Source organism: Rana temporaria, chromosome 8 (genome assembly GCF_905171775.1).
Source record: "Rana temporaria chromosome 8, aRanTem1.1, whole genome shotgun sequence".
Taxonomy (NCBI): Eukaryota; Metazoa; Chordata; class Amphibia; order Anura; family Ranidae; genus Rana; species Rana temporaria.
Genome location: NC_053496.1, coordinates 160,391,883 through 160,463,971, shown reverse-complemented (window position 1 = coordinate 160,463,971; position 72,089 = coordinate 160,391,883). Strand labels below are relative to the sequence as shown.

The 72,089-nt window shown below is 44.1% G+C and overlaps 1 protein-coding gene across 1 annotated transcript; it reads right to left on the bottom strand.

The window, feature by feature from the left end:
- Positions 1-36,860: 36,860 nt before the first annotated feature.
- Positions 36,861-67,650, bottom strand: LOC120909289 (membrane-spanning 4-domains subfamily A member 4A-like). The gene is made up of 6 exons (XM_040321033.1): positions 67,345-67,650; positions 60,984-61,094; positions 58,300-58,356; positions 46,819-46,965; positions 44,260-44,385; positions 36,861-37,204 (listed from the first exon to the last, which is right to left on the bottom strand). The coding sequence occupies exons 1-6, from the start codon at positions 67,606-67,608 to the stop codon at positions 37,055-37,057; spliced, it is 855 nt and encodes a 284-aa protein (XP_040176967.1). The 5' UTR covers positions 67,609-67,650; the 3' UTR covers positions 36,861-37,054.
- Positions 67,651-72,089: the final 4,439 nt, after the last annotated feature.

The window sequence follows — 72,089 nt, the reverse complement described above, 5'->3', positions numbered from 1 at the left end:
TTGCGATATTTCGATAAAATATCACGAATATTCTGAGCCAATCAGAGCGCTCCTCCAGCATATCTCGAAATTCCGCAATCAATATCGCATTCGCATGTTGCGATATTTCGATAAAATATCACGAATATTCTGAGCCAATCAGAGCGCTCCTACCGCAGTTATAAAAAAAATCGCAATTATTTTCGCATTCGCAATAGCGAAAAATCGCAATCAATTATTTTCGATAAAATATCACGAATATTCGAATTTAGCGAATATATCTCGAATATTCGAATATATATTCGAGATATATCGCGAAATCGAATATGGCATATTCTGCTCAACACTAATAGCCAACCTCTCCAGCATTCTATTCTGGGCCCAAACACACCTAGCCTAGTCACTTCCCAATGTATTTTGTCTGCTCCATTGTAGTGCTTGCCCAACCCCCCCCCCCCCCTTAAAATGTGTGCATTTAATATTTTTTGGGGAATTCAGACAGAGTGCTAGAACCTTTATTTCTGAGGTCCCCAACTCATCTTGAACCCCCTCCCCAAAAAAAAATATTATTGGGCCATCAGAGGTGGTGATGAATCTGATTAGTTGGTCCGCAGCCAGAAAAGCTCCTAAAATTTTGAAACACACCATGTATTATAAATATGCAGGCCTACATCTATTACCTGAAGCTGTGGTGTATGACACTGACCTGTTGTGCTGCCAGTTTATACTTCCTCCGCTTCTTCTTCCTCCACATCCCGCGGGGGTGGTTCTTGGGTAGGAGGTGTGGGGTTCCTAGGCTCCTGTCTGGAAGCTGTTTGACACCCTATGAGATTGTAACAAAAGGGATACTTGAGTCAAAAAGATTTGAGGCCTGAAAGAGGAATATGAATCATTATTTTTGAAAGTGTGGTACAATTGCCTGTTTTGTCAATACTTCTAAGCTGAACACATGATTGTATCCATTACCAAAGCTGCTACATTTATCTATTTTTGGTCAAGTTTCCCACATGGAAACACACCAAGTATCCACTGGATCACCTGTGTGTGACACCCTAAATAGGTTGTTCTTGTGGCCAACACTTGTGCTACTGAGTCCACATGTGTAACCAACTGCTGAGCATACTCTCCTTAGGCCTCGTACACACCACCCAACATGTCCGATGAAAACGGTCCGCGGATGAAATCCTATAGTGGACATGAGTCCTTTAAGAAATTAGACAAGGAACTTAATGAACATCTCAAACAATTCAATAAAGACATTTTGATAAAAAAAGAAAAGAAACTTCTGAGAGACCAAGGGGCATTCTCGGAACAAAGAGCCTATAATTGGAAAAACCTGCAGGGTAGTATGAACCCACGCTCTAAAACCAGACCTCCAGACAGAGAACAGGTGCTTTCGGATGCCTCCTCTGCCTCCTCCATCCCCTCTAAGGGACATATGAGGCCGAAGAGATCCGGGAAAAGCAAACGTAAATCAAATGATAGCGACGGCTCCAATGAGAACCTAAATATAAAAAAAATTGTATTCTCGTAATCCAATTTCTAATGCTCGAATGAGGGAATTCCACCCAACATGTTACCCAGGGGGGAATGTCCTCTAACCAGGATGTAAATTCCTTTTTTCCCAGACTACAGATGTCAAAACATCCATGGCTATTGGGGTGCATGAAGCAGGCATTAGCCAGGGAAATCCCAACGTGGAAGCAGGCATTAGCCAAGGAAATCCCAACGTAGAAGCATCGTGAAATCAGGACGGGGTAAGCAATTTATGTGGACACTTTTCTGAGAATGTTCCTGTCACGAGTGATCTTAATGTAATAAATCTATCTTCGTACATATTATCTGGTTCCGAATATGCAGTCCTCGCTAAAGGCCTAAGTTTCTGCCCTAAACAGGATTTCAATAAATTTGACATAATTAAAGACATGCAATTGTTTGCACGTAATATCATTCTCAAACAAATGTATTCCAAAGAGCCCCCCTCGCAAACCTCATTTTGAATCATTAGAACTCAAAGCACTTGATGCCCTAGTCAGCTTACTAGAAGAAAATGAAACTCTTGATCTGATCGATCAAGTTGACCTTGGTCAATTACTAGGTCGCTTTGATCAGTCAGTTACCCCCACCACCACCCACTTTTAAAAAGAAATCTGACAAATTTCCTGCACTCACCAATAACTCCAACGTACTGGCCTTTGTTAGATTAGTTGGCACAGATATATCTAAATTAAGAGGGTTCGTTTGGGAAAATTACAATCTGCTGGAGGCCGAAAGACAGGCTTTGAAAGCACTAAGACAAAATTCCAAAATCACGATAAAACCCTCAGACAAGGGGGACAATATCGTGATTATGGATAACAATTTCTATACTGAGATGTGTGAGAAAATGTTATCCAATAGGGACTGGTACCAAAAAATCTATCTACCTTCAACCTCGAAACGCGTAGGGCCTGAACCCATCCCTGCGAATATACAAAACCACCCATTGATGAACCTTGCTTTTAAACTATTGTGTTGTCCTTTATATATATATATATATATATAAAAAAAAATCTAATTTTTTTGGAATTTTCTCATATAATAAATTTTATAATACCCTATACTCTCTTCATTTTTGTTGCCGTTAAAGCCCCATCCTGGGGGAACTTCTCCTTTTTCTCACTTAAACCAGGGGTGTTGGCAACTTTTTAGGGTCTTCCATATAAAATACTCTCCTTTCAATTTCTATGTCCAGGGTAGCAAATACCCACGAATTTGGATCCACTTCCTTTTCGTCCCCCCTTAGTATTTTAGGTTGACCCAGCTATATTCTTTTGATCAATTTATATAAAGATTTACCTTTTTTTATTTTCATTATTATTTTGTGTTTGTGTTGGAAAGTATTGTACTGATTATCTGCACACATATTTCTTCTCCGTGTCCTTCACTATGTTTCAAGGGAAGGAGTGGGACGATCTGATGCAGGGCTACTCTGCCAGCCATCACAAGGGTGAGGCCGTTCAGTCCGAAATGTCCTCTCTTTGTGGCCAATTGGGCCGGTTGGTAGAGAAAAAAGCGGCCCTGTTTTGGCACGTCGAAAGCTTCGAAAAATATCTACGTGAAAACATTAACCCCTACGGCCTCAGAATTCAAATTTTTCCCACACTTGATAATGTTAATCCTGAGTTTCGTGCCAAGTGGGAGGAAAATTTACAAAATTGTACCGCTAATATGATGAAGCTCCTTATTGAGGAATATAAAACCAGATCCAGACAAATTGAAAAAGATATTGACAAGGTTTATATAAAACTAAAACCTTTTTTGGCACTTCCTACCTTTAAAGATCAGGAGACAAAGATAAAAAGTCGCCTTGATCAAGTAATCACTGATAACCTGTACAACAAAGAGAAAAAATTCTGGAGGGATAAAAGATCCTTCCAAGAAGGTAATGCCTATAGATGGCAATCCATATACTCTATTCAGCAAAACTTCAATAAAGGAACGAATAGGCCTAATACCAAGAAAGGGCCAAAACCTCAGTCCAATATCCCGCCCACAACCGTACCTCAAAATTCCTCCAGGAATAGGAACTCAAAACCTAAAAGACCTTTGTCGGGCGAAGATATAACCGCTCCTTACAAACGTACGGTTCAACATACCATGCCCCACACCATTGGTGATGGTGCAGCTATGTCAGACCAACAGGGCAGTCTCCCCGTACGCCCTACTGAACTTTATCCATGCTTCACCAATCCCTTACATCTAAATACACAGTTCACCTATGAGGGATTGCGGTCTGCTATCCAAGAAACCAGTGACACTGGGTTTTTTCCTCAGGTTCCACACGTAGCACTGAATACCTAGATCCCCCTGGGGGGGCTGATGATGACACATGCCTTCCAGGCATGGACATCATTAACCTCTCCAGTTACGAACTATCTCTGGATGAGAGAATGGTACTGGCTAAGGGCCTTACCTTCTGTCCAGAATCTCAACTTGATGCGTTTGAAATCACCAAAGACCTACATCTTTTCGCACGCAAACTTCTATTTAAAAGTTTATACTCCAAACGCAGATGTGAAACCTCCCTGTCTGTGAACCAACAGCATCAGGCAGACCTAGATTTACTTCTATCTCTGGCAGATGATGTGGACCCCACCGATCTCATTGACACACTTGACTTTGAAACACTTCCACTGGAACAAATATTTTCAGACACCTCAGAGAAGGCAGTCTGTCCTCTCAAAAACAAGTCTGATAAATTTCCCCCACTGTCCACTAATCCTAACCTAGCTGCATTTGTTGCTCTGACCTCAGCCGAAATTAAAAAAATCCAAAGACCAAGAAATTGTGGTAACCTTACTCGTCAACACAATGAAGCCCTTGACAGACTCAAAAACTGCCACTCGCTAACTATAAAACCAGCCGATAAAGGTGGAAATATCGTTATCCTTGACAATGATCAGTACAAGGTTATGTGCCAAAAAATCTTGTCCAATACTGAGTGGTACAGGTCAATATCCATGCCAAGTATTCTTAAATTTGAAACACAGTTCTATGTGCTTGTTGATGGAGCTTTTGCCCAAGGTGCGATTAATCAGGATACCTGGGAATACCTTCGGACCAAATATCCTAAAATACCAACTTTTTATTGCCTACCTAAGGTCCACAAAAGTCTTACCAACCCACCAGGACGACCAATTGTATCAGGCAATGGTGCTCTCACTGAAAACCTCAGCATTTTCATTGATACACACTTACGGCCTTTTGTAATCAAACTTCCATCCTACATCAAGGACACCATTCACCTATTACAAAAAATTGACTCTCTACATATATCAATCAACACACTACTTGTAGCCATTGATGTTGAAGCTCTGTATAGCTCCATCCCCCACACCCTTGGGGTGGCAGCAATCAGACATGTCATTTCTCCAGTTTTCCAACGAGATCGAAAACTGGGTGAATTTCTTGTCATGGCACTAGAATTTGTCCTCGAACATGGTGTCTTTTCATTCGATGGCTCCTATTTCCTCCAGGTGCAGGGGGTTGCGATGGGGACCTCATGTGCCCCATCGTATGCCAACCTGTACCTGGGGGAATGGGAGCACTCCTTTCTTTCCAGTGGGAGTGTTAGGCCATGGATTCATCATGTATCGGCTTGGTTCAGATACATTGATGATATCCTCATGCTGTGGGAGGGGTCCGCTGCCGAACTGGATTTTTTCATGACTACTATGAACTCCAATGAGTTCAACTTGAAGTTCACTGTTTCCAGCAGTAACTCTGAAATCGCATTCTTGGATATCCTCTTATCAAAAAACTCTGAGGGCAGTCTGTCCACGGGCCTATACAGGAAACCCACTGTGGGCAACACAGTGTTACATGCCACCAGTGCCCACCCAGCAGCACTTATCAAGTCCATTCCCTATAGTCAATACTTGCGCCTCAAGCGCAATTGTTCCAACCAGGAAGTCTTCCTATCCGAAGCTGCCGCCTTGAGAGATAGACTTCTACAAAGAGGATACTCCAAGAAATCTCTAAAAAAATCATTCAAGCGTGCAGACGGACAGATCAGAAAAAAACTGCTATTCAAGTCCAATGAACAACAGGAGACCACCAATGACACCCTTAGAATCATTACCAAATACCATGGCCAGCACCAACAAGTTAGATCCATCATTAAAATTTTTTGGCACCTCCTATATGTTGACCCGAGTCTGAGTCCATTTGTTCCAGCTGAACCTGCCATTACCTATAGACGGGCACCCTTCCTTAGGGACCAATTGGTCTCCAGCGAATTCAGGGGTACCTTTTGCAAGGACCCCTGTAAACGCTGTGGGACCTTTACCTGTGGGGGATGTTCTATTTGTCAATACATGAACACCAAAGGTAATGTCCTCCTACCTAATGGTCGACCTTATCGGCCTCGACACTTCGCTAATTGTAAAACCGCAGGTGTGGTATACCTACTTACCTGCAGTTGTGACAGATTTTACGTAGGTAAAACGAAATTATCATTTCATATACGCGCCCTAAGACACATATATTCTATGAGGACAGCCAATCCAGATTTGCCACTAGGCAGGCATGTACTGCTTCAGCACGGAGGCAAGTTTTCGGGACTTAACTTTCTTATCTTGGACAGGATCCACCCAAGTAACAGGGGGGGTGACTGGAATAAAATACTCCTTCAACATGAAACCCGGTGGATTGCCAACTTATGTGCAAACAGCCCTCCAGGTTTGAACGATCAGATTAGTTTCAGACTGTTCCTGGAGGGATTTGCATCTGGAGGTTGTAAAAAAGACTGAGGTCCCTTGTTACCATTTCTGACATCACTAGGGGTACCTGTAAATTAGCCCTACACCTTATGATATGGTTGTTTAAAATGTGTTCTAGGATGCTCTTTGTTATTCATTGCTAATTGCTCTTTATTATGTACTCCATTTTGGACCCTATGGCTGCCTGTACTTTTTAGGTATTGTTTATGTTGTATTTACATTGTGATCATTCCCCCTTGTTTGTTATCTCCCTTCCCTTCACCTTGGGCCCTGGGGATCGTGTGTGCACCACTGGTGCCGATATTATTTCCCTTCCCCCTCCCCCCTTTTTCCGGGGGGGGGATGCTGCTGTTCTCCTTAGGCCTGGCACACGTATGCCTACCTCCTGGTTTCCTCCGGGGGGGTGGCATACACAGACCCTGGTCCATACCACACCGTGGTTCGTGACCTTGGGGTCTTCTTCAGCGCCAGCAGGGAATCCGGTGCAGCACGGTGAACTGGTTTCCTCCCCCAGTTTTTGGGGGAAACTGCATTTCCCCTCTGGGTGAGGTGATCGCCGTGACCTAATCCATTTTCCCTGGACCTGAATGGGCGATTGTGTATATGCATACACATATACTGACTTTCATATTTCAGGGTAGTGGTCACCATTTTTTGGTGACCCTAGTCCGCATCCATATACATAATTATATTTTTACTATTTTGACCCCTTTTGCCTCTTTCTTTCTCCTCAGGGTTAGGCGTTGGCTTGGCTACAGTTCTGTTTTTTTTTTTTTTATTACAATAATTTTTATTGAGAGAAAAGTTTTTACCAGAGTACAAAGGTAGAAAACACTCACATACTTTCCCATGGAACAGTAGGGAAGATATAGACAACGTTGACAACATCAAACCAGGGCAGATTAAACCAAGTAAGCATGGTTAGGCAGTCAAGTATCATAACATTAAAGCATGAAGAATAAGGCGTCCGCCGTTACAGCCCTCCATACTCAAACATTACATTAAGGAGTGTATTGGGGAAAGTGGAGTAGTGTGGATGGAGGTCAGGGAGGGGAGGGGTTGGGTGGGGGGGGGGGGGTAGGAGGGGGAGGAAGGAAGGGAAGGAAGGGGGGGGGGTGAGGAGGGGATGGAAAGGAGAGGGTAATGGAAGGGGGAAGGAGAGGGAGGATGAGATGGACACCTGTGGGACTTTTAACAGTATAATCTCATGTGGATATTTGATTAGGCAATATCAAAAAAAAGGAACATAACAGAGGAAGACATTTCAAAAATGTTTAAGTTCACTGCACACGGAACCAGTCTGTCCAGGGTTTCCATTGGGAGTCAAATTTCGCTCTTCTACCCTCCCTGTTTGCCAAGATAGACTCAAAAACGTAGTTGTTTCTGGTCATTTCTAGGACCTCAGTTACACTAGGCACTGTATGTGATTTCCAGTTTCTAGTCACCAACAGCCTAGCAGCTAGCAGGATGTGGGTGACTACCACCCGGAAGTCTAGGGGAAATCCCTCCATTCCCAGATTCAATAGCGCCAGTTCAGGGCTGGGGGGGGTTAGTATACCCGTCATACGTGAAATACACCTAAAGACACCCCTCCAATAACTTGTTAGGTTCTTACACTGCCAAAATACATGAAAAATATTGCCCACTTCTCCACAGTCTCTCCAGCACAGCGGGGAGGCCGAGGGATAAAATTGAGCTATGCGATATGGGGTTAGGTACCAGCGGAGGGCTATTTTTTGGGATAGCTCCCAGTGGTTAATACACCTGGATGCTTTGTAAATAAGATTGAGTGAGTATTTCCATTGACTTGGAGAAAATGTTTCGCCCAAGTCTGTTTCCCACTTGCAAAGTGGGGGGGACTTATTGAACAGTAGTTTATCCTGGAACAGATTATAAAAAAGGGAGATTCCTTTAGAGGGAGGGGTCGTTTTAGTGTAAAATTGCCATACAGCATCCTGAATCAGTACCCTACGGGATTGCAGAGAGTTAAGAAAATGGGAGGCCTGCGTATGTTTAAAGCTGTCATTTTGCTGCAGGCCGTGTGCCGCGGCAAGCGTTTCAAATGATTTGAGCGTATTGTGGCAATATAAGTCATCCAGCCAAGTGATGCCTTTAACGGCCCAGTTGGAGAAAGTGGTGTACGGTACCGCATCTGATAGGGTGTCAATAGGGATTGGCACAGAAATGGTGCTGGGGGATGTATGTGCCAAGGCACACAGTTCTCTCCAGGCTAATATGGAGGCCTGGAAAGTTAACGGGAGTTGCCGTAATGGGAGAGGTCTCCAGGTGTCAAGTATCAATGTACTGAGGAGATCCTTGGTTGGGCTAAGGGCTTTTTCTATGTCACACCAAAGGATGTCGGGGGTAGGGGATATCCAACGTCTAATCTGGGTAAGGATAGCTGCTCGGTGATAGTCCTTAATGTCAATCAAGCCCATGCCCCCTACCGACCTGTGTCTAATCAGCAGGGCCCTTGCGCACCTAGGCCGCTTGGAACCCCATATGTAGCGATTAAGAATGCCGTTCAAGGATCTAAGGTGGTTGCATTTCAGTGGGATAGGGAGTGTACGAAAGATGTATAAGATTTGGGGAAGGAGCAACATTTTAAAGGAGGCCAAGCGTCACGACCACGTCAGTTCGACTTTGGCTAGGCGAGCTGCCTCCTTGGCAATTTTGTCTATCAGAGGGATGTAGTTAATATCGGCCAGTTTCGCTGAGTCTGCTGTGATTTGGATCCCCAGGTATTGTATGCTGGACGCAGCCCAGGAGTATGGGAAGGAGGCCTGTAGGCGGGATTGGAGGTGGGGAGAGAGATTGAGACCCAGTATGAAAGATTTGGTGTAGTTAATTTTATAGTAGGATATACGGCTAAATTCTGCGAGAACACTGTGTGCTTGGGACAGAGAAGAGGTGGGTGAGGTTAAAAAGAGAATAATGTCGTCCGCAAACAGACTTATATTGTGGGACCTGCCAGCTAACACAAACCCCGGGATATCAGCGTGGGCTCTAATTTTTTCTGCTAGGGGTTCTACAAGTAGGTTGAATATGGAGGGGGACAGGGGACACCCTTGCCTAGTGCCGTTGGAGATTTTGAAAGTGGAGGAAAGCATACCTGAGGTATACACCTGTGCGCAAGGAGAGGAATACAGTGCCAGAATTGCTGTCAAGATGGGGCCGGAGAACCCAAATTTCTCCAGTACCTGGGACATATATCCCCAGTGAACCCTGTCGAACGCCTTCTCTGCATCCAAGGAAAGGAGCAGAGAAGGTGTCCGAGAGGTCCCCGCATGGTGAACCAGGTCTATCACTCTTCTGGTCGCATCTGATGATTGTCTGCCTGAGGTGAACCCTGTCTGGTCTGGTTTCACCAGGGATGGTAGGAGTGGGAGCAGTCTGGACGCTAGTATTTTGGCATATAATTTCACATCCGTGTTTAATAGGGAGATAGGTCGAAAATTCGCAGGCGTAGTAGGTGTTTTCCCCGGCTTTGGGAAAGTTACAATAAAAGCTTTGAGCATTTCGCTCGGGAACGAAGCAGAGAGCATTGCTTCAGAAAATACCTTACCCAGTGCGGGAGCTAGGAGAGAGCCGAAGGTCTTATAGTAGGAATTGGGGAGTCCATCTGGCCCCGGGGACTTCCCTATGGGGGTGTTTTTGATTGCTCGTTTGATTTCGGGTTCCGTGATCGGAGCATTAAGAGAATCCAGCTGGGTGCGGGACAAAGTGGGCAGTGCTAGGTCAGCCAGAAAGGAGCGAATTGCCTCCTCTACCGGTTGGGGCGTGGAGGGGTCCTCTCGGAGATTATACAGGGTGGAGTAATACTCCGCAAAAGAATTTGCTATGTCTTGAGGGTTGTATAATTTGCTGCCATCTATCTGTTTAACTAGGAAGGGGATGTTGGCTTTAATTCTGCGACTTTTTAGGCGTTGTGCCAGGAGTTTGCCTGCCCGGTTGCCGGACGCGTAGTGGGACAATTTGAGGGATTGGACGTGTTTGTCATAGCGTTCAAGTAGCAGTCTCCTGAGGTCAACGCGCAAATTGTATAACTGAGTAGCTATCGAGACATCAGGAGTCTGCTTGTTTAGTGGTTCAAGTGAGGCAATTTTGGTAAGAATGGAGTCTAGTTGTTGTGCTCTCTGCTTCCTTGCCCGGGCACTAAGTTGTATCATTATACCCCTAATGTAGGCCTTATGGGCACACCAAATGGAGAAAGGGTTAGAAACAGATCCCTCATTGACAGTGAAGAATTCTTTCAGATGAGAGGATAAGTGAGCTACATGTGAAGGTTGCTGAAGCAAATAGGAATCTGCCCTCCAGATAAAGGGGGAGGGTACTGGGGCCCCTTCGTCCACCACCACCGACACCGGAGCATGGTCTGACCACGTAATGTCGTGGATGGCGGACGAGGACACCCTCTGTAGTACAAACTTATCTACTAAAATCAAGTCTATGCGTGAGTAGGAATTATGTCTGGAGGAATGGAAGGAGTAGTCTCTCTCACTTGCGTGTTGGCACCTCCAGACATCAAACACATTCTCAGCGTGTAGTAGAGCGCGTAAGGCAGGTTGGTGGCGTTTAGATCGGGAGTTGGAGTCCATCTCGAAGTCAACCGTCAGATTGTAATCTCCGCACATTATCAGAGCTCCCCTCCTGATCTTGTTGATTTTGCAAAAGAGTTTCCTGAGGAAGCGGAGTTGATGAGTGTTGGGTGCGTACAAGTTGACTAGTGTGTACAGTTTGTTGTTAAGGGTTCCAACTAGTACCAGGAATCTGCCATCAGGGTCTGTCAGGGAGTCCTGCAGGGAAAAGTTCACAGAGTCCCTGATGGCAATGGCAACCCCTTTCTGTTTTTTAGGGGCGGATGCCAAAAAGATGTGTGGGAATTTGGCATGGTGGAAGGGAGGTGCACCAGCCGCCTCCAGGTGAGTTTCCTGGAGGCAGAGGACATCTGAGCGCAGTTTCAGGGCCTCCTTCCATACTGAAGCCCTTTTGACAGGGTGGTTCAGACCACGTACATTAAAGGAGGTTATTGTCAGGGCCATACTTGAGCATAGAAAAGAAGTGATAACAGTACCTCTTGGTGGTGTGTCCGGGGATCCAAAGCAGCTGATTCCAGGCGGCGAAAGTGCACGGTGAGCAGGATGTCTTCGATGAGAAGAGGGCGGTGTCCATCTCAGGGGAAGGGAAGGAAGGAAGATAGGTTTTGAGAACCAAAAACAGGGAGGTTATAACACAAACATAAAGTATTGCGAATAAAAAGGGAGATCCCAGCCGGGATCTGGATGCAGAGTAGCTGCACATATTGTAAGGAGGGGAAGTTCGTGGAAGGATGGAGCTCCAGAAAAGTCAGGGAATCAGATGAAAAATAACATCAATACAAAATTCCCGAGGCACGGGGCTTTCATGATTTCTTTTTGTTGTTGCGCTTACGTGTCACCAGCGACCACTCGTCTTGGGTCTGGGCTCTGGGCTCAGAGGAGGAAGCTGCTTCGCCAGGGGGATGATCGGGCAGGATGTCCCATTTGCGAAGCAGGGCAAGCCCCTCTTCCAAAGTCATGATCACGCTAGAGACACCCTCTTTGGTTATAATAAGTTTGGTCGGCTGGCCCCATTTGTAAATGATGTCGTGGTTGCGGAGTGCTTTTGTGACAGGTAGAAGGGACCTGCGTCTTTGCATAGTGTGCTGCGAGAGATCCGCATATACCTGCAGGTTAGGGAAGCGGTCAGATGCCTGAGAGTTCTTGCGGAACGCTAGCATGAATTGGTCTTTGACATGGTAGAAATGTACCCGCATCAACACATCTCTGGGTATATTTTCAGGGAGGTGAGCAGGCTTGGGCAAGCGGTGTATCCGGTCCACCACTAACTCTGAGGCAGGCGTGGAGGGTAGGAACGTCCCCATAAGCTCACGGGCATATTGTTGGAGTTGAGCGGGTGGGACAGTTTCTGGGACACCCCGCAATTTAATATTGTTCCTGCGAGATCTGTCTTCGAGGTCTGCGACCTTCGCTCTGAGCCATGCCACCTCATCCCCTTGATCATTGTGAGAGTCAACTAGGGAGTTATATGAGGCCGCATAATCCCCCATTTTTTTCTCTACGTGATCTACTCTGCCGCCCAGCTCCCCCATTTCTGTTTTAAAGCTCCTCATGCAGTCCATCATGTCAGCATGGAGGGAGCTGCGCAGGGAGACCAGCATATCCCTTAGGGTAGTGTCAGATACAGGTAGGTTGGAAGTGGGGAAGGTATTGATGGGAGCTGAGAGCTCACGTGTGTCCTCCATTGAGCCCTGCGATACACTGACCTGGGATCCGGCCGACAGTCGTGGTTTAGATTTCACTGGGCTGCAGGAGAGGGGAGTCGAGGCCTCCGGAGAGCGGCGTTGTGACCCATCCCTCGGTCCCGGGCTTGGCATGGATAGAGAAGATCCTCCGGCGGAGGCCGGAGAGACGCGGCCGGCGCCATCTTGAGACACGCTGCTGGGCCTGGGGGAGAAGAAATCTTCCAATTTCGCCGGTTGGACGGCATTTTTTCGTTTCTTGGTCATCCCTGGGTGACGTGTGGGTTGACGGGTGGTCGATCGGGTGATTTTGATCAGCCCACGGTGCCTCGGTGTGCTAGTTTCCCCGACGCTGAAGCGGAGCTCCTGAGTTAGGCGTCCATTCAGCTGCGCGGTAACCACGCCCCTCCTACAGTTCTGTTTTGATGCAGTCATGAGTTTGTTTTTTCCCCCCCGGTTGCCCTGACAGCACAGTATGCTGTGTATGTCACGCTTTGTGTGGTGGTTTCTCATCACACCTATTTCCTGATCCTGCGCCTCGCTGGGCGCCTCCTTGCAATCACAGGCACTCCCCCTGCCTGTCTGCTACTTCTCCGCCTCCATTGGGCGGTCCGTGTTCGGAACGGGCGCTGAACGTCACACGTTGGTCACCGTCGCCAGGTCTCGCGATCACTTCCGCCCTCGATTGGGCGGTTTGCGGCATGACCAGGCGTACTGACGTCACACGCTGGTCGTCGCCGCCCTTAACGCCCACCAAGCTATACTCCCTATCTCCGTGATCACACGGAGACGCGGCTTCTGGCTCCAATCAGATAGAGGGGGCGTTATCTCCTCTGTCCCTAACCATATCCCTGACTGGGTATTTAATCACAGGGCTGCCACAATCTGACAGCGCTGGCTGACCATGGTCACCTGTGACTGATCCTCCTAGTAGGTGAGTGGTTCTTCCTTATTAATTTTCAAGACCTATGGGGCTCTGTTTTCCCAGGTCCTCCTGATGGTATCATTAAACAAACGTTTTTTTTTTTTTTTTTTTGCCTTATACTGTGTCCTCTGTAGATCCTTGGATAAAATAAGTGTCAGTACACTTTCATTTCTCCTGATTTCTGGGACCGCTGCCGGCTCACCCCCTGCTTCTCTGCAGTTATACAGCTGGTTTAGACTTTCAAGGTAACCCACTTGAGCATTTTTTCTCAAGTGTTACATATATATTTTTTCCACATCCTACTTGCTTAGCATAATTACTACCCACATACTTTTGTGTTTCCTGTTTAGGAGCCTTGCCCATTAACTACAATAAGACCCTTTTCCCCAGTGGCTACGTTGCAGATTTTTGGACGATTGGAAACCATAACTCCATTTTGCTACTGACTGCTACCATGTCTTGCTTCCAAGCCATTTAAGCCCCTCGTTAGGTATAGCCCCCCTTTATATTCATTTTTTATGCATACTGTTACTTTATTTACATTACCTTTGATATATATAATTGCATTATTTTCCTTGCCTTTGCAGGAGTCTCGTGTGTAACTTTCACACCCCCTTCTGCTCGCCCAGGGTCTGCCTTCTAGGAGTTCTGGGACCTTTGTTGTGTCTCTGGCTTTTTCCCTATACACCTTAGGGATTCGGTACCATGATGCTCTCCGGTCCTCGCGGCCCATACACGTGGTGATGGGTATGTGTTTTGTGTATTGTGCAGATTTTAAATCTTTTGCTTTTTCTTGTATATGAACACAATTTGTAATTTACTTTATTATAATCTTTATTACATACAGTATAATAGTTCGCACTGACTCTGGCCCCTGAAGAAGAGACGGAACCTCGAAACGCGTAGGGCCTGAACCCATCCCTGCGAATATACAAAACCACCCATTGATGAACCTTGCTTTTAAACTATTGTGTTGTTCTTTATATATATAAAAAAAAAATCTCCTTTTTTTGGAATTTTCTCATATAATAAATTTTATAATACCCTATACTCTCTTAATTTTTGTTGCCGTTAAAGCCCCATCCTGGGGGAACTTCTCCTTTTTAACAATTTTATGATTTGGTCGATCAGGCCTACACACTAAACATTCTGATTAAGTCAGATTGGGACTTTATTAGGACCAAGTTACCAAGAATCCCCACCTTTTATGCATTGCCAAAATTGCACAAAGGTATGGACAATCCAACAGGGAGACCTATTGTCTCCGGAAACGGCAGTCTCACTGAAAATCTCAGCACATTCATAGATGCTTATCTAAGATCTTTTGTCTTACAAATTCCAAGCTACATTCGAGATACCCTACATCTATTACAAATGCTGGATGGGCTGTGCATTGCCCCGTCGATCTTAGTATATATCGACGTCGAGGCTCTGTATAGCTCCATACCGCATAATAAGAGTTTAAGTTACATTAGTCGAATTTTGTCTCAGAACACTCGTTTTGAGCAGCAAACCAATGATTTCCTTGTGAAAGCACTGGACTTCATCTTACATCACAATCACGTTATGTTCAATGGCTCCCACTACCTCCAGGTGCAGGGTGTTGCGATGGGGACATCCTGTGCCCCATCGTACGCCAATCTGTACCTGGGGGAGTGGGAGACCATGATTTGTCAATCCTACGATCTTGCCCCTTGTATACAATATGTCAGAACCTGGAACCGTTACATCGACAATGGACTTTTAGTATGGGAGGGCCCCCACGAACCACTTGACTATTTTCTTACCCAACTAAATCATAATGACTTTAATTTAAAGTTCACTATGAATTGGAATGAGTCCTCCATAAACTTTCTTGACATCACTGTTCATAAAGATGATAAAGGATGCCTCAGTAGCACCCTCTACAGGAAGCAAACTGCCGGCAATACCATTCTCCATGCCAGCAGTTTCCATCCAAAAAATCTGATATCTTCCATTCCTTACAGTCAGTATCTCAGGATACGAAGAAACTGTACTGAAACAGTACTGATGACAAGATATTTAAACAGGAAGCAGACCTTTTGCGTGAGAGACTGGCGAGACGGGGTACTCTCAATGTATCCTTAAAAAGGCATACAAAAGAGCAATTTTAAGATCTTGAAGTGATTTGTTGTACAACTCAGCATAAAAAAAGTTGAAAAAGAACCCCATATCGATCATTACCAAATTTTCCAACCAACATGCAGCTATCAAACAAATTACCAAAAGGTGAGAAGAGAGGAAATGGATAGCCGCACTCCAATAACCAAAAAGGTTGTCTTTTTATTCAAACGAACAGCAAATACATCACTTCACAAGGTCACAGCAAAGGAACAGGGGAACAGCCGACGCGTTTCGCACTGAGCTAGTGCTTAATGCATTGCCAGCACCCACGGTATCCTGAGTCAGTCTACTCTACATAGCGACCCACCTGGAGCGGTGATCCTCTTTTTTCCAAATTACCAAAAGGTACTGGCATCTCCTCACCATGGATCCAGCAATTGGCCCGTATGTAACGAAGGATCCGTCCTTCACCTTCAAGAGGGCACGGTCCCTTTGGGATCAGTTGGTTTCTAGTGAATTCAAAAATCTTGGAAAGGGTTGCTCTTGCAAATACCCAGGTACTTTCACTTGTGGCGGTTGCAAGTATTGTAGATTCATCAACACGTCTCGAAATTGGGTTTTACCCAACAAGGAAAAGTATCTCCCTAAACATTACGCGAACTGTCAGACAATGGTGGTAGTCTATCTGCTTCTTTGCGAATGTTCGTGTTTCTACATTGGCAAAACAATTCAACATTTTTGGCAGCGTGCATATAGACATCTACTATCCATGAAGGCATGTAACCCTGACCTCCCATTGGGGAGGCATGTGACCAACTTTCACAATGGGATGCCACCAAAAATCTCCTTTATCATTTTGGATAGAGTACACGCTAATCCAAGAGGAGGTGACACCAACAAAATTGTGTTGCAATTGGAACAGAGATGGATATTCCATCTAAATGCCACCCGTCCCCCAGGCCTCAATGGATTTATATCCTATAGGCCATTTTTGGAAGGATTTTCTTCTGGGGGCTCTGAATGGGATCCCCCATAGGTATGCACATCTCCTATTTGTCATCTCCCCCTTTGTAAACATATTTTCTCTTCTAAGTCATTATATTTTCCACATTGGAATATTATATTCCTGTTCTATGTATTTATCTATCTCCCCCCCCCCCCAATGTATGGGTTTCAAGGAGTAAATTGATATTTGCAGGTTGCTAAGAGGTTTTTCCCACTTCTCTGCCTCTTATAGAGGGATTTTGCTCTCTCCTCTATAGAGAATCTTGCCACTTGTTGCTCTCATCATATGCCAAATGGTTAACATAATTGCGGTGTTTCGTGTGTATTTTTGGTCTTTGTGGGGGGCAGGCCTACAGCTTAATAATTTGGTTATACTTTGTAGCATACTGTTGTATCACACCATGCCGTGACTTGCAACCCCTATTTGTTTTATTTTGCACGTTTTTCTTGGAAAGTTTAACCAAAGGGGATCAGTCTTGCTTGATTGCATCTTGCCACTGGAGGTCGCTGTCATTCAGCACAGGTAAGACACTAACACGTCTGGACGTACCAAGTCTTTTTTTATGGACTGGGGCGGCGCTGGCCATATCACGTGTGGCCACGATGGTACAGCCCTTCCTTGCGTTTCTGACGCACAGCGTCGCTTCCTGCTTGACGCATGATGTCACAGAGGCGCGACGGCTCTCAACGAGTTTGCCGTGTTAGTCACCCCAGCACCCTGCCGGCATCCGGGGGGGGGGTGACGCCGTGCACCACCACACCCGGGGGTGGTACCTGGATTCAATTGCTGTGACGCCAATTGTTCCCCACAAGCCACCCCTGACTCACACCTGTCTGACATCTCTTTGATCATCGCAGGTCAGGTATCCATACTCAAATAAGCCACCTGACTTTATAGTCAGGGTATCCCTGTAATGATCGCTTGACAGGTAAGTCCTATTGTATTCCTATTGGAGCTCTGAGAATGGGTTTGGAGGGTCCTTTTCATTTATGTCATAGGAGTGGTATTTTACCACTCCTAACCGGGTATATTTAGCTGGCTTTTTCTTGTTGTTTCAGCTCAAAGCCAGCAATACCTCGATAGACTCCACCATTTAGCCCCATACTCACAGTTCGCCTGTTCACTGTATTGGTACACATAGGTAAGGATAGTCATATTGAATATCTTTCCTCCCCTTAGTACAATGCTATCTTGCATCAAGTACTTTTACTTTCTGGTTTAATTTTTTAATTTATTGATTTATATATACTTTTTTCCTTTCTAATTCCCTTCCAAAAGGTAGAAAAAGGACCAACTGTGTTAATCTCAGGCGTGTGCAGCTTTGGGCTTTAGAACAAGTTTTTAGATGAACTATCGCTTTCTCTCCTCCCACTCCCTGAAATTATAGGTATACCATCTTCCTTATATATTTTTTTTAAAGATATTTAAATGATATTAGAGTTGGATACCTCGAAGGCCCTGTACACACGGTCGGACAAAACCGATGAGAATGGACCGAGGTTCAGTTTCAACGGTCCAAACCGACCGTGTGTATAGCCCATCGGTCTGTTTTCCTTCGGTCCAAAGTTTTAAAACCGAACCGATGGACCGCTGCCCGATTGGTCCAAACCGATGGTTAGTACAGAAAAGCATCAGTTCAAAACCCGCGCATCCTTAGAATCAAGTCGACGCATGCTTGGAAGCATTGAACTTTGTTTTTTTCAGCACGTCGTGTGTTTTACATCACCGCGTTCTGACCCGATCGGATTTTGAACTGATGGTGTGTACGCACATCAGACCACTTCAGCGGTAAACCGATAAAAACGGTCCGTCGGACCATTCTCATCGGTTTTGTCCGACCGTGTGTACAAGGCCTAAGACCCTATATTTCTATCTGCAGGCATTGACCTGATGGGGGACTACGTCACCGGGCATGCCATTTGATGCGTCTATACATTTATTTACGCTCATAGAGGTATGTTCTGAGTTCACGCCGCCTTCTGTGTCGGTGCCCTCCAGTTGGTTGCTTTTTTGCGATCTTGCGATTTTCCGCTTAATATCGGTTTCTCTGTCCCCTCTTTCCAGGTTACACGCCTCAGTGGAGGATCTGATCCCCTGGTTCAACTCTATGAACCGGGATGTTCTTGTTTTTTAACCGGCAATTTATTATTATTTTTTCGTTTTGAGAACACCTACAAACACAAAAAACAGTCAGTATTTGCTACCTACCTGGTCATATACATCTCTATGTGTAATTAGTGTCTGCTGTAGAGTTTACCCCACATATGCATGGTTACGCTGCATTTTGTGCTTAGAGAACAATATGTTTAAAAATGATGTATTCTGTATTTATATATTTTTATGATCATTTTCTTTGTTTCTTTGTGTCTGTATTCTTTCCTTTTTTGCATATATAGATATTGCTGTCAAGATAATTCGCAATACCCCTCCCCTGAAGAAGAGGTCCTATAAAGAAGCCTTGAAACGTTAAACGTTGGGTCATTTGTCTTCATCTTATAGACAGAATTTTGTTTTGTGTCATCTTCTTTGTTTAGCTGTTTATGTATTTCAAGTGTTCTTATTACAACTATTTTGCCCCTCACCCTGTACTGTTTCCCATGTTACCTCTCTGATCTCTTGGATGCGTTTCTAATGAGAACTTTGGCCTTTATTACTAATTTTGTCTAACAATACATTTTTTGTCAATAAACTTATTTATATTTTCAATACTTTGTGACTCACCTTTGTCACTCAGTTAACCCATTCCTCCCAATTTAAAGTCCCACTGAGGAAACACACTCCTAGGAGTGTATCTAGATAGTCTATTGTTTAGGGATGTGGTAGGATTTAGGTGTGTATACTTACAATTAGGGTTGTCCCGATACCGATACTGGTATCGGTATCGGTGCCGATACTAAGCATTTGCAAGAGTATCTGTACTCGTGCAAATGCCCCGATACCAAAAACCGATACCTTCGGGCTCTGTACTTTCAGCTGTCAGCAGGAATTCCCTGCCAACAGCTGAAAAGTAAAGAAAAAATGCTGGCAATTACTGGTTGTTAAGCAACGGGGCCGACCGCTTCCTTAACAACCAATCACGTGTCCTTCTCTCGCCACCTCCTCCTCCCCTCTCACCAGCTATCAGCAGGCTCGGGACAGCATGTCTGTGGAAACTTCCTGCATTAGAGGTGAGCAAGCCCAGCTCCCCCCATTCCACTGTCTTCTCCCTTCTGCCGGGTGCAGCTCTCACATTTAGCTCTGCTCATCGCACTGATCTGACTTTTTCCTGGCAGCTGCATGGCTCTGCACACAGCAAGGCTTCTCCCCATGCTCTGTGTGTCCGTACTTAGCCTGGTGGAGCCCCCCCTCTCCCCCTCTCCAGCAAGCAGAGGCACAGACAGTGTGACACACGGCCAGCACCACTGCAGCAGGTCAGTGTTTGATCAGATTAGATTCACTGTTCTTTGCCAGTCATTTTTGTTTTGTTATTTAAAACTATATAATTAGAGTTTGCACCAGCTGAATGTGTTCAATCATGTTTATTTAAGTAGCAGCCATACATTTTGTTTTGTTTTATTTGAATAGAGAGCAGTAGCCAGGATTGTGATTCCCCTCCCCACTTTATCTGCCCTCCCTTTTTTTTTCTCAGTTACCAGTCTGCCCTGCCACCACACACACTCCCAGTCTGCCCTGCCACCACACACACTCCCAGTCTGCCCTGCCACCACACACACTCCCAGTCTGCCCTGCCACCACACACACTCCCAGTCTGCCCTGCCACCACACACACTCCCAGTCTGCCCTGCCACCACACACACACTCCCAGTCTGCCCTGCCACCACACACACTCCCAGTCTGCCCTGCCACACTCTCCCAGTCTGCCCTGCCACCACACACTCCCAGTCTGCCCTGCCACCACACACTCCCAGTCTGCCCTGCCACCACACACTCCCAGTCTGCCCTGCCACCACACACACTCCCAGTCTGCCCTGCCACCACACACACACTCCCAGTCTGCCCTGCCACCACACACACACTCCCAGTCTGCCCTGCCACCACACACACTCCCAGTCTGCCCTGCCACCACACACACTTCCAGTCTGCCCTGCCACCACACACACTCCCAGTCTGCCCTGCCACCACACACACACTCCCAGTCTGCCCTGCCACCACACACACACTCCCAGTCTGCCCTGCCACCACACACACTCCCAGTCTGCCCTGCCACACTCTCCCAGTCTGCCCTGCCACCACACACTCCCAGTCTGCCCTGCCACCACACACACTCCCAGTCTGCCCTGCCACCACACACACTCCCAGTCTGCCCTGCCACCACACACACTCCCAGTCTGCCCTGCCACCACACACTCTCCCAGTCTGCCCTGCCACCACACACACTCCCAGTCTGCCCTGCCACCACACACACTCCCAGTCTGCCCTGCCACCACACACACTCCCAGTCTGCCCTGCCACCACACACTCTCCCAGTCTGCCCTGCCACCACACACACTCCCAGTCTGCCCTGCCACCACACACACTCCCAGTCTGCCCTGCCACCACACACACACTCCCAGTCTGCCCTGCCACCACACACACTCCCAGTCTGCCCTGCCACCACACACTCTCCCAGTCTGCCCTGCCACCACACTCTCCCAGTCTGCCCTGCCATACTCTCCCAGTCAGCCCATCTACACTCTCCCAGTCAGTCCTGCTACAGTCGACCAGTCATTCAGTCTACCAGTCAGCACATCTTCACCCCAGCCTCATCCAACTCCCCCAAACCACCCCTTTACCTTCTCTTCCCAGGTGATAGGTATCGGTAATCGGTATCGGCGAGTACTTAAAAAAAAGTATCGGTACTCGTACTCGGTGTCAAAAAAGTGGTATCGGGACAACCCTACTTACAATATTGGACACCTTCAGCATATATCACAAACATAAAACTTGACATCTTGAACTGTACTACATGAAAGAAAAAGCACATGCAGCACCATGATATTAATACTAATCTGAAGTACACAGGAAAATTAATTACTTTTTCTAATGACTTTTAATTTTCTGGTATTGCCCCGGCTCCCTTAATTTGATGTCAGACCATCTTTTGCGGAGCTGTTCCTTGGATCCGCGCACCCCAAATTTGTGGTACAGAGTTTTAACCACTTTGTCCATTATTTGGGCCTTCATCTTATTAGGGTATTTGTATGGGCCATGTTTAGCATCATAATCCTCCCTCCTCAATATTGGCACCATTTCCACCATCTCCTCAAACGCCATGTGTGTGGCCTTGTATCTCCGGGATCTGGTGTGTGGTTCCTGGGTTTGCTCCTGGCTTGAGGTTGCCACTTGCTGAGTGTCCGCCATGTTGTCTTGCACTAGACGACCGAGAAGAGGCGGGTAAAGTACTAGAACGAACGTCAGGGGCGGGGAAAACGTGCGGAGCTTAACACATGCGCAGTGTATATAAATGGATACCGCATGGGTCAAAACAACGTTCAGTGTGTGGAAAAAGGCGGAAGGAACGAACGTGTACAACAATGGAACGTAACATGATTTTGACTTTATTGATCAGTGGATGAGTTTGTGGCCTATATATGGTGAGAAAGTTTATTAGTAGAGGCTTGACTGACATTATCTTTTTTGTATTGATTTTGACTTGCAGAAATCATGGGGAGGGAATCCCTTTCAACCCTTCCCCCCAGAAGTAGCTCCAGCCTTCCCTGCAGCCAACCCTCAAGCCTTCCCTGCAGCCAAGAGCAGCCATCTTTGGAGGAACAACCAAAGTTTCTGGAGGAGCCTGATTGTGACACATGGAGCCAGGTATTGTAATTTGCTAACGATTTTTTATACTAAAAGTATAATGATGTCAAATTGATGTTACTAGTGCTCAAAATTTAAGGATTGAACAAAAAGTGTTGGACATATCAATAGATAGTAGTGGCCAAACATGATGGGGACAAGAATGAAAAATGCAGGGGTCAGAATGATTGTCTTTAATATTAATTAGCATTCAATTTGCATCTGTCATGAGTTGAAAAATGTGTGTGATAGATGAAGACAAAAAGTTAACTATGTACCTTTTTTTATACACAGACAGAGCAAAACCAGGAGGAGGCAGACTCCAGTGGGAGACAGGAGGAGGCAGACCCCAGTGGGAGAGAGGAGGAGGCAGGCCCCAGTGGGAGACAGGAGGCACGGCGGCACACAATGTCGCAGATTCCTCCTCTCCGCACTCCAGCGAAAAGGGCCAGGAGGGTTCTGCAAATGGAGGAGGAGATACAGGCCCTTATTAGGGCGGCTACTGCGGCCCTCAGAGAGCCCCCCACCGCAAAAGAGGGATTTGCGGCCCTAATTGCCAGCAAGCTGCAAAATATGGAGATGGGCCAGCATCTTTTTGTGAAACACTCATTTTTAAGGCTATGAACATGGCCATGTTGGGGAAGCTGGATGACTACACAGACATTGTGCGGATCGCTCCTCCTGTTCCTGCTTCTGCTCCTGCTCCTATTGCTGATCTTGCTCTTGATCCTGCTCCTGCTTCTATTCCTGATCCTGCTCTTGTTCCTTCTCCTGCCACAACCTCTACTCCAGGGACACAGCCTCTGAAGACTCGGTTATCGAGGGCTGCAGGGAAGACTGCAGGGAAGGCTAAAACCAAATCCAGGAAATGAGTAGATATGTGATTCTCTCATAGTCCCAATTTTTTTCTTGAAATCCTTGGCTGTTTGCTGTGGTGATCTGTGTCTGCACAAATTCAAGCAGGGTCTCCAGTGCTGCCTTCCTGGCTTTACCTGAGTTTTTTGTTTGCCTTTAGCCTTTATTTTATTTAGCACCAGAATAAATGTTTTTTTTTGTTTTCTGCTGCACTGAACTGAGGATCAGCCTTTCCAAACGTCTGTATCTATACAGATTGTATGACCTGATACATTCCACCCTTGCGCCCAATCTGCCATTAGACGAAGTCTAAGGCTGCCCTCTGTTCCCCACCATTTTTATTTTTGCACTTGGTCCCTATATCTCTCCCTATGGTTCAGCCTTTGATCCTATGCAGCATTGATACCTCGGTGTAGGGCCTTTCACCCTCTGTGGTTTGAGCCATTCTCGGGGCCCTGGGGGTTCTCAGGATCGGTGTCAGTCTCTTTTTCTTCCCCATCCGGGATGCCAGAGCTGGTTATATAAATCTGGTCGTTTTCAGAACCCCTGAAGAAGCCAATCAAGGTGAAATATATTGGGTTAAAAAACACCTCAAAACGACCAGCTGTCCAATCTGGGGAATTCCAGCAACCCAAACATCCAAGTTCTGACTAAATTGTTTTTAAACTTTGTACTATGTGTTACATGAACTTCTATCCTTTTATTTTAATAAATTATTAAATTTAACTTATTTTGTGATACCTTAGAAATCTTTCTATTTAGCACCGCCAACATCCCATTCCTCCTTCTATTCTCATGTGTTTTTATTAAAAATAGAGAGTTTGCTAGTGAGTAGGCAGGGACATTTAAAAAAAAAACATTTTCTAATTAACAAGGGACACTAACTTCCTTGTGGGTAAATTATACTAAATAATAATGTTGTTGTGGTAACGTGACACACTCCAAGAAGAATCAATCAATGGAAAGCAGTCTAAAATATTATCCAATTAATAACCAAAAAAAAAAGTCTCCTTTAAAAGATTTAAAATATGCAGAAAAACTTTTTAGAGGGAGATCTGGCTTCCAAAAAATCAATAATATTCATGAGATAACAATAAATAATATGAACATGACCCATCTGTTTGCCGGAGTCCTTTTTTAACCTAACTAATACACTTTTCAGACGGTTTATATGGAAAGGAGGAATGGCTAAAATATCATACTCAATAATAACAAACACACCTCCAAGACGACCACTGCCTTGCTAAAGAAGCTGAGGGTAAAGGTGATGGAGTGGCCAAGCATGTCTTCAGGCCTAAACCCTATTGAACATCTGTGGGGCATCCTCAAAACGGAAGGTGGAGGAGTACAAGATCTCTAACATCCACCAGCTCTGTGATTTCATCATGGAATGGAAGAGGACTCCAGTGGCAACCTGTGAAGCTCTGGTGAACTCCATGCCCAAGAGGGTTAAGGCAGTGCTGGAAAATAATGGTGGCCCCACAAAATCTTGACACTTTGCACCCAATTTGGATATTTTCATTTAGGGGTGTACTCACTTTTGTTGCCAGTGGTTTAGAAATTAATGGCTGTGTGTTGAGTTATTTTGAGGGGACAGCAAATTTACACTGTTATACAATCTGTACACTCACTACTTTACATTGTAGAAAAGTGTAATTTCTTCAGTGTTAAAAAGATATAATAAAATATTTACAAAAATGTGAGGGGTGTACTCACTTTTGTCAGATACTGTATGTGTATGCATTGTTATGTATATGCATTTTTTCCTCTCACAATCCCCCCCGCTAGGGGGCAGGATTCAAAGCAACATATATATATATTTGCCTGCCCGTGCCATTCTGCAGATGTATATCTGTGTTAGGCAGTCGACAAGTGGTAAAGAAGCTTAAAGCAGGGTTTGGTTATAAAAAAATATCCCAAGCTTTGAACATCTCACAGAGCACTGTTCTATCCATCATCTGAAATTGGTAGATTTGCAGTTGTGACATATTCTTTCCAAGATGTGGCCGTCCACCTAAACTGACAGGCCTGGCAAGGAGATTGTTATTTAGAATAGCAACCAAGAGACCCATGATAACTCTGGAGGAGCTGCAGAGATCCACAGATCAGGTGGGAGAATCTGTCCACAGGACAATTATTAGTTGTACCCTCCACAAATCTGGCCTTTATGGAAGAGTGGCAAGAAGAAAGCCATTGTTGAAAGAAAGTTATAAGAAGTTCTGTTTGCAGTTTGTGAGAAGTCATGTGGGGGACACAGCAAACATGTGGAAGGTGGTGCTCTGGTCAGATGAGACCAAAATGTGACTTTTTGCCCTAAAAGCAAAATGCTATGTGTGGTGCAAAACCAACACTGCACGTGACCCTGAACCACACCATCATCACCATGAAACATGGTGGTGGCAGCATCATGTTATGGGGATTCTTTTCTTCAGTAGGGACAGCGAAGCTGGTCAGAGTTCATGGGAAGATGGATGGAGCCATCCAGCAGGACAATGACCCTAGACATACAGCCAAAGCTACAATGGAATGGTTTTGATCAAAGTATATCAATGTATTAGAATGACCAAGTCAAAGTCCAGACCTAAATCCAATTGAGAATCTGTGGCAAGACTTGAAAATTGCTGTTCACAGATGCTCTCCATTTAATCTGACAGAGCTAGAGCTTGATCTGTTTTGCAAAGAAGAATGGGCAAACATGTCACTCTTTAGATGTGCAAAGCTAGTAGAGACCTAACCAAAAAGACTTGCAGCTGTAATTGCAGCGGAAGGTGGTTCTACAAAGTATTGACTCAGGGGGGCTGAATACAAATGTACGTCACACTTTTCACATATTTTATTGTAAAAATATTGGAAACCATTTATCATTTTCCTATCACTTCACAATTATGTGCCACTTTCTGTTGGTCTATCACATAATAGCCCAATAATATAAATTTACGTTTTTAGTTGTAACATAAAATGTGGAAAGTTTCATGGGGTATGAATACTGTAAGTGTCTTCATAATAAAGCAATGATTTTTGTACTACACTAATCCTTGTTCAGTAGGGTAAGTAGATACTGCAAAGTAAGGAATGACTATGGATGGGTTGGGAACACTGCAGAGCGAGGAATGTCTGGGAAGAAGTTGTCTTGGATGAGTGTAGAGGCAAGCTCATTATACAGGTTGATCATACTTGCAGTTATATTTAAAAGTTTACAGAAGTACAATAGTTAGTTCAAAGGGCATATGTAAAGTCAATGCGTTTTGGGAGAACTGTTCCCTCCTTTTTCAGGGCTGTGACAGTGGATGAGGTCGGAAACAGACATGGAACTAGAAATCGACTGCAAGTATTATTCTTTCAGTAGTGTCAGATAATAAAGAACAGTCATGTCCAGTGGGTGGTTTCTGACCTCATCCACGATCGCAGCCCTGAAGGGAAGGCAGTTCCCCCCTAAGGCATTTGATTTATTTATCATCTGTGAAGTATTTCAATAAACTACAGTAACTCCCTGCAATGAGGAATGTCTGCGGGGGGACACTGTAGAGTGAGGAATGTCCGTTGGAGGGGGGATGTGGACACTGCACAGTAGGAATGTCTGTGGAGGGGATGTGGACACTGTAGAGTGAGGAATGTCTGTGGAGGGGATGTGGACACTGCAGAGTGAGGAATGCCTGTGGAGGAGGTGTGGACACTGTAGAGTGAGGAATGTCTGTGGAGGGGATGTGGACACTGCAGAGTGAGGAATGCCTGTGGAGGAGGTGTGGACACTGTAATGTAGGAATGTCTGTGGAGGGGGTGTGGACACTGTAGAGTGAGGAATGTCTGTGGCGGAGGTGTGGACACTGTAGAGTGAGGAATGTCTGTGGCGGAGGTGTGGACACTGTAGAGTAGGAATGTCTGTGGAGGGGATGTGGACACTGTAGAGTGAGGAATGTCTGTGGCGGAGGTGTGGACACTGTAGAGTAGGAATGTCTGTGGAAGGGATGTGGACACTGTAGAGTAGAAATGTCTGTGGCGGAGGTGTGGACACTGTAGAGTGAGGAATGTCTGTGGCGGAGGTGTGGACACTGTAGAGTAGGAATGTCTGTGGAGGGGATGTGGACACTGTAGAGTGAGGAATGTCTGTGGCGGAGGTGTGGACACTGTAGAGTGAGAAATGTCTGTGGAGGGGGTGTGGACACTGTAGAGTGAGGAATGTCTGTGGCGGAGGTGTGGACACTGTAGAGTAGAAATGTCTGTGGAGGGGGTGTGGACACTGTAGAGTGATGAATTTCTGTGGAGGCGGTGTGGACACTGTAGAGTGAGGAATGTCTGTGGAAGGAGTGTGGACACTGTAGAGTGAGGATAGTCTGTGGAGGGGATGTGGACACTGTAGAGTGAGGAATGTCTGTGGAGGGGGTGTGGACACTGTAGAGTGAAGCATGTGTGCGGAGGGGGTGTGGACACTGTAGAGTGAGGAACGTGTGTGGAGGGGGTGTGGACACTGTAGAGTGAGGAACGTGTGTGGAGGGGGTGTGGACACTGCACAGTAGGAATGTCTGTGGAGGGGATGTGGACACTGTAGAGCGAGAATGTCTGTGGAGGGGAAGTGGATGCTACAGAGCAGTAAATCCTACCCCCCTGAGCATATGACACCATAAAGAGAAATTCAAAACAAGACAAACTAAATTAAAATAAAAAGTAATTGGTTTTATTACATTTTGGAAAAAAAATGCAGCATAAGCAAAAACAATTCTTCTCTGACTATAAGAGATGTCTCCGAATTTTCTACAACTGTCATTAGAAAAATATTATTACAGTAAAAACTTGAATTGCAAGTAACTTAGTCTGCGAGTGTTTTACAAGACAAGCACATTTTCTTTATAAATTTTAACTTGGTAAATGAGTGAGGTTTTGCAATACAAGTACCGTCACATCACTGAGTATAAAAGAGGTGACTCTAAGTTTAGCAATATGGTTACATTTAATGAAGGTGCAACATTTAGCAACTCGCATGGTTGATTAAAACAGGCACATCTAAGTATGCAGGCATCAGGGGTAAAGCTGTCCACATTGACCATCCTCTGTACCGTCATCAACGTCATCCCTTCCACTTCAAGCTTCGATTTTAGATCGCCCTACTGCAGGATAGTCTTCCTGGTCACAGTTAGGCCGCGTACACACGATCAGTCAAAACCGATGAAAACGGACTGAAGGACCGTTTCATCGGTCCAAACCGATCGTGTATGGGCCCCATCGGTCAGTTATCCTTCGGTCAAAAAAAAGAGAACTTGCTTTAAAATTTGACCGATGGACGTCTAACCGGTGGGTCAAAACCGATCGTTCGTATGCAAAAGCATCGGTCAAAAGGCCGCGCATGCTCAGAATCAAGTCGACGCATGCTTGGAAGCATTTAACTTTGTTTTTTTTTAGCACATTGTGTGTTTTACATCACCACGTTCTGACACGATCGTTTTTTTAACCAATGGTGTGTAGGCACATCAGACCATCAGTCTGCTTCATCGGTTAACCGATGAAACGGTTCTTCAGTCCGTTTTCATCGGTTTTGACTGATCGTGTGTACGCGGCCTTACAAACTGATAGAGGTGAGATCTGGCAGTGTGGAGCACGGTCTATGTGGACAGCTTTACCCCAGATGCCTGCATACTTAGATGTGCCTGTTTTAATCATCAACCATGTGAGTCACTAAATGTTGTACCTTCATTAACCACTTCCCAACCCCGGGCACTGTGTATATACGGCCGGCTGGGTGCTCTCTCCTTCTGAGTTGATGTCCAGGAACGTCCCTCAGAAGGAGGGGGATCGCATGCCCGCGCATCGGCGCAATCCTGATGCGCTCGTGTTACCGGACACGGCACATCTCAGATCAGCAGGAGGGCTCTGTGATTGGTCCTCCTGATCACATGACGGACGTGTCCAATCACAGCCATCATGTGATGTAAATACAGAGTCGTGTTGCTAGGCAATCGGCTCTCCTCTTGTGCTGCCCCAATAGGGGCATAGAATATGAGATGCATAGCCTCAGTTAATATTAGCATTGTTATATAGATTAGAGTTTATATAGTGTGGTTTGCCTACTATTTTCTCATAGCTAAATCTATGTGTTATCCTATGCTGCCATCTAGTGGCCTTTGTTGCAATGCACATGTTTATGTGATTCTTTGAGTTACCACATATTTTCACTGTATGTATGCCCCTCCCTGCTTCCTGTGTGGAGTACTTCCTGTGTCATCTCTTCAGCCAGCAAGCCACATGTAGAAGGACACTCATGTACTCTGCTCAGTAGGTAGGAAAGGCATCATCTTTTGACCGCACAATACTATCACCATTCATCTGCTGTTCCTGTTATCTGCTGTAACCCCTGAAGTTTAAAGAATAAACACCTCTTTTGAATGAATCGGTATTGACGAGTTCAGCTGTCTGACAAGGATTGTCCGCAGTGAGTATATCTGCTTATACAGGCCAGGCATAGAGGTCTCAGCAAGGGATATATCGCTATCACAACAATCGGAGTCAGAATAGTCAAAAGATGCATAGAATTCTTACAGCATGCTGGGTATATGTGTGTGCCTAATCTGCAATCAAGCTCAGTGCCAGCCGCCATCTTGTGAAAAGCACATGGTCGCACAAGCTTAATGCGCTTCATGTGAATGTTGAAAGCGGTTTCTCTAATTGAACTGTGTTACCCCACCTGTCTAAGCTGCTGTTCGTCTTCTTAAAGAGACAGTACCATTTTTTACAAAACCGTGAGAAATGTCTAGACAAGGCTCTGAACACTCTTTTACGGCTGAACCAACGCAGATTCATCATGCCTCTGAACCCGCAGACATACAGGGAGCAGACTCTGCAGATATTGCTGAACAGAGTGTAAGACCCAAGCGTACAATAAAACCAATACAGAAACTCAGAGAAAACTATGAATACACTAGAGATAAGTTCTCCAGCAAGCTATCGGACTTCTGGGACAGAACTTCACACTGCATGTCAGTTTTGCCACACTTTAATGATCAACCGGCTGAACTAGGAGATTCTATAGTTCGCCTATCTGCTGCGTATGAACATTACCAACGGCTGTCTGCAAAATACACTGCCTTCTTGCAAGACTGTAATATAGAGGACTCTTCAGCAGAACTGACCAAGACTGATGCATTAAACCAACAAAGGGATCTCTTAGTGCAAAATGCTCAGTGTAAGGCAGAACTCCGCATTGCTCAACTGCAAGAGACCAGATCTCACAGATCAACATCAACCAAGCACACTGCACATTCTTCTAGATCCTCTCGCTCCAGAAGTTCAACATTAAGCGACAAGCTAATAGAGGCCCGCGCTGATGCTGAATCCAAAAAAGCGCAAAGCTCCCTTGCTAAGAAAGAAGCAGAGATGAAGGCCCAAAGCAAAGCTCTTGAAGCAGAGATGGAATCCCAAATAAAGATTCTGCAAATAGAGAAAGAGGAAGCAGGTGCGCTAGCAAGGCTGAAAGTCCTTGAACAAGCAATGGGTCAAAGTACTAATTCAGACTGTCTTATCCCAGCAGAACTGGAAGATCCAATTGATCGCACCAGTGATTATGTGCTAAAGCATAATGTTTACAAAGATACAGAGTCATCTCCTGTACCTCCTACTAACAACACTGTTCTGACTCTCAACTCAGGGACCTCCCAGCTCCAAATGCCTGAGTCTCCGCAAGTCCACAACGCAAGAGCATCTACGCAGCAAACCACATCAACTCCTGCCATCAACAAGGTGACTTCCAGCTACAAGCCGCAGCTCCAGCCACAGCCAGCAGAAGCCTTAAAGACTACAGCAAGGTTAAGCGCTCATGCAACATCATTTCATCCTGGTAAACCTCACCCTTCTTCACCAGAGAACTTTCACACCCAAGGGGTTCCACAGATTACTTTGGCACCAAAGAGTGAGAGATCAGACTTGAATGACTTAGCCAGCTATATGGCGCGCCGTGAGCTCATTATCACCAGCCTCTCAAGGTTCGATGACTGTCCAGAGAGCTACAGGGCCTGGAGATCAACCTTCAAGGCTGCTATTGCTAATTTCAACCTTACTAGCAAGGACGAACTTGATTTGCTCATAAGGTGGCTGGGGCCAGAATCTGCAAATCGTGTTAAAAGACTGAGGACAGTACATGTTGACCACCCAGATGCAGGTCTTGTTGCCACATGGGCAAGACTTGAGCAAGCCTATGGTAGCTCAGAAGCCATAGAAAGCGCTCTATTCAAGAGACTGCAAAGCTTCCCAAAAATAGGGAACAAAGACTATCGCAAGCTCCAAGATCTAAGTGACCTCCTCATGGAGTTAGAGTTGGCAAAGACAGACCCACGTCTACCTGGTCTAAGCTTCCTGGACACTGCTCATGGTGTCAATCCAGTGGTGTCTAAACTGCCATACGGCCTGCAGGAGAGATGGGCGCAGCAGGGCTCAAGGTACAAAAGAGACTATAACGTATCCTTTCCTCCATTCTCATATTTTTGCAGGTTCATCAGTGAACAAGCCTGGATGAGAAATGATCCCAGCTTCAGCTTCAGTGAACCCAACTTGCCTGCTTCATCACCATCTCCAAGGTATGACAACACAGCAGCTAAACACAGAGACTTTCATAGAGCAATATCTGTTAAAAGGACAGACATCTCACCACCCGTATCCTCTCATGCATACCAGAGTGATTCGGGTGATAAAGATAAAGATCCTAATCGTCAGTGCCCTATTCACAAGAAGCCTCACCCTCTTAAGAAATGCCGAGAGCTGAGAGCAAAGACTTTACAAGAGCGCAGGGAGATTCTCCAGAAACTTGGAGTATGCTACAGGTGTTGTGCTTCTTATAGTCATTTTGCCAAGGACTGTAAAGTTGTCATCAAGTGCACAGAATGCAGCAGCGAAAGACATGTGACAGCTATGCATCCTACTCCACTTACAGACAGCCCACAGCAGCTACCTACCTCCACCCCTCTCTCAAATCATGGCGGGGAGCAACGAAGCCACGCTCTAGCCCAGGAGAATGTTTCTTCTTCATGCACAAAAGTCTGTGGAGAAGGTTTAGATCACAAGTGCTGTGCCAAGATATGCCTTGTTAAGGTATACCCAGAGGGTCAACCTGAAAAAGCTGCCAGGATGTATGCCATAATAGATGAACAGAGCAACAGATCCCTGGTTAAGCCTAAATTCTTTGAGATCTTTGGCATTGAGGGTCATGCCACACCGTATACTCTCAGAACCTGTTCTGGTCGCGTAGAGACTTTCGGCAGAAGGGTCGATGGGTTCATGGTGTCTCATATCGAAGGGAAAGAGGGCATACTCCTACCAACATTAGTCGAGTGTGACCAGATACCAGATGAAAGAGAAGAGATTCCTACTCCAGAGGCTGCATATCACCATCCTCACTTAAGGCACCTTGCTAATGAGATTCCCGCAATGGACATGAATGCTGAAATCTTAGTCTTGCTAGGAAGAGACATTCTTAGAGTACATAAGGTACGTGAGCAGTGTGATGGACCTGAGGATGCCCCTTATGCACAAAGACTTGATCTAGGCTGGGTAATAGTGGGCGATGTATGCTTGGATAGAATGTGTACATCATCTGAGATCCACTCCTTCAAAACTTACATGTTAGGAAATGGACGCGCATCCCACTTCAAAGAGTGCCCTCACCATTATGAAATAAAGGAGAAGCCTCTTGACATCATCCAAGTACCTGATGTCACTCCTATCCTTTGTGATGACAACCTAGGTACCACAGTGTTTTGTACCACAAGTGACGACAACAAAATAGCCTTGTCAGTTGAAGACAGAGAGTTCATCAAAATAATGGACAAAGAATTCTTCAAGGATGAGTCTAACAGCTGGGTTGCACCATTGCCTCTTCGTGCTGCAAAGGTCAAACTGCCAAACAATCGGGAACAGGCTTTATCCAGATTCAACTCACTTCAACGTACATTAAAGAACAGGCCTGAAATGAAGGACCATTTCATTACCTTTATGAAGAGGATCTTTGACAATGAGCACGCTGAGCCAGCTCCACCTCTTCAAATACACGATGAGTGCTGGTACCTACCCTTCTTCGGAGTGTACCATCCACGTAAGCCAAAACAAATTTGGGTAGTGTTCGACTCCAGTGCCAAGCATCAGGGCGTATCCCTGAACGATATTCTTCTCACTGGTCCTAACCTTACCAACAACCTTGTAGGTGTACTCATGAGGTTCAGAAGAGAGCCAGTTGCCATAACTGCGGACATTGAACAAATGTTTCATTGCTTTATTGTACGAGAAGACCATAGGAACTTCCTAAGGTTTCTGTGGCACCGTGACAACAACATGAACAATGAGATGATTGAATACCGCATGAAGGTTCATGTTTTCGGAAATAGCCCGTCACCTGCCGTCGCAACATACGGTTTACGAAGGACTGCTCTTGACGGAGAACTATGTGGACGATGGACTTAAATCTTTACCTACAGCGGAAGAAGCCATAGACCTGCTCCAAAGGACACAAGTTATGCTTTCTGAGGCTAACCTCAGACTACACAAGATTGCCTCAAACAGTGTTGCTGTTATGAAAGCCTTTCAACCTGGCAATCATGCCACAGGGTTTAAAGACTTAAATCTGGGGATGGACATGCCACCTGTGCAGAGAAGTCTGGGCCTACGGTGGGACTTATTAAAGGACAGCTTCGGCTTTCAAGTCAGCTCTGCAGACAAACCATTTACCAGGCGTGGAGTTCTGTCAGTGGTGAACAGCCTATACGATCCAGTGGGATTTGTGGCTCCCATCACCATACAAGGTAAATCCATACTTAGACAGCTCTCAGAGACTATCAAAGATTGGGATGCCCCACTACCAATAGACAAACTTTCAAGGTGGGAGTCCTGGAAACAGTCGTTACATGCCTTAGATGGAATCCGTATACCACGCTGCTACACTCCGACTTCCCTTGCCACCAGTCGGAGGAAAGCGCTGCACATCTTCTCAGATGCATCTACTGAGGCCATAGCGGCTGTTGCCTACCTCAAGGTAAGGGATTCAGCTAATCTAACCCATGTAGGGTTTCTGTTTGGGAAAGCTAAGTTAGCACCCAAGCCTGAACACACAATTCCTAGGCTTGAACTTTGTGGGACTGTGCTAGCTGTAGAGATTGCAGATTTCATACTGCGTGAGCTAGACATTCAGATAGATGACATCAAATTCTACACAGACAGCAAGGTTGTTCTGGGCTACATATACAACCAGACTAAACGTTTCTATGTCTATGTCAGCAACCGTGTAGAAAGAATAAGAAAATCATCTAAACCTGAACAATGGCATTATGTTCCATCTGAAATTAATCCTGCAGATCATGGCACCAGGCCAGTGTCTGCGAGTGCCTTCGTAAATTCTTCTTGGTTAACAGGTCCTGAATTCTTGTTGGCTGATCCAGAAGAAACCACGGCTGACGTCTTCAGTCTTCTAGAACCCGACAAAGATCCAGAGGTTCGTCCTGAAGTTAAAACCCTTGTCACCAGAACTGAACAAAGACGTGCCTTGGGCTGTCAACGCTTTGAACGTTTCTCCAAGTGGACAAGGCTGGTACGCACCACCGCAAGGTTAGTTCATATTGCACACTGCTTTCACACAAAGCTCACAGATGCTCACTGTCAAGGTTGGCACATGTGCCAAAAGCTTCTTTCTGCAAAAGACATTGCTGAAGCTGAACTGATCATAATACGCAGTGTACAACAGGATGTCTTTGGCTCAGAAATCAGACGTATCCGTGACAAGGGGGACATTCCAAAAAACAGTCCAATTGCTAACCTGAACCCATTCATTGACAATGATGGCACGTTAAGGGTTGGCGGACGCCTAAACAAGACTAAGTTCAGTGAGCAAGAACAGAATCCTCATTATACCTGCTGGCCATCACATCGCCACTTTGCTCATACGGCACTACCATGAAAGGGTGAAACACCAAGGTAGACACTTCACAGAGGGAGCCATAAGAGTTGCAGGCCTTTGGACTATAGGGACTGTAAAGACTTTCATCAGACCTATCACGGAACTCATTTTGCTCTTGCCGTTTGGAGACTGAACTTACTTGGGTATGCTGTTGGATCCTACCTGCGACTTTGAGAAGGAAGTATCTGGAACTTTAGTTGTCACAACTTGAAGCCTTATATTATAGATGTTGTTGCATTATATGCATGTTCTCCATTATGTCTTTCAGGTTTTCAAGACATCAAGCAAATTGCGCTGTTGTTTATTTGCATAACTACCGTTGTATTATGTAAATAGTGGCATTATCATGCCAGACGGGGAGTGTGCTGCCCCAATAGGGGCATAGAATATGAGATGCATAGCCTCAGTTAAAATTAGCATTGTTATATAGATTAGAGTTTATATAGTGTGGTTTGCCTACTATTTTCTCATAGCTAAATCTATGTGTTATCCTATGCTGCCATCTAGTGGCCTTTGTTGCAATGCACATGTTTATGTGATTCTTTGAGTTACCACATATTTTCACTGTATGTATGCCCCTCCCTGCTTCCTGTGTGGAGTACTTCCTGTGTCATCTCTTTAGCCAGCAAGCCACATGTAGAAGGACACTCATGTACTCTGCTCAGTAGGTAGGAAAGGCATCATCTTTTGACCGCACAATACTATCACCATTCATCTGCTGTTCCTGTTATCTGCTGTAACCCCTGAAGTTAAAGAATAAACACCTCTTTTGAATGAATCGGTATTGACGAGTTCAGCTGTCTGACAAGGATTGTCCGCAGTGAGTATATCTGCTTATACAGGCCAGGCATAGAGGTCTCAGCAAGGGATATATCGCTATCACAACAATCGGAGTCAGAACACCTCTCCTCACACAGAAGTTGTCATGAGGAGAGGCGAGCGGATCACTGCAGCCAGCTGGTGATCAGTGAGTATGACCTGTTTTTTACAGCTTTTTACACACTGATCACCAGCCTAGTGAAAACACACAATAAAAACACCTGTCCCCCACATATGTCCCAGTAAAATCATATGTTCCAATGATCATCTGCACACATATGTCCGTGATTACCTGCGCACATCTGTACATGATCATCTGCGTACATCTGTCTTTGTTCACATGAACCAATTATTATACACTTAACAGGATTTTTTTTTTACCAAAGACTTGTAGCAGAATACATTTTGGATTAAATTTATGACAAAATTCGATTTTATTGGATTTCTTTTAAAACAAAAAGAAAATATCGTTTTTTTTTTTTTAAATTTCTGCAATTTTTTCGCTTATATCGCAAAAAAAATAAAAAAATGGAGTTGTGAAAAAATACCACCAAAAGAAAGCTCTATTTGTGCCAACAAAATTATACAACTTTAATTTGGATACAGCGTAGCATGACCGCGCAATTGTCATTTAAAATGCGTGAGCGCTGAAAATTAGCCTGAGAAGGAAGTGTGTGAAATTACCCAGTATTGATGTGGTTAAATGTAACCAAATTGCTACACTTAGAGGTGCCTCTCTTTTATACTCTGTAGCTTCTAATCCCCTTGTCGATGTTGCCATTTGTAGAGGGACATTTTATGATTACACAACCAAAATCACATTGCTATAATATTTTTATATGGACTATAGACTGAAGGACTTATGAATAAACGGTTGTAGCACAAATCATCTGAGTTTCCATTATTTATTACGGGTAATTTTGCATTGATATACCGGTACATATCTTGCACAAATGATGCTCACAGTCCAAAGTTTTACTGTATCTCTTTGAATTCTATTATCATAATTTGAATTATCCTGGATTCCCAAGTATTTTCTTAGTGTGATCTGTAGGTCCATTGCAACTTTCCTTTACAATCTTTACAAATGGGCAATATCTAAATACATTTCAATTGAAACAAAGGAGTAAAAGAAAGTCACGTCTCTTTAAGATGAGGGATTCTGGTATACTGTTGGTCCACCACCCATCCCACTTTGTGTCATGTAAGGGGGTGGTTGTTGAGGAGGGTAGGTAGGATAGGATCCAGGAACTGCAGATGGTTGAAAAACTGGAGCACTGTTCTGTATCACAAATACCTGAGAACAAATAAATAAATATATATATATATATATATATATATATATATAATAAAAATAATATATTGGATGCATATATATAACAAATTACAGAGAGTTGTATTGCAGAGTAAGTGCAACATAGAAATATTTATCAGTGGTTTTGGCAAATTCTCTTCTCTTTTTGTCCATATCTGCAATGAATTTATTTATAATACATCACTAACTAATCACAGTACTTTTAACAAATCGAGAAAAAAATGAAACAAAAATGTTTTAAAATATATTGATCATAATAACCAGTCTTATTTTTTTTAAGTGAATGAAAGATTGAATGTAATCAGTCAATAAGATAACCAAATCACTTTTGTTTCAATTTTTTTTTGTGCCAGCTTTACCCAGTAAATATACTTATACAGCACTTTGACAAGACTTTTAAATCTCAGCATAGTGTGTTTCAATATATTCCTTCCAAAATAGTAATAAGAGATAGGCATTACAATATTTTTTTTTTCACTATAAATTTAAAAGCCTTTTAGGAACTAAAGAAAATTATTACTAAGAGGTAGATTTTTTTTTTTGGTAGAAGAAACTTTGCTTGGTTTTCTGCCAAAATATTACAGCACAAGCACAATGTTCACTCTTGATCTTAGACATATCAAGAATGGAGGCTGGTGCCAAGATAATGTACCTCCAGAGCACATGCTTAAGTTTTACATCATCAGAAGCCATCCAATGGTTAAAGTAAAGAAGAAATTGGATGCAAAAAAAGTTTCAAAAAAGATGGCAGCAATAGTGGATGAAACAGTGATGTTAAATGTAACATTGGCAACATAATTCCACCACAATGTGCAGGTGTCTCATGTGTATGGAAAAAAAAAAACTTTCCCCAGACTTCCACAGTGTTGGAACTGATAAAAATATAATTTGCAACGTTCATATAAGTTAAAATGCACCTCCTGCGAAAGCAGATCAACAGCTTTCAATTAAAGTGGTCAACAGAAGGACCAAACACTGACACGGATTAATGGATGAATGTCTGAGGGTCATAAGCCTACTGGGGGTATCCATGAAGATATATCTGTTGGGTGGGACCAAAACAAAAGAAGAGAAGCGCCTCTAAGTGCAGCAGGATTAAATGCTTTAATGTCCCCAATAAAAGGCTACTCACTAAATAGTTAAAATAGGCACATCAAGTAGTGTAGGTCCAGAACACCAGGTGCGGGAGATTCTGGTGCCACCAGAAGACAGATAAAAAGTGCGAGGAGGAAGCCAGCTAATGATGTCTTTGCCGGTCAAGTGGAGTGCAGCATGGATATATATATATATATATATATATATACACATACACACACACACACACGTATATATATATATATATATATATATATATATATATATAGCATCATCTTGAGTGTTATTATGCTTGAGAAGAGAGCGTGCATGCCCCACTGTGGCGCAGAGCATGCTTCGAAATGCGTAGCATTCTGGTCCTGAACACAGTCCGTGTCACCTTGCTCCTGACCGCCACCGACACTGCATTCCATGCTGCCCTCCACCTGACCGGCAAAGACATCAGCTGGCTTCCTCCTCGCTCCTGGGGCACCTTTTATGAACATAGTGTATATACAGTGGGGATCGAAAGTTTGGGCACCCCAGGTAAAACCTTGCATTAATGTGCATAACGAAGCCAAGGAAAGATGGAAAAATCTCCAAAAGGCATCAAATTACAGATTCGACATTCTTATATGTCAAACAAAAGTTAGATTTTATTTCCATCACTTACACTTTCAAAATGACAAAAAACAAAAAAAATCTGCAAAAGTTTGTGCACCCTGCAGAGTTAATATCTTGTACTGCCCCCTTTGGCAAGTATCACAGCTTGTAAACGTTTTTTGTAGCCAGCCAAGAGTCTTTCAATTCTTGTTTGAGGTATCTTTGCCCATTCTTCCTTACAAAAGTCTTCCAGTTCTTTGAGATTTCTGGGCTGTCTGTCACTCACTGCTCTTTTAAGGTCTATCCATAGATTTTCAATTATGTTGAGGTCAGGAGATTGTGAAGGCCATGGCAAAATCTTAAGTTTACGCCTCTTGATGTAATCCCCCGTGGATTTTGAGGTGTGTTTAGGATCATTATCCATTTGTAGAAGCCATCCACTCTTTAACTTCAGCTTTTTCACAGATGGCATCAAGTTACCATCCAAAATTTGCTGACATTTTATTAAATCCATTTTTCCTTCTACTCGTGAAATGTTCCCTGTGCCACTGGCTGCAATACAACCCCAAAGCATGATTGATCCACCCCCATGCTTAACAGTTGGACAGAGGTTCTTTTTTTTAAATTCTGTGCCCTTTATTCTCCAAATGTACCTTTGCTCATTCCGGCCAAAAAGTTATATTTTAACCTCATCTGTCCACAGAACTTGTTTCCAAAATGCATCAGGCTTGTCTATATGTTCATTTGCAAAGTTCAAACGCTGATTTTTGTGGTGAGGACCTAGAAGAGGTTTTCTTCTGATGACTCTTCCATGAAGACCATATTTGTACAAGTATCTCTTTATAGTGGAATAGTGTACCACAACTCCAGTGTCTGCCAGATCTTTCTGGAGGGATTGTGCAGTCAAGTGTGGGTCTTGAATTGCTTTTCTCACAATCCTGAGAGCTGTTCTGTCTGATATTTTTCTTGGTCTTCCAGATCTTGCTTTAACTTCCACTGTTCCTGATGACTGCCATTTCTTAATTACATTCCGAACAGAGGATATTGACATCTGAAAACGCTTTGCTATCTTCTTATAGCCTTCTCCAGCTTTGTGAGCGTCAACTATTTTTAGTTTCAGTTTTCTAGACAACTGCTTAGAAGAACCCATGGTGCTGATTGTTGGGGCAAGGTGAGTCTGGGCATTTAAAAACTTTTGAGATTGACTTTACCTGGTCTTCCCAGACGATGATTGAGAACAATCCATGACACTGGCAGGTCTCAGCTTTGCAAAGGGGGCAGTGCATGCTATCAATTCTGCAGGGTGCCCAAACTTTTGCAGACGCCATTTTTTGTTTTCTGTAATTTTGAAAGTGTAAATGATGGAAATAAAATCTAACTTTTTTTTGACATATTATAAGAATGACTAATCTGTAATTTGATGCCTTTTGGAGATTTTCCATTTTTCCTTGGCTTCGTTATGCACATTAATACAAATTTTTACCTGGGGTGCCCAAACTTTCGATCCCCACTGTATACATACACACACTACCTGGCCGAAAGTTCCCTGCAGGCTAGATAAATAATAAATCTATGACAGCTAAAAATACACTGAATAAATACTAAAACATGTATATACATATGTAAAAAATTGTATTACTAATATCAATTAATATATCAATCGGCCATCTCCTTGGAGAAGGAAGAAATGAAATGGAAATATAATCGGGGGGTAACAATATTCAGAAAAGCACAAAATATACACAAATTAGTGCAGCGCTAAAGAACAACCTGACTAACTTTAGAATAGAACCCTTATACTAAACTGATATTTACAATATTTTATGTAAGGAATATGTAATTTTTACCATAAATATCCTTCTTTTTTCTAAATCTTTTATTTGGTTAGTCAAAAGACACAAACCATGGCATAAAAAAAAAAAAAAACATGGAAGAAGCATAATGGCGTATAGAACAGCAAAAAACAACAATGTAATATATGAGATAACAATGCAGAATAAAAGACATTATGCACATCTTATACCTCTATCGCTTCACCTATCCCTGGCTAGATGACTAAAAACGGGACATCAAAACTCCACAAGAGTGAGATAGAATACTGCCGGGGAATAAATTGCTAAACAAGGCGATTTCGTGGAACTTGCCCATTTCCTTTTCCAATTAGTATCGGAGAAGAAATTGTAGAACCGTATAAAATACGTCAAGAAAGAAAAGGGATAGAGGAGTTGAAAAAGAAGAGCAAGATAGAAGTAAAGAAAGAACGCAGAAAGGAAAGAGGAAGAAAAAAAGGAGAGGAGGGGGAAGGATGTAGAAGGGTAGGGGCAAGGATAATGAGAACCGGAGGGAGTGGAGGGGAGATGTAGAAATGTGATCTCACAAACCACAAATTTTAACATATGAATCACGTAATCGGTACCACCAGATTACTGATGTCACCCATAGATATGTCAGAACCAATTTAGTCTACGGTGTCAATTTCAAAGAGGGCTTGTCCCTCATCAGAGAAGACGAACATATTCCATAATGTCCATGTTTTTGGAGTAGCATTCATGTTGGATGGGCACTGAGAGGATAAGATCGTCCATTTTATTTATTTCCTCCACTTTTTTGAGCCATAGACCAATGGTCCGAGGCTGCGGAGATTTCCATTGGAGAGGAATGTATGCTTTGGCAGCGTCAAGAAGATGGCGATTGATCGGATTTTTGGAAGATTTGCCCTGGGATATTGGAGGCGTAAAGTTAAAAGAAAGGAAGTTCATCAGGGATTGAACGTTCTGTAAATTTTTGGGCAATGAGGCTGATCTCCTTCCAGAACTGCTCGAGCTTGGGACAAGCCCAAAAGATGTTGGAAAAGTGTTCCCCAGTCCTCCTGACATCTCCAGCAATGAACTGAGCTTGAGTGAAAAACGCTGTGTAACTTTGCAAATGTATTGTACCATCTGGTTTGAATTTTAAAATTATTAAAAAATAAGGGCCAAATCTTCAAAGGAGATACGCAGGCGGAACTGCTGTTCAGCCTGCGTATCCCTGTGCCTAACTTTGGAAACGATCCTCAAAAGGATTTTTCCAAAGTTAGGCAGAAGATCTGACATCTGTAAGACACTTACACTGTCAGATCTTAAGATGCAGTACCGCATCCGCCGCTGGGGGCATTTTGAGTCGAAATGCCGCCTAGCGTATGCAAATGAGTACTTAAGCAGATCCACAAAGCTTTTAAGCTTTGTGTTTTCTGCGTAAGTTCCGATTTGCTTGCGCAAAATTAGGGCTGGTTTTACAATGTGTAAAGTTAGTACACCATGTAAAACCAGACCTTTTTTTCGATCGCCGCAATTTTTTTTTAAATTAGAATTTTTTTTCCCGGCGCGTATTTTTTTTTCACCCGTCGCAACTTTATTGTCCCGTCGCAATCCACAAAGCCCGGCGTAAATTACGTTTGCACGCTGCACGTTGGGAAAATTACATCACACGCATGCGCAGTACGGCCGGCGCGGGAGCGCGCCTCATTTAAATTGTAATCGCCCCCCCGGAGAGGAGGACCGCCTTGCGACGGAGGCACTTAAGTTACACGGCGTGTAATTTCTAGGTAAGTGCTTTGAAGATTGGGCACTTAGGTAGAAATTTAACGCCTGTGTAACTTAACTGCTGAAAGTTAAGTTAGGCTACGTTTTTGGGAATTTGGCCCTATATATTTAATGTTTGGGGGTTCTAAGTAATTTTCTAGCAAAAAAAAATATGATTTTTACATGTAGGAGAGGAGTGCTGGAATTTGCGCGGCATGTGTGGTATAAAAGATTAATGTAGTGTACCTAACATATTTGATACCTAGGACAGATAATTTTATTACTGACCGCCTACAAAATCATTTTCAGTATGTAGCGCCCCCTTACTTTCAGTATGGGCATTACGCTAAAGTTAGTGGGGAATGGGAGAGTTATTTTTCTCCCATTCATAATTTGCTAAATTGGGCTGCTGTCATTCCTGAACTGTCCTGTGGGTCAGTCTGCGCTCCAGGGGTGCCGATCCCTCCCCTGGGTGACAGGTGACGCTAGAGGGGTTCTGGCAGAGCAATTTTCCCCAGCAGCCAATTAGAGGAGTTTTCCCTCGCGGGGCATGCTGGGGGAGAATATATCTGTGGCAGACGCCATTTTTGTTGGTTCTTCGCGGGATCCAGGTGCGGCACCCACCTTCAGGGTGTGCGCATCCAACAGACCCGGCGATATGGCCTACCAGGCCGGGGTCGCACGCTACGCGGAGCTCCATGTTGCTGAAAGGGGCCCCAGTGACTTACTGGGTCCCCAACTCTATTGAGGAGATCCCAGGCTGTATGCCGTTCGATGGGGGGTCGACTTGAGGAGAACCCGGAGGCAGGTTGTCCAATAGGGCTTGAACGAACCATCGGGGATCTGGTGACCGGGACATTGACAGGTACGCTTCAACTGTCACCCGGTGACCCTAACTTAATCTACTGGGAGGATTCGCTCAATCCATTCAGCTCATCCAAGCACTAGACCTGTGGCAGAAGTCCCCAGAGCCGGGTCTGTGGCAGAGGTCTGTTCCTCCCAGCAACCTAAAGTGACACTTCGGCTGCCAGGCTTGTGGCAGGAGTCTGTCCGGGGGCACTTCACCCACTCTGGCTAGAGTGACGACGAACTGTATCTACTACTACTGTACTACTGAGAGCAGGATTGCTCTTTTCATATCCAGGCCTGATACTGCAAAGTTCTCTATCGCTTAATCAACCTTTTCTCTCTACATTATGTTGATGTTAACTATGTTGGGCCGAGAATAAAGCATTCAAAAACCTTCTTTCATTGACTGGACATTCGCTCACTACTCTACTCAACTGCACCCCTAGACAACTGTAAGAGGTAACTTAATATGCCGATCCCAACAACAACCAGTGGCTCCTGAGGGGGTAGCGCTACAAGTAGCATTCCTAAAATGAATTATAACTGCAGGCAGACTGTTTGGTGTCCTCAAACGTTAGTGATCAGTGCAAAAGGACTGAACTGAAGACTTTAAGGGCCAGTTCACACCTGAATACAGTGCGCCACAGGAAATTTGATTTTATTTGTGCACACTGTGCAAGGCAACCTATTCAAAATGATTGTGCTGCAACACACCTCAAAGCACAAAAAGGTCTGCTTGCATATTTTTGCAGCACATTGCAAGACATTTTATGTGCTGCAGTAAACTATAATGTATCTGTGTTATGAATGTGAGTTGAGATGACATCAAAAATTAGTGGCACTTCAACACACAAATGCATGCACAGTACGCTACTGCTTTTGTACCACGCCCTTATTACTTTGTATTAAAGATCTGCCAACATAAAAAGATATGACTTCTCTGACACTTACCTGAGCAGGTTGTGTTGAATTTGAGTGCGCTTGGGCCCGACAGGCAAACACAGAAAGACTAACGGAAACAGAAAACTGCAGCAGATATGTAAGAATGAAAAATCCACGGAGAACATGGCCTCCAACCTGTACATGCAAATAAACACATTAGAGAGTGAGTGCAGATTTACACAGCCTGACAGGGGCAGACTGACCACTCGGGCACTGCCCAAGGGCCCCATGCCACTAGGGGGCCCCATCAGGGTTGCCAGCCTCAGTAAAACCAGAGACAGCATGTAAAAATCTGTGTTTTTTTACATCTGTCCCTGAAATGTCCATTACTGACATCCTTTTGGTCTAAAATTCCCAAGATCATAGCTGCCCCGCCTCTCCAGTACCTTCTCAGTGTGTGTGTGTATACTGTGTGTCTGTATGTGTATTCTGTGTGTGTGTGTGTATACTGTGTATATATACTGTATGTGTGTGTGTGTATACAGCACTGTGTGGCCCCATAATCTATTACCTGGGGGCCCCATAATCTCCTATAGCCTGGGTGCCCCATAATCTCCAATTGCCCGGGGGCCCCATAATCTCCTATTGCCCGAGCGCGCCATGAGTTGTCAGTCCGCCCCTGCAGCCTGATAGTCTCTTCTTTTGCTTGAAGACTTATTTTGTAGAGCTATTAGGAGGAATAGCTGGAACACTCAAACCTCCCCAGTGATCAGAAACAGAGTTGGGACATATCTTTGTTGGAGCCCATAAGAAATTTACAGCTGAAGTTTAGAGAAAGAAAATCAATTCTCTGCAGGGATACCTGTACTCTTCCTGTCTCTGAACTTCTGGTGCAACAATGGTAAACAGCAGTGATGATCTGACTTTTGCCCATTCAGCCCTATTATCAGCAGGAACCAAGCATCATACATATAAGCGCGTAATGTAATAATATTGGACAGTAGAAGTAAACATAGAGCTTTTTATCCAACCGTATCTGGACAAAGATATCACTGATATCCCCTCTCCCCTTATATAACTGATAACAGCTCGAGGAGCTGTCATTCGACTTGTTTTACTGCCGGGATCAGTCATGTGCGCCGGGTCATCATTTTTTTTATTTATCTGTGAGTTGCCTGGCAGCAAGCATCTCATTTTTTTTCTGGGTAGCATCCTCTTTTTTTGTGAATGAGTAATGCCGCGTACACACGATTGGAAATTCCGACAAGAAAAGTCAGATGTGAGCTTTTGGTCAGAAATTCTGACCGTGTGTAGGCTCCAATGGAATTTTTCTGTCGGAATTTCCGCCAAGAAAAATTTGAGAGCAGGTTCTCAAATTTTCCGACGGGGAAAGTTCTTGTCGGAAATTCTGATTGTCTGTATGCAATTCCGACGGAGAAAAATCCTACGCATCTTTGGAATCAAGTCGACGCATGCTCGGAAGAATTGAACTCATTGAAGTGTTGTACGTCTTGACAGTCGGAAATTGGTGTGACCGTGTGTATGCAACACAAGTTTGAGCCAAAATTGTGTTTTCTTGTCAGAATTTCCGATCGTGTGTACGCGGCTTAAGGGTATTTTGTACCCAATACTCATTCATGAAAAAGAGAGCTGGTATCTGGAGCTACCTTTATTATTAAAGGTGGATTCTGAAAACCAACCTGGTTCCTCCTATGACTAAAATTTCACTTTTTGACATGTAAGAATTGTTTAACCGGAAAACAAAAATGACAGTTAAACAAGTACATTTTGATGTGCCTAATCTAAAAAAAATTAGGCATCTCTCTCTGCCTCTATTAAGCTAAACTTAGTTTTTGGCTTCACTGTAGTTAGTGGAGCAAGGATCAGGTTTTGTCTGGTGAGCGTTTGATATTTGATTGCTTCTGTGTGTTTCTGAAGGGAGTTTCCAGAAGTATAGAACAGGGAGGTTCAATCACTCAGTTATGAATACTTATCAAACTTTGACCAATCCCTGGGAGGTGTCACCCAGATGGTGGCTGAGGAAGGTGATAAATATTTGGGAGGTTTTTCCAGTGGGTTCTTTCCTCTACAGGGAGGGTTCTAGTTATCTTGGGGCTGCTACTCTTGGGAGAAATAACTAGTGAGGCAAGAAATTGCAGTCTGAACCTCAGCAGGTGCTTGGTTGATTGCCAGGAGAAGATTACTAAAGGATTTTTGCTGAAGGACATTATCCTGAAGTTCTAGTCTTGAGAAGGATCTTTTGTCTCCATCACTGAAGAGTGTGATGTGAAAGCTGGATGGCAGTCAGGTTCATTGTGAGTCAGATATGGTTTTGAAACTTTCACGTGTGCTTGCAGCTATGTAGATTTGTACTAATAAGTTTGTCTTCCTGTTTATTCTGGGATTCTATTATTTTGGGAGTATTCTGCACCCTTATTTCCTCCTGTCCAAGTTTCTGCAAATAAAATCCACAAAAAAACATCCCGTATACTGAGCCAGTGATGTTGGTGTGATTGAAACAGTTAGTAAAACTGGAAGTATTCTATTGAACCATTGCCAGTTTTTAGCAAAGCATTTTCACTAGCTGGTGAGATAGATAAATAGATAGAAAGACAAACAGATACTTACAATTGAACCATTACATTCATAGCCATAATAATATTCATAATTATAATCATAGCAATAATAATTAACGAAGAAATCCACAATGTTCAGTATCAATCCAACAACTGAGAAAATGGATATCATAATGCTCAAGCCCAGGGAGCCGTTTATCTGTAAAAAAAAAAAAAAAACATAAGGATACTTTTCTTAAAAGCTCATCATCTCAATCTTATTGAATTTTGTTTCGGGCAGAATACACACTGGCCCAGATTCAAAGAGATCTGCGCTCTATTTGCGGAGGCGCAGGGCAACGATTTTGCCCTGCGCCCCCGCAAATATTTTGCGCTGCCCTCGATTCACGGAGCAGTAGCTCCGTAAATTGCGAGGGCGTGCCGGCAAAATTGCCCGGCGTAAGCGCGCGCAATGTAAATGATCCCGCCGGGGGCGGGAATCATTTAAATTAGGCGCGTTCCCGCGCCGATCGTAAAGCGCATGCGCCGTCGGGAAACTTTCCCGACGTGCATTGCGGCAAATGACGTCGCAAGGACGTCATTTGCTTCAAAGTGAACGTGAATGGCGTCCAGCGCCATTCACGTATCACTTACGCAAATGGCGTGAAATTCAAATTTCACGACGCGGGAACAGAGGGTATACTTTAGCATTGGCTGCCCCTACTATTAGAAGGGGCAGCCTTACGCTAAAGACGCCGTATGGAAACTCCGTAACTTGCGTACGCAGGGCCCGCGCAACATTGTGAATCGGCGTAAGAATGCAATTTGCATACTATACGCTGACCACAATGGGAGCGCCCCCTAGCGGTCAACGCAAGAATGCAGCCTAAAATCTGCGTGGCATAAGAGCCTTATGCCACGCAGATTTTAGGCTGCAGTCGGCGTAACGAGTTCTCTGAATCAGGAGAACTCGTTACGCCGGCGCAAGTCAGCAATTGCGCTGCGTAACTATGGTTACGCAGGCGCAATTGTTTACTGAATCTGGGCCACTGTCAACTTCTTTTTTTTTTTCTTTTTTTTTAAAGTGTATTTTGTGCGTGTACTCGAGAGAGGAGCCGGACTGCAGGAGTTGGGAGTAGGCAGGCCTCCCCCAGAGGCAATCTGCCACCTTTCTCCATGCCCCGGGTGGCAATGGCAGGTGTGTGAGGGGGTCCTCCCACACAGCCCGCCCTACCTGCTCCGCTTTGAAGCCCAACGGGGCAGAGGGACTCCCTATAAGGGAGTGAGAGGATTAGCCCGCTCAACCAGCCCCGTTAGTCCTTCGCCTCTCTTTTTTTTAGAGACCGCGTGGTCAAAGTGCGTGATGTTAACCCAATTTCGAGTGCGTGTAAGTGTGGTGGTTTTTGTGGGAGCGGGGTGGGCGTACTAAGCGCAGGCTTACCTCGCATAGCACACCCACCGGGAGCCGGGCTGAGACCACCAAACTCAATTCACATGTAGCCGAGACCGGGATCCGAACCCCTAGCTGCAGAGGTGAATGGCTTGTCAGCGCAGTGCCAATCGCGTTGAGCCACCGCAGCTCCACCGCTGTCAACTTCTAATTCTATTGTCATAATATGTAAAAAGGCAATACGTAGTCTTGGAAAAAACACAAAATAATTTGTACTAGCTTGCATGTGTTGCATTTTGCTGATCTGCACTCTGGAAGCAGCAACATCAGGTTCATCAGACCTTATGGAACCTGGCTCTAGAGTATTGCATTTCCCTACACAGACTTATGCCGCATACAGACGATCTGAAATTCTGACAACAAAACCTTGTTTTTTTTTTCCGACGGATGTTGGCTCAAACTTGTCTTGCATACACACGGTCGCACAAATGTTGTTGGAAATTTCGAACGCCAAGAACGTGGTGACGTACAAGACGTACGACGGCACTAGAAAAGGGAAGTTCAATACCAGTCGTGTTAGTAGAAGTTGGGGGGAGACAATTCGCACTTTTCAGCCTCGTGTTTTTCAGTCCGTTACAGCTTGAGGAATGTGCTATCTCCATTACAAACTCTAGTTTTACCAGACCAAGCGCTTCCGTCTCGTACTTGATTCAGAGTATGCATGGAATTTAGTGTGTCGGAATTGTCTACACACGATCGGAATTTACAAGAATGGATTTTGTTGTCGAAAAATTTGAGAACCAGCTCTCAAATTTTTGACCAAAAGCTCCAATCGAACATTTGTTGTTGAAAATTCTGACCATGTGTATGTGGCATAAGAGCGTTTAAGGCTGATTTACTAAAGGATTTGGGAAAGTTCACACGATAAAATGAAAACGTTCACTTTGATTTTCCAATTATGTGACAAGAAAATCCTTGTTTACTTATTTCATCTGCACGTGATTGGATAATTAAAGTGAATATTAATGCAGTTTACTTTGTGAACATTTTCAAATCCTTTAGTAATTCAGGCTCCTTGTTTCTGTTTATAAACAGTAAGGACACCAATTTCTAGGGCTGCTGAAATGTAGTCATGGTAGGGGTTCTTCAATGGATAGATGGGCAAGTGAAAGGGAATGAGGTCTTGCAGATAGGAGGCAGAGCAGAGGCGGCTGGTGGCTTTTTTTTGGGGGGCACCAAACAACCTTCCCCCCTCGTGGGCAGTCGGTCAGTCATCCAGCCCCACATTACCCTATCTAGGTCCCTGGCTGGCAGCGCTCCTACGGGCGAATTGGACGGCGGCTTCCATCATGTCTCCTCCTCTGCATCATGGCGGCTTCCGTCATGCATCTCCTTCCTCCTCCTCGGCATCCAATAGGATTGCCTGTCCTTTCAGCCAATTGGGTGACGGATCTCAAGACCTGCTTCCTGATTGGCCAGAAAGAGGATCAGTGTGACAATAGCGAATATTTATTTGCTATTGTCGCACAACAGGGTGGGCTCAGGGCACAGACCCTACCATTTTTGAAGCCTATTAGAGCCTCTGGCTCTGATCATGTGCTTAAAAAAAAAAAACCTTGGAATCCATGGGTCTGGCGCCCTGCATGTAGATTAGGGGGTTGGACGCATGGATAGGGGGTCGGCGCCCATGCACCCCTAATGGACGGGCCGCCACTAAGTTAGAGCATTGTTTTTAGCAGCAGCATTGTCACTGTAGCGCACATGCTCTTTCAGTTAGTCCTTGGGCATCCTAGCAGAACTGTGCATGCCTTTCGCAGATCTAGATGGCGGCCCAATGGACCACTGAGTGTGCCTGGCAGGCTGACAACACTACTGCTCATTGCAAAGCAGTGGTTTAGTGTTGTCAGTCTGAAACAGGAAGTGCTGTTATTGGCAGAATTTTCAGGTAAGGAACTTTGTATCAGATTCAGATTATTAATTGTTTTCATAAAGAGGAGCTCCTGTCTCCCCCATAAAATTAAAAGGTATTAGCTACAAATACTACAAATATTTTAATATAAGGACACTTACATGTCCAGGGATCCAGCAATGTCTGCACCTGAGCCAATTCTTCAATTGACTTTGGGTGCAAGCGCCAGCATTTTAAGTAAGGGTAACCGGCAGTGAAGCCTTCATACGCATGTGCAAGCCAAGGTTCACTTTCTGAATGGTCCAGCAGTTTTCTGGGACCTGCGTGTGCCCCAGAAGGCTGCGGGGGAGGGGGATGAACATCCTCGCAGATCACGTGGCATCTGACCCAGAAGTGGGATTGAGTACCTGTGGAAATCAGGTACCCCCCCCCCAAAAAAAAAGTGCCAAATGTGGCACTGGAGGATGCAAACAAGTGGAACTTCCCATTTTTGGGTGAAGTTCTGCTTTAGAAGAACTATACAGTAAAAAATTATGCTAAACATAAATTTTCTACATATATGAATTCATTGAGGTTGCCCTATTTAATCGTATTAATTCAATGCATTCAAATTAAACAGTACACAAATGATAAGACATCAATGTGAGTTTGTGTAAAAAATCAGTCCACAAGTGAAGTGAAAAAATAACTCCTGATCACTATCTCCACCATCAAAGTGATACATATATTAGTGCCTCCACCAACAGCTAAAGGGCTTGCTTACCAATTCCAATTGATCCCTCATTACAAGAGATCGTTAGCGCTTGTGGCTGTAGCCCAGCCAAGGCCCTTATCCAGGTCCAGATGGTCTCACTACTTGATGCTGTAAAGGTTTTGGTAGTATCTCAAAAGAATAAAGTGTTTCACATAGTGTAAAATCTTAGTGAGTTTATTAAATTAAAAAGAAGGCCCCTTGAGGACGTTACCTTATGATGAAATGCGTACAGAGGAATAACGCACTGACATCACCAATCCCAGACGTACCATAGAGGATGGGTTGTTCCGTGTGGTGGCCGACACACAAGATATCTAAGGCGCTTTTTTAGTTTAATAAATGCACTGAGGGCCAGATTCACAAAGCACTTACGCCAACGTATCTCGAGATGCGCGGCGTAATTGAAAAATGCGCTGCGCGTATTTTTGCGCCTGATCCTCAAAACGAAATACGCCTGAAAACCATTTTTTTCCGTCCTACCTAAAACAATTACACCGGCGCTTCTTCGAGCGCAAAATACGCTAGACACACCATTGTTTTGCTAGGCAAAGATGCAAATGAGGGAGATAAGGCGATCCACAAAATTAAGTGTGTGCGGCTCAGGCTACGCCCTGTGCGCATCTGTTAGTTTCCCGGAGTAAAGTTACACTTTATAAAAGGTGCCTTAACTTTGCTCCAGCCGTGTAAAGGTCAGCTAAAGCAACACCATTAAGGAAGAGCTGAGCACACACACTTGCCGGACTACAATCTGTGTGCCAACATGCCAGGGGCATCCATGCTCATAACTATACTAGTGACTTTAGTAACCGAAGGTACCCCCTCTTCTGAGGGAACAGCAGTCAGGAGACGCCTCGCAGAATGCATCTTTGCACAGTAAACACACACATTAATCATGGCACAATGAGAAAGCATGCATGCACACCCACTGTGGTCCCTAGCACAGACACATCACATGCACATCTAATTGGATTGGACCCTAGAAAACCACATGGTATTAGGGAGCAGTAACGCCACGCCACGGCTCCAATTATGTCACTGTGCATTCATACACCTTTCACACGGACCTGGGATCACTTCTCCCTGGTCCTGGGGATCCCTAATCCACCAAAACTGAGGCTACACCGCCGTAAAATTTTTAGGCTAGTAGTGATTCTTAAACCACTTACCTGCTAATTTTCGGCGGCGTAGCCTAAAACGAGCGGGCATAAGCGCACCTAATTCAAATGACTTGGAGGGGGGCGTGTTGTATGGAAATGAGGCTTGACCTCACGTTTTTTTACATTTTTTGTCACTGCGCATGCGCTGGGTGACTACATTTCCCAGTGCGCATTGCGGCTAAGTAGGCCGTACGGGCCTATTGATTTCGACGCGTACGTTAAAGACGTAAATCCCGATTCGCGGACGACTTGCGCAAACGACGTTAAAAATTCAAACCTCACGGCGGGAACGGCGGCCATACTTAACATTGTTATTCCACCTCATAGGTGAAATAACTTTAGGCGGCCTATCGCGTACGGAAACAACGTTAATCGACTGCGGCGGGCTCGCGTTCGTTCGGGAATCGGCGTACAAGCTCATTTACATAATCTAGGCCGGCCGCAATGGAAGCGCCACCTAGCGGTCAGCCAAAACATTGCAATCTAAGATAGGACGGCGCAAGCCGTCCTATCTTAGATATGTTTAAGTGTATCTCTGTTAGAGAATACACTTAAACATAGGTCGGCTTAGATTCAGAGTTAGGTCGGCTTATCTGTAGATAAGCCGGCCTAACTCTTTGTGAATCTACCTATTTATTTCCCGCAAGACTGAAGGGGTAGTTTTAGAGTGTCCCTGTAAAATCCAGTATGTAGGAAGAACAAAAAGGGAGCTTTGGAAAAGACTTTGTGAGCATACACAGAATATAAAAAATGGGTTTCCAAAGCACAGTCTATCCCGTCATTATGACCGTTGTCATAATAGAGACCCCTCTTCCTTAAAGGTATGAGGTATTGAGAAATACAAACCCCATTGGAGGGGGGACACGATGGTAAAAAAAATTAGCCAGGCTGAATCCCGTTGGATACATGAACTTTGCACTTTAGTACCCCATGGGCACAACGTGGATTTTGATCTAAATTGCTTTATTTCCAATTATTAGCTGGAGGTTTGTCCCAAAGAAAGAATCTATAATTTAATATTTTTATATTCTTATCCTTCCTCGTCACATTTTATTCTTGTCCACCTGGTTTAATTATTCTCATCATCTCATTTATATGTCAGATTATTTTAGATATCTATTTTAATTGGTTAGTTCCCTTTTGATTAGGTTTCTGAGTATTTGACCCGGATTATCCATTTTTACATTTAAGGAAATTTATATATTTTAATCATAATTTGAATCATTGTGTCATTATTGTGCGCATTATGGTTATCTAGATCATAAGTTATATATTTTGTTAGTATTATTAACATAATGCGACCATCGGATATCTTATTCCATTACCTATTCACCGTTATAATTATTTTCTAACCACCAGAGGGGGCTGCTGATTGTCCCAAGGATGTAAGGTTCAATTTGGCCAATATATCTTTTAACCACCAGAGGGGGTATTCGATGGCCGAACTATTGTCAATGTTGTTTCTCTAATTATTAAATTGTATTGTTTCTTAAATATAATTCCTGCCTGGATGGCGATGTTTTTAATAGCTATGGCAATTGTTAGCCTTAAAATTCCTTAAATAAGTCATTAATACGCCCACCGTCGTGTTGACATTGGTTGCCATGACGACGCGCCAGATAAAAGTCACCTTCTACACCAGCGGCTCCTTACCCTATGATTAAGTGGTGTGTGCAGCCACGTAACGCGTAAGGGAGGAGAGCCGGTGGTGACATCATCTCCGCTCGCGGCCGAGAGCAGAGAAGTTCCAATACCTACACGCTGTTTTTTTCAAGTTATGCTGTAAGTGCATTTGCTTTAAATTATTAAAATTCTGTAAATGGTTTTACGCTATGGAGCTTTTATTGTCTGTTTGATTGAGAGCCATCCACCTTGTGAGCCTATTACTGGGAACTGGGGATTACTGACCTGGGGGATTGGAGTGGCGTGGGCTGACTGGCTGGCCGGGAGTCCGTTATCACCAGTGGAATCTGCTGTGCCATTAAGCCAGCAGTATTGGAGATTCATACAGGCTTTTTATAAAGCCTTTCTGAGGTGAGAGGCTTGGGGGAACGTAGTACATGTCAGAAGGCTGGCCGGCGGAGGCGTCTGGGGGAGTATATATTCTCCCTCCTCTGGCGTGTCCCTCGTCGGCTCGTCTTCCTGGTTCCTGGACAGCTGACGTGCGTCATTTTCGCAGCGACCTCTGACGTCATTCTCGGGTGCCGTCCAGTGTGGAGGAAGCTGCGGTTTGCAGGCTCCAGGGTGCTCAGTGCCTCAGGCCTCTCAGGTATCAGGGGGGGTGCGCCGATCGATCAGGGGGACAGGCTTCTCGTGCCCAGCTGGGCTCTGGGGTTACTCGGCTGTCGGCCGCACGTACGATTGGCGGGATGTTTGGGGGGGCGGGGGGTGTTGGCGGCGACACTTGTACGGGCTTGTTGCACCAGGAAGACTTCGCCTGGCTGCAGCGCCACGTGCGTTGCCGGCGGGAGAGGGGAGCCGTGATGACGTGGTAGCATGCCTGTGTTAGTTGCACGCATGCAGGGGTGTGCCGTTCATGTCCAGGGATGTCAGTGGTTAGCAGTTTTGCTTCGGATTCCGTTGCCCCTGGGGATCAGATGGTATGGGCATGAGCTGCTAACTGCAGCTTTCATGCCTATCACATTTGGCCAGTGCTGTGCGGGCAGCTATTTCTCATTTAGGCTGCAGTTGGTGTTTTAAAAGTCCAGCGATGTAATCCCGTCTCTCCATGTCCAACTATGATCCATTCTCCAGCGATGCTCCAGTCTCCACGCACTCCCAGCGAGGAACGAAACCCCCATTACGCAAGGAGAAAGCCGGGGGTTACCCAATGACGTGGACGGATGACCCCGCCCCCTCTTACCCGTCATCGGGGTTTCATTCCTCGCTGGGAGACTGAGTGCGTGGAGACTGGAGCATCGCTGGAGAATGGATCATCTTTGACATGGAGAGACGGTATTACATCGCTGGACTGGAGAGACATCGAGAGACTGGAGGCTGGATTTTTTTTTAATAAAGGACTTTTCCCAAACCGTCTACTGTGATTTTTAAAATTTTCACACTTTTTCTTTGTGAAATGGTGGGGGTACAATGTACCCCGTTACCAATTCACATAGGGGGGTCGGCATCTGGGGTTCTCCTTTGTTAAAGGGGGTTTCCAGATTCCGATAAACCCCCCGCCCGCAGACCCCCACAACCAATGGGCAAGGGTTGTGGGGATGAGGCCCTTGTCCCAATCAACATGGGGACATCCTTCCCATGTTGAGGGCATGTGGCCTGGTACAGTTCAGGAGGGGGGGAGCGCTCTCTCGTCGCGCCCTCTTTTCCTGCGGCCCGCTAGGTTGCGTGCTCGGATAAGGATCTGGTATGGATTTTTGGGGGAACCCCATGCCATTTAAAAAAAAAATGACACAGGGTTCCCCTAATATCCACACCAGACCTGAAGGTTTTTTTCAATGACTTTGATCTGTATTGCCGGGACCTGACAATTCGTGAACAGCCGCGAGCAGTTTTAAATTCCTTTTTTCCTTTTAGAAATGACATTTTGTGCAGGGACAGTTCTAAGCACGGGAAACATGTGCTACTTTACAGGTAGACTATAGACAGCCCCCAGGTACGAAATGTAAAGGAATATTTCACTTTTATTGTTTTACTTTAAGCATTATTAAATTCACTGCTCCCGAAAAAACTTTAGTTTTTAAAACTTCTTTTTGCATTGATACATGTCCCCTGGGGCAGGACCCAGGTCCCCAAACACTTTTTAGGACAATAACTTGAAAGTTAACCTTTAAAATTAGCACTTTCTCCCATAGACTTTTTAGGTGCTGAAAGCGGTACCGTTATTTTGCAAGGAAATTTGTCGTTTTACATTGTAGGCCTGTAATTCTTATGCCGCATACACATTTATCAGCATGAAAAAAAATGTTGTTTTTCAGCATGTTGAAAAAACAAAGTTTTTCCGAATTCATCATTAAAACGACATTGCCCACACACCATCGTTTTTAAAAAATTATCTAGCACAGTGCGGTAACGTACAACACGTACAACGGCACTATAAAGGGGAAGTTCTATTCAAGTTTTGGGCTAATTTAGGTGATTCCATGTTAGTAAAGGACGATTTGCGCTTTTTTTGTCTGTTACAGCGTGATGAATGTGCTTACTCCATTATGAACGGTAGTTTTACCAGAAGAAGCGCTCCCGTCTCATAACTTGCTTCTGAGCATGCGCAGCTTTTTAACATCGTTTTAGCCCACACACGTTAAAAAATGTAGCATGTTCGAAATATTTTTTTTGCTCGTTTTTCAGAACCTGAAAAATTATGTCAAGCCCACACACGATCATTTAAAATGACTTTTTTTAAAAACTAAGTTTTCTTAATGCCGAAAAATGATCGTGTGTACGCGGCATTAGGAATAACTTGCTTAAATCTGTCCAAACAAGAGTCGACTTCTCGGGTATGAAAAAGTTTGAAAAACTAAATCATAAATTATAATATAATAAATAATTACAAATAATTATAACAAATAATAATATAATTATAATAAAAATTATTCAATAATGTAATCAACTCAAAATCACTGAAATTTGCTCAGTTGCAGAATTGTCGCTGTCATTACTTTTATTTTTTTTATGACAAATTTCCCCACAAATCGCTATCGCTCAATTCTGCAAGTGATTATAATTTATTATCGCTGTTTTCTAGCTGCTCTAAAATCACTTTTGACATAAAGGGACACTTTTTGGTTGCTATGGACAATCTACAGTTTGCAGGCAGAAAGAACAGTTTTTATTATATAAAAGTGCATGCAGGACTCTGGGCAGACCACTAGGGACCACTAGGGACAAAGGGGGTGTGTATTTTTTACATACAGTACTGTAATCTGTAGGATTACAGTATACTGTATGTATTGTGTTTATTTATTTTTTTGAATTTGGCGCTGTTTTCCGCCCCCGTGCATCGTAATGTCGCAGGGAACAGGGCTCGGCGGCACACAGGGACACTGTGAATCGAGCGAGGAAACACCACTCGATCACACAGCGCAGAGGCATCGCAGGATCCAGGTAAGTAAACCATGCCTATGGTTGCTGCGAGGCGATTCCGAGTTGGCTAGTGGTTACTGCTTTTGGTGCTGAAATTCCACCCCGAGCCAGACTCTAAAATCACTGCTCCCGAAAAAACTGCAGTTTCTAAAACTTTTTTTTGCATTGATACATGTCCCCTGGGGCAGGACCCAGGTCCCCAAACACTTTTTAGGACAATAACTTGCATATTAACCTTTGAAATTAACACTTTTGATTTTTCCCATAGACTTTTAAAGGGTGTTTCGCGGCTTTTCGAATTTGCCGCGAACACCCCAAATTGTTCGCCTAGCTGGCTTAATTGCAAAATGTGTTAAATGATTTTGTGATGAATGCACAGAGTGTTCATGTTCATTTATTTTTACATTGTGTCTAATTGAGGAGATTACTCTTTACTTACTTTCCTGTGGACATGATAGGAAATTAGAGGAAACCTCTCCAAAGTGAGAGAACAACCGTCCACATTAGAAGCTTTCACCTGTCTTCCTGTTCTAGTGACAACTCAAAATCTTAGATTTACCCTCATGTTTAGTCCCAGGGACAGTGGTCACTGAAGTAAATAGAGTGAATCTCCCTACCCACAGGTGTCATTCATGTCCCCTGGGGCAGGACCCAGGTCCCCAAACACTTTTTATGACCTATATTAACCTTTAAAATTAGCACTTTTGATTTTTCATGTTCACGTGTTTGAACACATTTTTTGCCTATTCGCATGTTCTAGTGCGAACCGGACCGGGGGGTGTTCGGCTCATCCCTACTGTCAGTCAATCACAATGAACATGCTTACAGGAGATAATAATATGTCTGGAATGATTCTTGAAGTGTATGAATCCTAGAAGCAAAGTGAGATTCCACAGCAAGATAGGGGTGGAAGAGGGTGGATACAGGAAATATATTGGGATGATCTAAGATTTGAGCTTTTAATGAGATATACTGTAAGAGGCAAGAGGGTAGTTCGACACACCCACAGCCAAGTCACCATCAATGTCAGTTTTAAGTGTGTTGACTTTTTTTTTCTGGTTGAAAAGTCTATCCAAAGATATAATACAATCCTATATACACAATTCTATACCTACAGTTGGATCCAGAGGAAGGCAAAAAACCCCAGCAAAGCATGATTCCATTTGCTCCAGCAGGAGAAATACCTTTCTGATCTCCCGAGAGGCAATCGGATATTCCCTGGATCAACTTTACCTATAAATGCATGCTCTGTGACAATATAAGCAATCGGAGCTCAGCTAGCTTTGTCTAAGGAATTCACTTACCAGACATATGGAAGGCTTGGACACAGCTGCCACTGACAAAGATCCTGCAATGATGTTCTGCAAAATATAAACAACATGGACTTAAAATGGAAAACATGGTGGATCTGTGGTTTTAGGCTTTGTCATGTGGGTGGAATTATGGCTTAAAACTGGTTGTGTTTGTAGCAGCCTCCCAGACCTCTGGAGGTCACCTCTAGAGTCAGGGAGAGCTGACATACATTTTCGTAGAGTGGGTTAAGAGGCATGGTGGGTATAATGCAAGATGAAATGTTGGGCTCCAGTCACTTTTTGAATGTGAATAAAGAGATTTATTGTCTCTTAACAAGAACTGTGGGAGAGGGAGTTAGGGCCAGGACACCCTTCAGTAAATGCAATGGCAATTAGCAGACCCCAAAACAGTTTAAGGCCTCCAGCCGGATGCATCTTCTGTATTGGCAGGATCACTGTCTTATATGGCAACTAATCTTCTAACAGTTTCCAAAGATCTCCACACTTGGCAACACAGTACGGTTCTTCTCACAGTTTCCCACTATAGGTCTTCACTCGCTGAGCTCCCAGTCTCTCACTAGACCTCCAGATCCCAGCCACCCGCCAGTTCCCCTGAGCACCTCCACAACCAACCCCCTACCCTCTTCCCAAGCGTCACCCCGGCTAACCCACTGGGTCTCTGGCCCAGAACCCGCCCAAGCTCTCCCACCTCTTCACCGTCCCCGACTGGTGAGAAGACTGCTCTGGTACTTTTTCAGGCTTACTCACTGTAGTCTCTGCTAATAATGTCGATGGTTTCTTAGTGGTGACTGCTTCCCCTTTACCTCCGACCATGACTGGTTCTGGTCTGGCTAAACCTCTGTAACTCGGTTGGACTCCAATCCTGCAGTCCCAACCCTAAGCAGCTTCTCCTGCTCCTGGATAGGTCTCAGGCAGCCTAGCAGCCAGGTGTCCCCGGGATAGATTGCAAACTTCTGGCCTAGCAGCCCAGGATGATACAACACACATCCACCCAGACAGCCGTCCGGTGGCACAGAACTCCGATCACCTGACTCCACCCAAATAAATAGGCTCGCCCAGCAGGCCAAGGAACTTAAAGTAACCCCTGCCGATTGGCTGAGACACCCTATCCATTCAAAATCTGACCTTGCTATGCCCTTGTCTATCTAATGTCACTAGCAACAGTGACACCCAATGACAGAAGAGAAAAGGTGCAGCAACTCCAGAATTAGAGAGGGATCAGTGGATCTTCAAACAATTAACGAGAACATTTACTATCTGGCAAACTAAATTTGTGAGCAACCCTGCCTAAACACCAGGATGCTACATGTTCATACTGTAATGAACTTCTTGAACAAGTATACTGATCTGAGCAGTGTGCTGTGAGACAGACAGATAGCATTTTTAGACAATAAAAAAAAGTGTGATTATGATCCTCTTTGATCTTGTTTAAAAATCAGAAGCATACAATAATAACAGGAGCACGAGCTATGATTTTTATACAATAAAGTCAAAGAGAACCATATTTAGACTAAAGTGTTTTTTAATTTCTTGGACTGGATTGTGGTTGGATAGGAACTTAGCTGTTGAGTCGGCATTCCATGGGCTGCATAGGTGGAAAGGTAGAGCTTAACCACTTGCCGACCAGTCGTCGTCATTATACTGTGGCAGGTTGGCTCGTTCCCGCAAATCGCCGTCATTGTATGTTGGCACGGGAACTCTATTTTGTGGGCGCACTTCCACTGGCTAGAGGGAGAGCCAATCAGCGGTTGGAGCAGATGTTCTCTGGCCACCCTCGATCGTTCCCCACAGTAATGGAATGGGCATCTGCTTGTGTAAACAAGGAAAATCTCCATTCTGACAGTGAAGATCACACAGATCCTGTCTTTCTGCTACGCAGGAAACACACTTAACCCTTTGATCACCCCTGATGTTAATTAGTGTCATTTGTACAATAATAGTGCATATTTTTAGCACCAATTACTGTAATAATGTCACTGGTTCCCAAAAAAGTGTCAAAAATGTCAGGCGTCCAATCTGTCTGCCGCAATCCCACAAAAAAATCGTAGATCACTTAAATATATCCCCTATTTTGTAGACGCCTTTGCGCAAACCAATCAATACACGCTTATTGCGGTTTTTTTATTACCAAAAATATATAGAATATATATCGACCTAAACTGAGGAAGAAATTTGTTTTGTTCTTTTTTGTTTAAAGCGCAAAAAATAAAAACCGCGGAGGTGATCCAATACCTCCAAAAGAAAGCTCTATTTGTGGGAAAAAGGCATACATTTTGTTTGGGTACAATGTCGCAGACCCGTGCAATTGTCAGTTAAAGCGACGCAGTCCCGTTTAATAAAAGATTGCCTTATCATTAAGGGGGTAAATCCTTCTGGTCCTTAAGTGGTTAACTATCTTTTCACCCAAAAATCATCTCTATTTTACAGTATGTTGGTGTGCAATAATATAGCAGGATACCTGATGCTCCACAGGGGAGGTGCTTGGTGTGTATGGCAGCTCCTATGGCAAGATGCCTGATGTGTATGGTTCTCAGAGACAGCACCTGATTTGTATTTTTCCTCAGACAGCACCCAATTTGTATTTTTCCTCAGATACAGCACGTGATTTATATTTTTGTTTTATAGTGCATTATACTGGCACCTCACAGGTTAAAAACATATTTTTTTCCACTTACAAAAATAGCTCCCCAGAATGGGATTCCACTGTAAATTGCAATTAAGGATGATGTGAAGATTTGACCAAAACCCATGCCAAAGTGTATTATGCCCACAATGATTAGGGTAATCTAAAAAAAAGAAAAATTTGAGTTATTTTCCATGCTGACTACATCTAGTTATTTTCTTTATGTATAAATAAAAAAATGGTAATAATGGTTCATTAATATATCTTCATCCAGTAGCATGGGACACTGAACACAAGATGCAGTTGCAAACCACCTCAGCCAGGTAATCATAGTGTATGCAGACTTCCCTACTTAGCTGCCAGTTTTGAAAATGATGGCAAAGACTTATATCAAAATTTACAGAGTGGAAGATGGTAAGATCTGCTAGAGAAAGATTTGCTCAGACCTTGCAATGTAACTAGCTGATCTTTAGCAGATTGTTTTACTACTAAATCAAACCTTGGAAGTCTAATTTAGGATTGTATGGGATCTATTTTAGTTTGGATGCAAGGAACTGGGGCATGTGGCTCCCTCACTGTGATGTCCTATGTCTAGTAAATGATACGTTCTTATTAGGGCAAAATTTATATAATTAGGGATGAGCTTCGAGTTGGCTGTTCGTCAGTTTGGCGAACAGCGAACAATTTGGGGTGTTCGCAGCAAATTTCGAAAAGCTGTGGAACACCATGTAAAAGTCTATGGGAGAAAGTGCTAATTTTAAAGGTTAATTTTCAAGTTATTGTCCTAAAAAATGTTTGGGGATCTGGGTCCTGCCCCAGGGGACATGTTTCAATGCAAAAAAAAGTTTTAAAAAAGAAACGTTTTTTCGGGAGCAGTGATTTTAATAATGCTTAAAGTGAAACAATAAAAGTGAAATATTCCTTTACATTTTGTACCTGGGGGGTGTCTAAAGTATGCATGTAAAGTAGCGCATGTTTCCCATGCTTAGAATTGTCCCTACACAAAGTGTCATTTCTGAAGGAAAAAAAGTAATTTAAAACGGCTAGCGGATATTCATGAATTGTCGATCCCGGCAATACAGAGAAAAGAAATTTAAAAAAATGACAGCCCCCCCCAGTCCATTACCAGGCCCTTTGGGTCTGGTATGAATATTAAGGGGAACCCCTGCCATTTTTTCAATGACTTATATCTGTATTTCCAAGACCGACAATTCATTAATAGCGGGAGTAGTTTTAAATTACCTTTTTTCCTTTAAAAATTACATTTTGTGCAGGAAACCAAAATTAAAAAAAAAAATGTGTGGGGGTCCCCCCAAATTCCATGTCAGGCCCTTCAGGTCTGGTATGGATATAAAGGGGAACCCTGCATAATTTAAAAAAATAAATAACGTGGAGTTCCCCCAACAAATCCATACCAGACCCTTGTTTCACTTTAAGCATTATTAAAATCACTGCTCCCAAAAAAACTGCAGTTTTTAAAACTATCTTTTGCATTGATACATGTCCCCTGGGGCAGGACCCAGGTCCCCAAACACATTTTAGGACAATAACTTGCATATTAGCCTTTAAAATTAGCACTTTTGATTTTTCATGTTCGTGTCCCATAGACTTTAACAGTGTTTGTGTGTTTGAACAATTTTTTTTGCCTGTTCGCATGTTCTGGTGCGAACCATACTAGGGGGTGTCCGGCTCATCCCTATATATATATACACAGGGCTCAACATTTCAAGTCCTGAGCCACTAGCCAGGCCTTAAGTGTTATTTGCCACCAGTTGCCCCAGCCAACACCTCCCCTGCCTCACCCATAAGGCCGCGTACACACGGTCGGTCCAAACCGATGAAAACGGCCTGAAGTCCAGTTTCATGGGTACGTTGGTACGTTGTCCTTCGGTCCAAAATTTTAGAATTTGCTTTTAAAATCGAACCGATGGACCGCTGCCCGATAGGTCCAAACCGATGGTTAGTACACAAAAGCACCGGTTCAAAATCTGCGCATGCTCAGAATCAAGTCGACGCATGCTTGGAAGCATTGAACTTCGTTTTTTTCAGCACGTCGTTTGTTTTACGTCACCGCGTTCTGACCCGATCGGTTTTTGAACTGATGGTGTGCGTACACATCAGACCATCAGGCCACTTCAGCGGTGAAAACGATCCGTCGGACCATTCTCATTGGTTTGGATTGACAGCCCCTAAACACACCCTTGTAAATTATCTCATGAAATTACACTGTAAAATATTTTAAGCAGAATTAAGTTCCAAAAATAAATATTAACAACTTTAACAATAGTAACATAATGCATATCAGTACCCATCTCTGCAGCCTCACAGTGCCCCATCAATGCAGCCTTACTGTGCCCCATCACTTGCAGCCTTACAGTGCCCCATCACTTGCAGCCTTACAGTACCCCATCACTTGCAGCATTACTGTGCCCCATAAATTGCCGCATTACTGTGCCCCATCAATTGCAGCATTACTTTGCCCCATCATCACTTCAGACTCACCTCACACAAACACTGCCCTGGCGCCGCTTTGAGCCAAGACTGCAGCGCTCTACTTCTCCTCCTCTTGTATCTCACACACAGCGTGCATCTTTCGATGTGTGTCATGGAGCTGGGTCTGTGTTTGGCGGCACGGTGTGATAAGGTCCCGCCCCCCTAGACCGGTGTCTTGTCGAGCTGGTTCCTCCATCGATATGGTTCCTGCCTAGTCTTCGCAGGTGCAGTAGGAGGCCACGGAAATCTCTGAGCCTCAACAGCTGATTGTCAGCTTAGACAAACTCGCTCCCGCTACCTGAAGCCTGCTTATACACTAGTACTATTATACGCTCTACACAGCAAGGGGCGGATGTGATATTGAGCAGTGATTTTTTGATTGGTTATCCATGCCGCTCTATACAGCAAGGGGCTGTATCACATCCGCCCCTTGCTGTAAAGAGCAGCATGGATAACCAATCAAAAAAACACAGGTCAATACCACATCCGCCCCTTGCTGGCCCTTGCTGTGTAGAGCGGCGTGTACAGTGTATAATCAGCCATCGGGAGCGAGCGTGTCTACAGCTGATGAACAGGTGTTCCCGCTCTGAGGTTTCCGTCGACTCAGGAACCATATCGATGGTAGGAACCAGCTCACCAGAACACCGGCTAATATGATAGGCAGAACACCAATTCAATCTACTATCACATTAGCTGGTCTAGGGGGGCGAGACCTTGTCACATCGCGCCGCCAAACACAGAACCAGCTCCATGACACACAGCAGGAGGTGCCCGCTGTGTGTGTGATACAGGAGGAGGAGAAGGAGAGCGCTGCAGCCTCGGCTCAAAGCAGTGCAGCCCTGCCGTTCTCTGTGTATTCTCAGTTTCCTGGCTGATCACTTCAGCCAGGAAACTGTCAGCCTGGTTCACCCCCGCTCCTCACTCGCCCTGGACTAAATTCCACTCGCAAAATGCGATCAAGCATTTTTGAGGGCTGTATGTATATATATATATATATATATATATATATATATATATATATATATATATATTTACACACTACATTATAAGAAAATTTAGTATATTATATACTGTATATCACCTCTGGACCTTCTACTACTAGATAATGCAGATCCCCATTGGATCCCATCCACACATGGGTCAGAGATCTAAAAGTTAAAGGTTGGGTCCAATCGATCCTCTTTACAAATTGAATGATCGGAAGAATGTACTTGCCCCATTGTGTCACAATAAGTCAGGCTTATTAAGTAACATAATAATGAATGTGAACAGGGCAGAGGATCATCGTTGTTTCCTTTGCTGCCATTCATTAAAAATGCATTATCATGTTGTTTCCCCCTATCAGAGAATAACGTATGGTAGCCTTCACTCCTCCATGTGGGAGTTCATAGTAAGCATTAGGGATGAGCTGAACACCCCCCTATTCGGTTCGCACCAGAACTTAGTTCTTGTCCTAAAAAGTGATTGAGGACCTGGGTCCTGCCCCAGGGGACATGTATCAATGCAAAAAGTAGTTTAAATTTCGTACCTGGGGGGGGGGGTGTAAAGTAAGCATGTGAAATAGCACATGTTTCCCGTACTGTAGAACTGTCTCTGCACAAAGTGTCATTTCTGAAAGAAAAAAAGTATTTTAAAACTGACTCGCGGCTATAATAAATTGTTGGCTCCCGGCAATTCAGAGAGAATTCATTCATAAAAAAAAAAAAGTGGGGTTCCCCCAAATTAAATTACCAGGCCCTTCAGGTCGGGTTTGGATTTTAAGGGGAACTCCACCCCAAATTTAAAAAAAGAAATGGCGTGGAGTTCCCCCAAAAATCCACACCAGACCCCTTATGCGAGCACGCAACCTGGCCGGCCGCAGAAAAGAGGGGGGACCGAGAGCACCCCCCCTCCTGAACCGTAGAAGGCCACATGCTCTCAACATGGGGATAATGTCCCCATGTTGATGGGGACAAGGGCCTCATCCCCACAACCCTTGCCCAGTGGTTGTGGGGGTCTGCGGGCGGGGAGCTTATCAGAATCTGGAATACCCCTTTAACAAAGGGGACCCCCATATCCTGCCCCCCCTAATGTGAATTGGTAATGGGGTACATTGTACCCCTACCATTTCACGAAGGAAGTGTAAATAGTTGTAAAAAAACACACACACACACCGTGGAAAAAGGTCCTTTATTAAAAAAAAAATCCAGCGGTGGTAATCCTCTCTCGGTCCCCGCTCCAACGTTGTTGGTATCTCCTCTCCCATCCAGCGATGAGAAGATCGTCCGGGATCCAAAGCGCAGCATCGCCGGCCGCCTGTCTCCACGGGAGACAACCCGGCGAATGACGCTGCTGAAGCTAGTGACATTTCGTATATTGGTGAGGCGGGGCTACCCGTCACATGACCCCGTCTCCCTCTGACGCACCCTGGGTGACCCCGTCTCACCTATATAAGAAATGTCACTAGCTTCAGCAGCGTCATTCGCCAGGCTGTCTCCGGTGGAAACAGGCGGCCGGCGATGCTGCGCTCTGGATCCCGGATGATCTTCTCATTGCTGGACCAGAGAGGAGATCACCCGTCGCTGGATACCGACAATGTTGGAGTGGGGAGCCGGAATCGAGAGTGGAATACCTCCGCTGGATTTTTTTTTTTTTTTAATAAAGGACTTTTTTCCACGGTGTGTGTGTGTTTTTTTTTACAACTATTTACACTTCCTTCCTGAAATGGTAGGGGTACAATGTACCCCATTACCAATTCCCATGGGGGGCAGGATATGGGGGTCCCCTTTGTTAAAGGGGTATTCCAGATTCTGATAAGCCCTCCGCCCGCAGACCCCCACAACCACCGGGCAAGGGTTGTGGGGATGAGGCCCTTGTCACCATCAACATGGGGACATCCTCCCAATGTTGAGGGCATGTGGCCTGGTACTGTTCAGGAGGGGGGGCGCTCTCTGTCCCCCCCTCTTTTCTGCGGCCGGCCAGGTTGCGTGCTCGGATAAGGGGTCTGGTGTGGATTTTTGGGGAAACTCCACATCATTTTTTTTTACATTTGGGGTGGAGTTCCCCTTAAAATCCACACCAGAGCTGAAGGGTCTGGAATGGATATTTGGGGGGAACCCCACGTCATTTTTTTTTTCATTGACAGCGGGGTTCCCCTTTAATATCCATACCAGACCTGAAGGGCCTGGTAATTGAATTTGGGGGGACCCCACGTTTTTTTTTTTTTTTTTTTTATGAATGAATTCTCTCTGAATTGCCGGGAGCCGACAATTCATTATAGCCGTGAGTGATTTTTAAATGACTTTTTTTCCTTCAGAAATGACACTTTGTGCAGAGACAGTTCTAAGTACGGGAAACATGCACTATTTCACATGCTTACTTTACACCCCCCCCAGGTATGAAATTTAAAGGAATATTTCACTTTTATTGTTTCACTTTAAGCATTATTAAATTCACTGCTCCCGAAAAAACGTCCGCTTTTAAAACTTTTTTTTTGCATTGATACATGTCCCCTGTGGCAGGACCCAGGTCCCCAAACACTTTTTAGGACAATAACTTGCATATTAGCCTTTAAAATTATCACTTTTGATTTCTCCCATAGACTTTAACAGGGTGTTCCGCGGCTTTTCGAATTTGCCGCGAACACCCCAAATTGTTCGTTGTTCAGCGAATAGGCGAACAGGCAATGTTCGACTCGAACTCCAAGCTCATCCCTAGTAAACATACAGAGTAAATTGGAGAGAAGTTATCTTCAAAGAAATTATAAACCAAAATGGCTGGTAGATCTTTCACAAATGTATTGCTACCTATGAATCTTCCTGAACACTCAGCCCATGCAAACATTCAACCAAATCAACTGAATACATTTTACGAACACATGCTTGCAAAACACATATCCCCCCCCCCCCCGCACACACACACACACACATACACACACTTACCCCCAGGGCTTTTGGTTTACCCTTCAGAAATTCTTGATGGAACATAGTTGACTGGGTCATCTGAGGTGTAACCGTAATTATTGGATTGTTCCATTGCTGAGGAGCCTGGGGGTTCCACTGTTGTGCAGTAGGGGCATTCCACATCTGAGGATTAGGAGATAGATTATATCCAGGAACATTCAACTGGGCAGGTGGGGGAGCAGCAGGATTGAGTTGTGCAGAGTTAATATTTTGTGGTTTGTCGCTGAACTGGGAAGACGACATTTTTCAACCTCTCTAGTAAAAGAAAATAACAGAAATTAATACCCAGAAGCACCGAGGGAATATTCTTGTACACATTCCATACTACATTACATACATACATACATTACATACCATTTAAGTATTGAAAAAAAATGCAAATGTGGTCATGATAAAATATGGACATGTAATTTGTTATGATCAGTCGTTGGTAGCAGACATGTTGACGGGTTTTGTTTTTCAGCAGGTATAGTTCATTGTGATTGACAGGGATCTATATTACTGAGTGACATAATTAATAATGGATTTACAATGCTGACTTTTTTTGTGTTCATTGAAGTACTTTGTCACATTGTCAGCTTGTAGATTTACTATTTGCATTTTTTTTATGGGTACTATGAGTAACCATGTACCTCTTACTAAAATCACAGAGGGCAGCTGTAACGGAATGACCCGTGACACCCAAAGACTTTGTGAGGATGGAAGATACTCCTGTGTCAGCGTCACTGATAACTCTTGGGTCTGAGTCCACCCTGTGCCGTTTGGGCATGGGGTGGCAAGTGAATCATAATTCATGTATTACATGAGATTTGACATCACTGATAGTTCGTATTGCAGGATTTTGAGATACTGCAGGATGTTGGCCCAACCAGTCAATAGTGACTCATTCTCTGATTAGCCCTGACTAGTGACATGCTAATTGAGTCAGGCTCCTGGAAGACATTTAATTGTGTGATAACACTGTCTAAAACCTATTGATGCTCAGATGTGTGAATAGGTGTCAAGCTGTATGCGGAGACGAAACGTCTGCCTATGAAACTCAGTGTGTGAAGGTGGTTTGTTTGTTATGCTGTTAATTAAGAAATGTGCAGTGATTAGACATGATAATTATAGGCCGGTGCCAACCTGTCTAGAATGTTTAAGTAATTAGCCTTAGTGTATGATTAGGGGGGTGGAGAATCTCATTGTCCCTTTGAATACTGTCACATGGTTGTACTGTATATAAGACTGAGAAGAAACCATTAAAATTGTCTTCATTTGAAACCAGAGAACACGGAGCAAGTCTCGTTATTCTGGGAAATGGGAGGCCTGCTGGTTTGTCTGTGTGTCAGATAAGCTGTCGTGACTGGGATGGAAGGTTGTAAACGGTGGTGACCGTTACAGCAGCAACTGGGGACATGGGGACAAGATGCTTTGTCAGGTGGTCCCTCTAGTTAAGGTTCTCTCCCATGTTAGGAGCATATGGCCCCTGTATAGCTCACATCCCCCCCCTCCATTTTCTGGCCACCCAAACTTGCATGCTCAGATAAGAGTCTGGTGTGGATTCACCATTTTCCTTTTTTTTTTGTGGGGTAACCCCTTAAAATCCAAACTTTTTTTTTTGTTGCATGGGTTCCCTTATGATAGGGGTCTGGAATATATTTTGGGGGTGATTCCATGTTCTTTTTTGGGGGGGCGGGGGGGTTATTTATTTAGAAAGGGAAAACAAACATTTTAGAAAAAAAAGTATGCCACTAAATGACAGTTCTCACTGAACTGCTAACAGCCAGGGTTTAGTGCAAACCATATTGGTCAAGATCACCTCCTATATGCCTAGTAGCTGCTACTCTGCTGCCCTTTGAAAAAATGATCCACAGCTGATTGATTTTCAGAGGGTAGTAAAAACTGCCTCATGTGTGAAAGAGGCCAAAGGGAATGGTCAGATGGTCATATTTGTTGGATCTGTCAAGATTTACTTCCTGTTACTATTCACAAAAATACCAGACAAATGCATGTTTGTATTATTCTACAGTACTTAACAATAAGTAACTCATTGCTGTTTGCACAGAACACAACCTTTGAACTTGTGTCACCAAAGACCTCAGTTATCAAGGAAAATGTGTGTTATCGTTCCCATTTATGATAATGTGCATTGTCAATTATTACTGTATTTCTTACAAAGTTTATTTTGTACATTAATAGAACTTAGCAATTCTATTGGTTAATTAATCTATTCACTTTATTTAACAGCTATTTTTAACTTTATTTATCAGAAAAAGATGAGAAGATACATGTCCAAAACATATGACATTAGACAAACATGTCAAACATGTAGACCGTTGACTTATATATATATGACAACTAATTACAACCTCCAAAGTTGTGGAGTAGTTTCTAAACCTAAGCCTAAACCTAAACCGGCAGCCTGAGTATATTTATTAACTAATCCTGTCATTCAAAATCTATACGTATACAGTACTTTATTACATGATCAAAGCTTAGCAACAAAAATAAATACTGGAATTTAGTAAAAGTGAATATGTGTGTTTTCTGTGATCATGTACTTTAAAGGGGTTGTAAAGGTACAATCTTTTCCCCTAAATAGCTTCCTTTCCCTTAGTGCAGTCCTCCTTCACTTACAGTGGGGATCGAAAGTGTGGGCACCCCAGGTAAAAATTTGTATTAATGTGCATAACAAGCCAAGGAAAGATGGAAAAATCTCCAAAAGGCATCAAATTACAGATTAGACATTCTTATAATATGTAAAAAAAAGTTAGATTTTATTTCCATCATTTACACTTTCAAAATTACAGAAAACAAAAATAATGGCGTCTGCAAAAGTTTGGGCACCCTGCAGAATTTATAGCATGCACTGCCCCCTTTACAAAGCTGAGACCTGCCAGTGTCATGGATTGTTCTCAATCATCGTCTGGGAAGACCAGGTGATGTCAATCTCAAAGGTTTTAAATGCCCAGACTCATCTGACCTTGCCCCAACAATCAGCACCATGGGTTCTTCTAAGCAGTTGTCTAGAAAACTGAAACTGAAAATAGTTGACGCTCACAAAGCTGGAGAAGGCTATAAGAAGATAGCAAAGCGTTTTCAGATGTCAATATCCACTGTTCGGAATGTGATTAAGAAATGGCAGTCATCAGGAACAGTGGAAGTTAAAGCAAGATCTGGAAGACCAAGAAAAATATCAGACAGAACAGCTCAAAGGATTGTGAGAAAAGCAATTCAAAACCCACGTTTGACTGCACGATCCCTCCAGAAAGATCTGGCAGACACTGGAGTTGTGGTACACTATTCCACTATAAAGAGATACTTGTACAAATATGGTCTTCATGGAAGAGTCATCAGAAGAAAACCTCTTCTACGTCCTCACCACAAAAATCTGCGTTTTGAACTTTGCAAATGAACATATAGACAAGCCTGATGAATTTTGGAAACAAGTTCTGTGGACCGATGAGGTTAAAATAGAACTTTTTGGCCGGAATGAGCAAAGGTACGTTTGGAGAAGAAAGGGCACAGAATTTAATTAAAAGAACCTCTGTCCATCTGTTAAGCATGGGGTGGATCAATCATGCTTTGGGGTTGTATTGCAGCCAGTGGCACAGGGAACATTTCACGAGTAGAAGGAAAAATTGATTCGATAACATTTCAGCAAATTTTGGATGGTAACTTGATGCCATCTGTGAAAAAGCTGAAGTTAAAGAGAGGATGGCTTCTACAAATGGATAATGATCCTAAACACACCTCAAAATCCACGGGGGATTACATCAAGAGGCTTAAACTGAAGGTTTTGCCATGGCCTTCACAATCTCCTGACCTCAACAGAATTGAAAATCTATGGATAGACCTTAAAAGAGCAGTGCGTGACAGACAGCCCAGAAATCTCAGGCCTCGACACATGCGAGGGCTTTCGGCCGAGCGGACATGTCCGGTAAGTCGTACAGACGACCGAACATATCCGACGGACAGGCTTCCAGCGGACATGTTTCTTAGCATGCTAAGAAACATTTGTCCGCTGAAAACCTGTCTGATCCGCCGGAAAATTGTCCGGTCGGCCGTACACACGACCGAACATGTCCGCGGAAACTGGTCCATGGACCAGTTTCAGCAGACATGTTCGGTCATGTGTACGAGGCCTCAAAGAACTGGAAGACTTTTGTAAGGAAGAATTGGCAAAGAAACCTAAAACAAGAATTGAAAGACTCTTGGCTGGCTACAAAAAGCGTTTACAAGCTGTGATACTTGCCAAAGGGGGCAGTATAAGAAATTAACTTTGCAGGGTGCCCAAACTTTTGCAGACGCCATTTTTTTGTTTTCTGTAATTTTGAAAGTGTAAATGATGTAGATAAAATCTAACTTGTTTTGACATATTATAATGCCGCGTACACACGATAATTTTTCGGCATGAAAAAAAAATTTGTTTTTCAGCATGTCCAAAAAACGATTTTTTTCAACTTCATCATTAAAAACAAAGCTGAAAAATGATGTGTAGCCCCCACGATCATTTTAAATGACGTTTTTAAAAACATTGTTTTTTTTTATGCTGAAAAATGATCGTGTGTACGTGGCATTAGAATGTCTAATCTGTAATTTGATGTCTTTTGGAGATTTTTCCATCTTTCCTTGGCTTCGTTATGCACATTAATACAAATTTTTACCTGGGGTGCCCAAACTTTCCATCCCCACTGTACCTCATCCTTCGATTTTACTTTTAAATGTCCTTATTTCTTCTG

Coding starts and splice junctions, on each gene's coding strand:
- LOC120909289 (XM_040321033.1), bottom strand. CDS start 67,608: ATGTCGTCTTCCCAGTTCAGCGACAAACCACAAAATATTAACTCTGCA. Junction 44,386..46,818: donor ATGAATGTAATGGTTCAATT/GTAAGTATCTGT, acceptor TTGCATGTACAG/GTTGGAGGCCATGTTCTCCG. Junction 37,205..44,259: donor ATTCAACACAACCTGCTCAG/GTAAGTGTCAGA, acceptor ATTTGTTCTCAG/GTATTTGTGATACAGAACAG.